Genomic DNA, 67387 nt, shown 5'->3' with positions numbered 1-67387 from the left:
TGGCTCCCCGTGGGTCTCTATTGCTCCCTGTCGTTCTTATGTGGCTCTATGACTCTCTATGATGTTCTTTTGGTTCTCTATGGTTCCTGTGGGTTACTGCCCCTGACAGACGGTGGGAGGGGCCGGGTGATAAGAAGGGCAGAAACAGCCCCATTTCTGTCCCTGGCCATGTTGTGTAGAGCCCCATGGGGAACATTGGAGGCCATAGCTTGTAGGCAAAGCAGAAGCTTATGGTGCATAGCTTACGGGGCTAAGCTGTGGGGGTTATGGTACAGAGCATCAAGGGCAGTGGTGGTTCTATCGGACACAGCCAAAAAAAGGAGGCTGAGAGGCCTTAACAGCCCTGTAGAGCCTAAAGTCCTTGAAGCTTAAGGGTAGGCCTGGAGCCGAGGTACTAAAGGGCTGGACTGGAAGCACTGAGGTTTTGAGGGCCTGATGCACAGAGGGAGGCCAAAAAAGAGACCACGAGTCCATGAACATTTATGGCACAAAGGAAGGCTTAGAGCTGTAATGGAGAACACACCTGGAGGCACAGATGCCTGCAAGCTGTCAGGGAAATGGGCTGCAGGGCTCCGAGCACTCTGGCAAACTAATGGTCTCTCCTGACTGATGTCTCCCACAGCTGGAGCCTTCCTCTGGATATTGGGAGCCTGGGGAAATGTCCTGCAGGTCAGTGCCACAGCGTGCGGCAGAAGACAAAGCTCTGCCCTTCAGCCTCCGTGGGGACAGGAGGAGTTTGGCCACGGGCCCATTGCTGCTGAGACTCCGTGGGCTCCTGAGCCAGGCTGGGGGCTGCCTTGGCAGCAGGACGGGCTTTGGTGTGGCAGCATCTTCCCAGTGCCCAGCACGGAGCTCAGGCTGAAGGCAACAGCACATGGGAAGAAGGGGCCTTTGGCCCGTCCGTGACACTGTGGAGTCTGGAGGGATGGGAAAGCAAGCGGAGAAGCAGCAGATGCTCTGCAGCACGTGGAGGGCTGAAGGGCCCAACTTTGGGCAGCGGTCCTCTGCAAAGTGCTGGGAAGCAGCAGGAAATTCTGCCAGCGGCTCCCTGGGAAGCTCCTTTGGAAGCTCTGGCCGTGCTCCTGGTGCTTCCTCCCATCAAATGCTTTTCTCTTCCAGGTGGTGTCAGCAGGACCTGTGCATGAGCTCCCGTCTCTGGGGTAAGAACACTTCCTTGCCATGCACCTGGCTCTGTAGCTTGGCCTTGGCTGGCTGTGTGCTCCATGCACGCCTTCACTTTGTGCCCAGGGCTCCAGCCTTTCCCATCTATATGGTGAATGCAGCCCTTGGCAAAGCAAAGGAACAAAAGGGGCTGGGGGATAAGGAAGGGCACAACCCCCCGGAATCCTTCACCTCGTGGCACTGAAACTCTGACCTGCGTTGCTGAACAAGACTTGCTTTGCTTTGCCTTCAGGAACACAATGGTTGGGCCAGAATTACACCTGATAAGTTATGAGCTGTCAATCAGGACGCATCTCATTGCACAAGCAGTGTATGATGTCCTGGAGGAGAATGGGATCGACGAACTGACGAGACAGGTAATGGTACTGCTCCCTTCCAGCCCTTTACAGGGACAGCTCTGTGCTCTGGCCGCCTGCCCCACACCTGGCTCTCAGGCTCAGCCTCCCCCGTGTCTTGGAGCTACTTTGCTCCCCACACTGAGAGCTGATGCTGGTGCTGGCTGCACGGTAAAGCTGGGATCAGGGTGCTCTGTGCAGAGCCATGAATTGCCCCTGGCTGGGCCCCAGCCAGAAGCCTGCTGGGCTTGGCTTGGAGGCTGGATGCGGCCCCTGCCAAGAGACTTGTGCTTCAGACTTCTTAGCTGGAAGGGCCATTCTCCAGGCCAGTGACAACTGGAGCTCTGCAGAGCCTGGCTGGCTCAGGGCACGATCTGACTGCCTGTCCAGGCTGTTCTACAGCAGACACGGGGCTGGCAACACTGGGATCAGGCAGAGCCCAAAGTCCATCTTTGCTGTGTCTCTGGAGTGCAGTTCTTGGGTAGGACTCCCTGCTCACACCCATCTCCTGTCTTTGTGCTCACTGCTGTCTCTCCATTCCCTGTTTGTTGCCAGAAAATTTTTCTGTTGACACGGATTGAAATTGACAGCATCGTGCAAAACAGCTACTGGATGCCCAACTGGGCTCTGAAATCCCTGGGTATGTAGACAGCTTCACTACCCTCAGCTTTGCGCCTGGCACTCCCCAAAACCTGCCCAGCTCTGCTTCCTGTCACACTTATCTCATAGAGCTTTAAAATGGCTGAGGTCTGAAGGGACCTTAAGACCATCCCAGTCCAACTCCCTGCCACTGACAGGACTGCCACCCTTTGCATCAAGGTGCTCAGGGCCCCATCCAACCTGGTCTCCAACGCCTCCGGGAATGGGGCATCCATGGCTCCTCTGGGCAGCACATTGCAGGGCCTCACCGCCCACTGGGGGTCAAGAATTTCCTCCTCACATCCCGTCTAAAGCCCCCATCTCTGAGAATTTAAAAACCCTTCAACTCTGCTCCCAAGGCTGACCGACTCATTTCCCCGGGTGCTCAATCAGCGCATCATGCCGGGACTCAGCAGTTCCCATACACAGCGGGAGGGATTCTGCACCCCAGAGCCCCGCCAAGAGCTTTGGGGAATGAGCATTCACTCCTTCAGCTTGTCTCTGGGCTGTCCCAGTGCACGTCTGTCCATCTTTATTTCAGGTGCCACTGTTGATGCGGAGAGGACAACCAAGAGTTACGGTGGGAAAGGCCGGCTTTCTCCCTTCTTTTCCTCCGCAAAGTCCCCTGAGACCCTCTTGTAGGTATGGCAGGAGAAGTGCTGACAGTGGGCTTCCCCCCTTGCTTTCACCCCCCTCCCCCCGCAGACACCCCACAGAGCCCCATAAGGGCTCCCCCTCCATCCCCCAGCCCTTCCTTCCCAGGATCCGTCCCCCTACATCCTTTCCCCCTCCCCATCCTTTCCCCCTCCTCAACCTTCCTTCCATCCTTCCTCCCCCCATCCTTCCCCTCCCTTTCTTCCACCATCCTTCCCCCCCATCCTCCCCATTCCTCCCTCCATCCTACCCCCCATCCTTCTCCCAGTCTTTCCTACCCCCAACCCTTCCCCCCATTCTCCCTCCCCCCATCCTCACCCCATTCTGGCTGCACATCCATTTCCTTTGGCCCAGCTGCTCTGCTCAGCCCACACTCTTCCCCACATCACTGACACCAGCGTTGGGAGGGTGCTGGGCTGACAGATGCTGGGGAGGGCTGCCCCGCCGGCTCTGGGCAAGCAGAGAAAGGCGGTTGACTCCAGAGCTGTTGTCCAAACCTTTGCATATTCCCCTCCTGTCCCTTGAGTAGCGTTCCATTACGGGGAGCACGGCAGCCCACACAGAAGACAAATTCTGTGCTCCTTGCCCAGCATCCAGCTCTGGCGACTCTTTGCCTCACCGCTGATGGACGCATCTCTCTCATTTCAGCCTGATATTTCTGTTGGAAACTGCTGGGCATTCCAAGGTTCGCAGGGCCACGCTGTCATCCAGCTGCCTCAGAACATCTGGCCCACAGCTTTCACCCTGTGGCATGTCTCCAAGGCGGTGTCTCCCTCTGGGGATGTCAACCCCAGAGACTTTGCCATCTTGGTAAGTCTCTGCCTGCTGCTGCTTCTGGAGGCCCCCAAGGAAAAAGCTTTGCCATAGAGCCCCATAAGAGCCCATTGAACCCCTATAGAGCCCCAGAGACAACCAACAGAACACCATAACCGCAACATAAGACCCTATAGACCCCCACAGACACCCCATAGAGCCCCATAATGCTCCTTAAGACCCCATAGAGCTGCACCAGAAGCTCATAGAGAACCAAAGACCCTCATGGTGCCCCACAGACACCCAACAGGGCCCCATAAGGGCCCTACAGACACCCAACAGAGCCCCATAACTGCCACATAGAGCCCTGTAAGACCCCATAGAGCCACACAAGAGCTCATAGAGCACCATAGAGCCACACGGTAGACACCCAACAGAGCCACATACGACCCCATACAGTTGGGAGCTCCCAAATTTCAGTGGTGGGCTGCTGCAGAGCACGGCATCCTGCCTGAGGGCACCGAATCCCTCGGCTGGTTCCATGTCTCCAAAGGCCTCTGCTGCTCTTTGTGGCCGAGCAGCTGGGAGCAATTGCTCCACGTGCCCTGACTCAGGTTCGCCCTCCGTTGTGCTCCAATCCTACCAGAGTACAGGGAGGGTTGGAAGCGCTCCCACCTTTGGCCTCAGTGTGTTCTTTATGGCACGGCCTGCCTAAGTGTGACCGCCATCATCTCTTGTCTTTGAGGGAGTGGATGAGGACGAAAGGGAAACTCTCCTGGGACTGTATGTTTATGACGTGGGTGGAGATATTGCGCAGACCTTCCACGTTCAGGTATGGCAAGTGCAAGGGGGAAGGCTGGGCTGCCTGCAAGTCATGGGAAGAAAGAGCTTTCCTGCCCACCCTCTGCTCTCCAACATGGCCGACTCCTGCGGGGTCCCTTTTGCAAGCCTTTGGAAGCACTTGTTGTGCCGGGGCTCTTCCCATGCCCATAACAAAGCCTCTCCTCTGCTACTGCTTCACTTGTATACTGAGACCTTGAAATAACTGCAAACTGCTTCACTTGTATACTGAGACCTTGAAATAACTACAAACTACTTCACTTATATACTGAGACCTTGAAATAACAACAAACTACTTCACTTCTATACTGAGACCTTGAAAGAAAAGATTCTTCTCTTGTTCTAAAGGCACAAACAACATTTGATTCCCACACTGATAAGATGGGTGATAACAAGAGAGGGGTCTGCATGCTAAACAACTATTGAATATGGATCAGAATTCCAGGAAATCATTAACTGTGTATTAGTTTTACCCATATCTGTGGGGCGAACAGTGGGAGCTATGGGGCACTATGAGATCTATGGGATGCTTTGGGATCTATGGGGAGAACAGTGGGAGCTATGGGGCACTATGGGGCACTGATCCCCCTCCGGCCCATAACAAAGCCTTTCCTCTTTGCATTGGCAGGAGAAGCCCCTTCAGTCCTACAAAAGGATTAAAATGGATGTACGCAGCAACTGGGGGAACGCGGAATACACCTGCGTGTACCGATTGGAAATCCACGGCAACCCCTAAAAACACCTAAAAACCCCTAATAAACCCTAAAAACCCCTAAAAAAACCTAAAAACCATAAAAAACCCTAATAAACCCTAAAAACCCCTAAACTCTGATGTCTACCAGAGGGTTTTAATTAGGGATTGATCATTCAATGAAGAGATGTTGATAACTTTCTGCCCGCCTCGAGGCTGGTTGGGGGGAGGGAGGAGCTGCGGGGATGAGTTGGGTGGGTGTTTGGTGGGGGGAACGGGGGAACCGGGGTGGGGACCGGGGCTAAGCCACAGGACAAGCAGGCCAACTTGGCCAAGTTCCCCAGGGCACAGCACATGCTGGATGAGGCAGAGGAACGTGCTGACACGGCTGAGTCCCAGGTAACAAGCTGCAGGCACAGAGCCGTGACATCAGCATCAAGGTGGGTTCCTACCCCACATCCCTGCCCTCCATCTTCTCACCTCCCTCCACCTCCTTTCCCAATAGAAAGGACTCAGTGAGGAACGAAAGCTGCAGATGCTCTGCCTTCCAGCCCCAACCTCTGATCTCACAACCCCTTTGGATCTCTCAACTCTCCTGCTTTCAGCCAATAAGAATTGTTGAGCGGCAGCAGCTGCATTTGTGGGACAGGGCTTAGTGTGGGTGGTGCTGTGGGGTTGGTGTGGGAGCCACGGGAGATGGAGGGTGGCCAAGAGTGTGAGTTGGCCACTCAGGCCATCCCACAGTGCCGTGAACCTTGATCCATGGTGACTGAACATCATCGTAACTGGCTGTGGTGCTCAGCTGGTTGCTACAGGGCAGTATGTTCCCCTATGCACTAATATGGGTCCCTGCAGGTACATGTGTGAGTGTGTTAGTATAGCTCCCATATGGGTGTGTATTTGTTCCCCTTGGCTCCCCGTGGGTCTCTATTGCTCCCTGTCGTTCTTATGTGGCTCTATGACTCTCTATGATGTTCTTTTGGTTCTCTATGGGTCCTGTGGGTTACTGCCCCTGACAGACGGTGGGAGGGGCCGGGTGATAAGAAGGGAAGAAACAGCCCCATTTCTGTCCCTGGCCATGTTGTGTAGAGCCCCATGGGGAACATTGGAGGCCATAGCTTGTAGGCAAAGCAGAAGCTTATGGTGCATAGCTTACGGGGCTAAGCTGTGGGGGTTACGGGACAGAGCATCAAGGGCAGTGGTGGTTCTATCGGACACAGCCAAAAAAAGGAGGCTGAGAGGCCTTAACAGCCTGTAGAGCCTAAAGTCCTTGAAGCTTAAGGGTAGGCTTGGGGCCGAGGTACTAAAGGGCTGGACTGGAAGCACTGAGGTTTTGAGGGCCTGATGCACAGAGGGAGGCCAAAAAAGAGACCACGAGTCCATGAACATTTATGGCACAAAGGAAGGCTTAGAGCTGTAATGGAGAACACACCTGGAGGCACAGATGCCTGCAAGATGTCAGGGAAATGGGCTGCAGGGCTCCGAGCACTCTGGCAAACTAATGGTCTCTCCTGACTGATGTCTCCCACAGCTGGAGCCTTCCTCTGGATATTGGGAGCCTGGGGAAATGTCCTGCAGGTCAGTGCCACAGCGTGCGGCAGAAGACAAAGCTCTGCCCTTCAGCCTCCGTGGGGACAGGAGGAGTTTGGCCACGGGCCCATCGCTGCTGAGACTCCGTGGGCTCCTGAGCAAGGCTGGGGGCTGCCTTGGCAGCAGGACGGGCTTTGGTGTGGCAGCATCTTCCCAGTGCCCAGCACGGAGCTCAGGCTGAAGGCAACAGCACATGGGAAGAAGGGGCCTTTGGCTCGTCCGTGACACTGTGGAGTCTGGAGGGGATGGGAGAGCAAGCGGAGAAGCAGCAGATGCTCTGCAGCACGTGGAGGGCTGAAGGGCCCAACTTTGGGCAGCGGTCCTCTGCAAAGTGCTGGGAAGCAGCAGGAAATTCTGCCAGCGGCTCCCTGGGAAGCTCCTTTGGAAGCTCTGGCCGTGCTCCTGGTGCTTCCTCCCATCAAATGCTTTTTTCTTCCAGGTGGTGTCAGCAGGACCTGTGCATGAGCTCCTGTCTCTGGGGTAAGAACACTTCCTTGCCATGCACCTGGCTCTGTAGCTTGGCCTCGGCTGGCTGTGTGCTCCATGCACGCCTTCACTTTGTGCCCAGGGCTCCAGCCTTTCCCATCTATATGGTGAAGGCAGCCCTTGGCAAAGCAAAGGAACAAAAGGGGCCGGGGGATAAAGAAGGGCACAACCCCCCGGAATCCTTCACCTCGTGGCACTGGAACTCTGACCTGCGGGGTGGACATTGCTGAACAAGACCTGCTTTGCTTTGCCTTCAGGAACTCACTGGTCTGGCCAGAACCAAACCTGAAAAGTACTCAGCTGTCAGTACGGAAGGAGCTCATTGTAGAATCATTGTTTGATGTCCTGGAGGAGAATGGGATCCACGGTCTGAAGAGAGAGGTAATGATAATGCTCCCTCCTGTTTCCTTCCAGCCCTTTACAGGGACAGCTCTGTGCTCTGGCCGCCTGCCCCACACCTGGCTCTCAGGCTCAGCCTCCCCTGTGTCTTGGAGCTGCTTTGCTCCCCACACTGAGAGCTGCTGCTGGTGCTGTCTGCACGGTAAAGCTGGGATCAGGGTGCTCTGTGCAGAGCCATGAGTTCCCCCTGGCTGGTCCTGATGAGCCCATGGAGGTGGATCCACCTCCTGATGAACCCATGGAGGTGGATCCGCCCGCAGCATAGCTGGCCTGGCACCACACCACCGTGCCAGGCCCTGCAGCAGTAACATCTCAGCTCCACCATTGCTGGTCCAGGCGCTGGGCTCCTTACCATCCGTGTGGCCCCCGCCCCCGGCATTAGTGCTCTGTGCAGAGCCATGAGTTCCCCCTGGCTGGGGCACACCCATCTCCTGTCTTTGTGCTCACTGCTGTCTCTCCATTCCCTGTTTGTTGCCAGGAAATTCTGCAGCTGACACAGCATGCAATTGAGAAAGTCGTGGAAAACAGCTACTGGATGCCCAACTGGGCTCTGAAATCCCTGGGTATGTAGACAGCTTCACTACCCTCAGCTTTGCGCCTGGCACTCAGCTCAGTAACCCCTCCCAGCTCGGGGCTGCGTGCTGGGATAGGGGACAGGGCTCTGTCCCCACGGAAGGGGCCTCTCCTGTGCTCCTGCCCCCAGGCACAGCAGTGGGGCCGCCATTTGGGGTGGTTTACACGGGTTATGGGATGGAGTCGGGGGAGGGGGCGCTCACAGGGAATGTGAGCAGTGCCCCTCCCCTTATAACTCCCATCCCCAACTTTTCCTCACAGAGCGCAGCAGACACAGCGAAGGGGCTGCAGCAACATCAACTGCCGCAGCAGGGAGAGCGCGGGAAGCAAGCCAAGGAAATGGCAGCAGAAACATCTCATGGCGAGAGCAGCCTTTCCGAGGAGTCCTCCCACAACACATCTGGATCGCTGCCACCCAGAAGGGAAAAAGCGGGGTCTGCCACTGACAAGATGGCGGCAGCAGCATCTCGTGTGGAGCCCAGCGTGCCCGAGGAGCCGCCTGTCCTCACATCCACATCGCTGCCACCCAGCAACGAAGGAACGGGGTCTCCCACTGAGGAGATGGCAGCAGCAGGGGCTAACGGATCGTTGGTCAGCTGCTCATCCCGCCCGTGCCGGCCTCTCATTGGTCAGCGGCTTCGCCGCCGACGCGTGTCGCCGTCTCATTGGTCAGCGGCAGCGCCGCCGGCTCCGATTGGCTGAGGCTCCGCGCGCGGGAGCGGCCGCCATCTTGTGTCTCGGGCCCTCCCGGCTCTCCCTTCGTTCGGCTGAAGCCGCTGCCGCAGCCCGGGCCGCCCCGCACGGCAGCGCCGCTGCAGCCGCTGCGCGCCGGAGCTGTCCGGGCAGCACCGAGACGGAACCGCGGCACGACGGGAGCGGTGCTGAGGACGGCGGCGCCGGAGGTGTGCGGGAGAACGGGGCCGGGCCGGGGCCGGGGAGAGGAAGCTGAGGTGGGCTGTGGGTGTAGGGGGCAGTGGGGGAGGAGTGGGGGGGATGGGGGAGTTGAGGGGGCTGTGGGGTAATGTGTGGCCGTGGGGGGGCTGTAGGTCCTATGGGGCTGTAGGGAGGGCCTAGGGTAATGTGGGGCTGTGGGGGGCAGTGGGATGGATGTAGGGGTGAACAGTGGGGGAGATGGGGTTGTAGTGGGCTGTGTGGGGATCCCGAGGGATAGGAGGAAATGGGTGGCTGTGAGGGGAATGTGGGGTCTGCCGGTGGCTGTAGGGGGATATGGGGATGTAGGTAGGTGAAGTGGGAGTGTAGAAAGGTGTGAGGGGGTTATCGGGAGAGCTGTGGGGCTCTAGGGAGCACTGTTTGGGCTGTAGAGGGCTATAGGGCTGTGCGGGGTTTGTAGGAGGATATGGGGCTGTAAGGTGCTAGGGGGAGTGCAGGGGTAGATGTAGGTGTATGTGGGGCTATGGAGAGCTTCCTAGTGGCCATAGGAGGGGTCTGGGGTTCTAGAGAGTTGTCTGGGACTGTTGATGTGGTCTATTGCTATATGGGACAGCAGGGGCTCTGGGGAGAATATAGATGACTGTGGAGGGGCTAGAGGGCTGATGCTGGGCTGTGGGGGCTCCAGGGGATCATGGAGCTCTAGGGGGCTGGGGTGCTCTGTAGGGCTGTGGGGGAGTTGTAAGGTTCTAAAGGGGGGGTGTAGGGTGCTCTGGGTGGATTATAGGAGGATATATGTCTCTAAGGGACTGTGGGTGGGCAGTAGGAGGATTGTAGTGGGATATAGTGTTATAGGGAATGTATGGGGCTATAGAGTGGGTTATAGGGGCATGTGGGGCTAGTAGGCTCTCCCTCGCTTCCCCTTTCATTTCCCCCTCCTGTCTTTGTGCTCACTGCTGTCTCTCCATTCCTTGTCTGTTGCCAGACGTCGATCTTTGCTGTGTCTCTGGAGTGGAGTGGCTCATCAGGGCACACCTTCTGGAAGGTCTTGCCAGATTTCTGGAAAGACAGGGTGCCTTCCCTTAGCTCTTGGGTAGGACTCCCTGCTCATACCCATCTCCTGTCTTTGTGCTCACTGCTGTCTCTCCATTCCCCGTTTGTTGCCAGGAAATTCTGCTGTTGATACGGCATGCAATTGAGAGAGTTGTGGAAAACAGCTACTGGATGCCCAACTGGACTCTGAAATCCCTGGGTATGTAGACAGCTTCACTACCCTCAGCTTTGCGCCTGGCACTCCCCAAAACCTGCCCAGCTCTGCTTCCTGTCACACTTATCTCATAGAGCTTTAGGATGGCTGAGGTCTGACGGGACCTTAAGACCATCCCAGTCCAACTCCCTGCCACTGACAGGACTGCCACCCTTTGCATCAAGGTGCTCAGGGCCCCATCCAACCTGGTCTCCAACGCGTACAGGAATGGGGCATCCATGGCTCCTCTGGGCAGCACATTGCAGGGCCTCACCGCCCACTGGGGGTCAAGAATTTCCTCCTCACATCCCGTCTAAAGCCCCGATCTCTGAGAATTTAAAAACCCTTCAACTCTGCTCCCAGGGCTGACCGGCTCATTTTCCCAGGTGCTCAATCAGCGCATCAGGCCGGGACTCAGCAGTTCCCATACACAGCGGGAGGGATTCTGCACCCCAGAGCCCCGCCAAGAGCTTTGGGGAATGAGCATTCACTCCTTCAGCTTGTCTCTGGGCTGTCCCAGTGCACGTCTGTCCATCTTTATTTCAGGTGCCACTGTTGATGTGGAGAGGACAACCAAGAGTTACGGTGGGAAAGGCCGGCTTTCTCCCCTCTTTTACTCCGCGAAGTCCCCTGAGACCCTCTTGCAGGTATGGCAGGAGAAGTGCTGACTGTGGGCTTCCCCCACTTACTTTCGCCCCCCTCCCCCCGCAGACACCCCACAGAGCCCCATAAGGGCTCCCCCTCCATCCCCCAGTCCTTCCTTCCCCTGATCCGTCCCCCTCCATCCTTTCCCCCTCCCCATCCTTCACCCCATCCTTCTGCCCCCATCCTTCCCCCCCATACTTCCCCATCCCTCCCCCCCATCCTTTCCATTCCTCCCTCCATCCTCCCCGATCCTTCCCCCAACCCTTCCCTCGCATTCTCCCTCCCCCCATCCTCACCCCATTCTGGCTGCATGTGGGAATACAAGAAAAGCTGTTCAGAGCAGCAGCTGTGGAGCAAGATAAACAGCATGAGAACCAAGGACACCTCTGCAAGGAGAAGAAGAGTCTCACAGCTCTGATTGGTTATGTGCCTGCATGGACAGTTGAAAAGTGTTTTGTAGAACGCTTTGTTGACATGTAAGGTGTTTGGGAAAGTTGTAAGGGCGGATGGGAAAGTTAGAAAATAACAACTTGTGAAGGTATATAAGGGATGTGAGAACTTGTAATAAACGATTTGGATCGTTCACATCTGAGTCCGTGCCGAGTCGCTGCAAATGGCGCCCAACGTGGGGCAAATCAACCCGCGGCTGAGCGAGCCCGGTCCGGCAGCGTCGCCCGACTGAACTTCGGAGAGACTGTTTCGCGTGCACCCGCACCGTTCTGCAGGACAGAAGGTGAGCAGTAGGAACTATGGGGAGCTCACTAACGAGGGAGCAACGAGTACATCTCGAAGTATTGCGGTCAGTGTTACTGTATCAGGATGAGACTGTGTCTACTTCAGCATTAGCTACTCTTCTTAAATGGATAAGCAAAAATGTCCCTGAATTTCCAAAAACTGAGTTCTCTCTCGATGGAGAACTTTGGGACAAAATCGGCTCAAAACTCTACGAGGCTTCTCTCGCTAAAGACAGAACGGCTGCTAAGCTGTTGCCCGTTTGGAGCCGGATAATGGAAGGGATTAAGCAATCACGACGGGAAAGAATTTATTCCGACCATTCCCTGCCGCCCTCCGTCCCAACCCCGCCGCTGCCTCTCGCTGCGGGAAGCGGCCCGTGCCCGGATCCGACTGGCGGCTCCGACCCCTCCCCGATTCGGGGAGACGAGGGGCCGCGGCCGCCCCCCTTCGCGCTCCCGCCGTTCGCTCCTCCCCCGACGTTCGCCGCGTTGCCGCCCTCTACGGCGCCCTCGCCCTTCGCTCCGCCTACGACGTTCGTCGCGCCGCTTCTGCCCTCCTCCCCCCCCACGTCATGCGCTGCTGCGTCTGTGCAGCCGGCGTGTAACGTGGTTAAAGACACGGACGGATCGAAACCAGGGGATCGTTGTGACCCCGGTCCAGAAGATCCAGAAAGAGAATCGGACGCATTTCCTCCTGATGATACTTTGAAGGAAGCAGGAATGACAAATTTCCCTACAGCGTACTGTGATGTCTTAGAGCAATGCAAAAAAGAAACAGTATTAAGAAGTGATGCTGACACGTTGCAGACCTTTCCTAATCAGGTCCCCCGTTTGGAATCTCTGCCTTATGAGGCAGTGAAGGAGCTAAGGGAGTCAGTGAGAACATTCGGAGTTCAGTCAGCCTTTACATACAATCTTTTGGTTGCAAACAGTGACAGTTACGCTATGACCCCTCACGATTGGAAAACTGTGTTAAGAATGATCCTCTCTCCTATGCAATACACCGTGTTTATGACTGAATATCAGCTACATAATTTGACTGATAGCTCTTTGCCTCAGACTCGGACAAATCCATGTGGCACAGCACCTCTTCAACTGTGTCAGACAGATGTCACTCACGTTCCTGAATTTGGCCATCTAAAATATGCACATGTAACAATAGATACTCATTCTTCTTACATATTTTCCACAGCACATACAGGTGAATGCAGTCTCAAGATTTAGAGTTTAAGGCATTAGCTAGGATGTTGTGTGCTTCTTCTATTTTAGTAATAGATCAGATGTGTATTAAACAGGATTTGATCTAATCAATGCTAGAATCTACAGGAATAGCTCTTTCAATGTTTTAGTACTGTTTGGTTATGATGTTATTAGCCTATTAATTAGCTTTTCTTAATTTGCAAAGACAAAACCTGGAAAGGAATCCCAGGCAAAGAGATGACCCTGGATCATAGAACGGATACCTCTTTTACATCCAATTAATTGGGATCTGAAAATATAACCATGCATCATTTTAGACAAAAGCGCACGCTAATAGAACTAAATTTGATAGTTTATTCTGTTTTCCAAGCAGGTGTTCCACTTGGGCTCTATATCACGCACTGGCCATGCGGATGTGGTGTACAACTGGAAGAAATCCTTCAGACCCTGAATGCAGGAGAGAATCTGTGATGGGTGAGAGAGGAAATGTGCACCTTGAAGCAGGGGACGCCCTGCTGGCATTACCTGTCACATCCACCACCAACATGGCTTGCTGTTTCTCAAGGGTCAATAAGTATTAATGCCCTTAGTGATACTCTAGTACATTTGTCCTCTAAAATTGGTTCTATTTGACATGCTATTCCATTAAATTGTGCGATCATTAATCAATTATTAGCCCAGATAACTCAGTTGGTAGAGCATGGTTATGAACATCTTAAAAGCATTTACTGCACAACTTTTAGTGGTCATTAAAAATCAATATATCCGAGTATATAAAAATTGAAGCCTTTTCCTGATCAGTTACGGATTAACACAATGGGACCCTCATGGATTTATTTTCAGGTTGCAGAAACTTAGGTTGCAGTACAAACATGTTTGTTCTTTTTAGTGGGTTTAACAGTAATGTTGTTATGTTGTATTTGACTTGTCTCTTTTTTCACTTTTAGAGTATTGTCAATCGAGGCCTTGATTGAGTTATAATGATTATGTTATTAATATAAATAGCATTATTATTTTATAGTATGGTAGTAGCTTGTCAATAAACAAAAAAGGGGGAATTGTCGGAATACAAGAAAAGCTGTTCAGAGCAGCAGCTGTGGAGCAAGATAAACAGCATGGGAACCAAGGACACCTCTGCAAGGAGAAGAAGAGTCTCACAGCTCTGATTGGTTATGTGCCTGCATGGACAGTTGAAAAGGGTTTTGTAGAATGCTTTGTTGACATGTAAGGTGTTTGGGAAAGTTGTAAGGGCGGATGGGAAAGTTAGAAAATAACAACTTGTGAAGGTATATAAGGGATGTGAGAACTTGTAATAAACGATTTGGATCGTTCACATCTGAGTCCGTGCCGAGACGCTGCACATAGGGATCCATTAGACCCCATAGACCCCCCATAGGACCCCCATAGAGCCCCATAGCTGCCAAATAGTGACCCATAGAGCCCCATAGGACCCCATAGACCCCCATAGCCACCCCATAGGACCCTATAGAGCCCCATAGGACCCCATAACCCTCCACTGGACCCCATAGAGCCCCATAGCTGCCAAATACAGACCCATTAGACCCCATAGAGCCCCATAGGACCCCATAGAGCCCCATAGACCCCATAACCCCCCATAGAACCCCATAGAGCCCCATAGCTGTCAAATAGCGATCCATTAGCCCCCATAGCTGCCAAATAGTGATTCATTGGACCCCATAGGACCCCTACGACCCTCATAGACCCCCCATAGGACCCCCATAGAGCCCCATAGAGCCCCATAGAACCCCATAGAACCCCATAGAGCTCCATAGCTGCCAAATAGTGATCCACTGACTCCCATAGAGCCCCATAGGACCCCATAGCCACCCCACAGATTCCCATAGAGCCCCATAGACCCCCATAGGACCCCATAGACCCCCATATAAACCTATATAACCCTATATGATCCTATATATAACCCATTGCAGCACCCCGATCCTCTCACCATAGCCACCCTAAGGATCTTCCCTAATGAACTTGGCCAACCCCATTATCATCTTAACGCTAACGAGCTGGCTTACATCCTCCAAGGCTGTGGCAAGGTAAGGCCCTATATTATATATAGGGGATATAGGGGGGTGGGATGCAAATGAGGCTTAATGAGATCATGAATATGCGAATGCAGGCCGGCCTGGTGTTGGAGAATGGGGAGAGCCTGAGCTTCGAGGTGGAAGTGGGGGACGTCCTATTCTTCCCTATGGGGAGCCAGCATTACTTGAAGAGCGGGTGCCCCAACGGGATCCTATTGGTGCTGGGTTATAGCACCGGGAATATGATGGGTCTATGGGGTCTATATGGGGTTCTATGGGGGTCTATGGGGTCTATAGGGGTCTATGGGGCTCTATGGGTGGCTATGGGGTCTATATGGGGTCCTATTGGATCCAATTGGGTCCTATGGGGTTCTATGGGGTCCTATTGGGTTCTATGGGGCTCTATGGAGCCTTATGGGGTCTATGGGGGTCTATGGGGCTCTATGGGGTCCTATGGGGGTCTATGGGGTCCTATGGGGGTCTGTGGGGGTTTATGGGGTGTCTATGGGGCTCTATGGCGTTCTATGGGGGTCTGTGGGGCTCTATGGGGTTCTATGGAGCTCTATGGAGCCTTATGGGGTCTATGGGGGTCTATGGGGCTCTATGGGGTCCTATGGGGCTCTATGGGGGGTCTACAGGGGTCTATGGGTCACTATTTGGCAGCTATGGGGTCTGTGGGGGTCTATGGGGGTATATGGGGGTCTATGGGGCTCTATGGGTCTCTATGGGGCTCTATGGGGTCTATATGGGGCTCTATGGGGCTCTATGGGGGTCTTTGGGGGTTTATGGGGTGTCTGTGGGGCTCTATGGCGTTCTATGGGGGTCTGTGGGGCTCTATGGGGTTCTATGGTGTTCTATGGAGCTCTATGGGGGTCTGTTGGGATCTATGGGGCTCTATGGGGGGTCTATAGGGGTCTATGGATCTCTATGGGGGTCTATGGGGGGCTATAGGGCTCTATGGGGTGCTATGGGGTCTCTATGGGGTTTATGGGGTCTCTATGGGGCTCTACGGGTTAACTATTTGGCATCCCTGGCCCTCCATTCATTCGAATAGATCCCTATTTGGCAACTATGGGCCTCCGTTCATTCCTATGGGGCTCCATTCATTTTAATGGCTCACTATTTGGCAGCTATCTGGCCCACCATTCACCCTGATAGCTCCCTGTTTGACACCTATGGGCCTCCATTCATTCCTATGGCTCACTGTTTGGCATCTCAGAGCCTCCATTCATTTTAATGGCTCACTATTTGGCACCTATAGGAACTCCAAACCCAGCGCCTCAATCGCTACTTCCGGTCTCTCCCGGCCGCCATCTTGGCTCGCCTCTTCAGTACGGATCTAGAAAAGACCCGGATGTTGCTCCGGGATTAATTAAAGCTCATTAATTAACGCTTCTAACTCATTAAACAGATGGCAACGCATTGATTGTATTGAGACGGTCCTCCAGGGCCATAGAGTTGGGCGGGGTAGAAGAGACTTCCGGGTTTAGAGAGGCATAAAGGGACTTCCGGGTTCCGAACGCTTCCGAACGGTTCCGAAGGTTTCCGAAGCCCGAAGAAACCCGGAAGTCGAGCGGAGCGGCTCCGAACTGGACCCGAGCGGCTCCGAGCGCTTCCGAGTGCACCCGAGTGGTTCCTAAGTCGACCCGAGCGCTTCCGAAAGGTTCCGAACGGTTCCGAAGACTGAAGAAACACTAAAGTCGATCGTAGCGACCCCGAATGGCTCCGAACTGGACCCGAGTGTTTCCGAGCGTCTCCGAAGTCGACCGGAGCGCTTCCGAACGGTTCCGAATGGTTCCGAAAGGGTCCGAAGCCCGAAGAGACACGGAAATTCCTCGTAGCGATCCCGAATGGCTCCGAAGTGGACCCGAAGGGCTCCGAGCGTTTCCGAGCTCCTCCGAAGTGAACCCGAGAACTTCCGAAAGGATCCGAATCGTTCCGAAGCCTGAAGAAACCCGGAAGTTGCTCGTAGCGACCCCGAATGGCTCCGAACTGGACCCGAAAGTTTCTGAATGTTTCCGAAGTTGACCCGAGCGCTTCCGAACGGAACCGAAGCCCGAAAAACCCGGAAATCGCTCGTAGCGATCCCGAAATGGACCCGAGCGTTTCCGAAAGGTTCCGAACAGCTCCGAACCCGACCGGAAGCCGCCTGTAGCAACCCGGAACTCAACCGGAAGTCGCTGGGAGTGGTTCCGAACCCGACCCGAGCGGTTCCGAATAATTCCGAAGGTGAAATCGAAGGAACCCGGAAGTAAACCGGAACTCGCTCCGAAAAGACCCGAGCGCTTCCGAACGGAGACGAAGTGGATCTCGGAGCAAACCGAAAGTAAACCGGAAGTCGCTTCAGAACGACCCGAGCGCTTCCGAATACTTCCGAAGAGAGCCGAACCGGACCGGAAGTGGCCAGACCTACACGGAAGTAAGCCGGAATACCCTTCAGAAGGCTCCTCCGGCAGCCGAACCGGCTCCGAACACCAGCCGAACTTCGGCTTTTTTCGGCTCTTTTCGGCTCTTTTCAGTTCCGGTACCGGGGATGGAGAAACAAGGGCGGGTGGATTGTCCGGCGTTACCGCCCGGGTGGAAGAAGGAAGAAGTCCACACCTCACTTTGGCCTCAAGACTACTAAGCTGCAAGGCCTCTTGGCCAGGCTCTGGGCCTCCCTCCAGGCTGTTTTACCGTAAGGCCTCTAAGCCTCCTGGGCAACCTCTAAGCCTTTAGGCCTCCCCCTATGCCTCTAGGACAGCTTGCAGGCATCTGTGCCTCCAGGTGTGTTCTCCATTACAGCTCTAAGCCTTCCTTTGTGCCATAAATGTTCATGGACTCGTGGACTCTTTTTTGGCCTCCCTCTGTGCATCAGGCCCTCAAAACCTCAGTGCTTCCAGTCCAGCCCTTTAGTACCTCGGCTCCAGGCCTACCCTTAAGCTTCAAGGACTTTAGGCTCTACAGGGCTGTTAAGGCCTCTCAGCCTCCTTTTTTTGGCTGTGTCCGATAGAACCACCACTGCCCTTGATGCTCTGTACCATAACCCCCACAGCTTAGCCCCGTAAGCTATGCACCATAAGCTTCTGCTTTGCCTACAAGCTATGGCCTCCAATGTTCCCCATGGGGCTCTACACAACACAGCCAGGGACAGAAATGGGGCTGTTTCTGCCCTTCTTATCACCCGGCCCCTCCCACCGTCTGTCAGGGGCAGTAACCCACAGGACCCATAGAGAACCAAAAGAACATCATAGAGAGTCATAGAGCCACATAAGAACGAAAGGGAGCAATAGAGACCCACAAGGAGCCAAAGGGAACAAATACAGACCCATATGGGAGCTATACTAACACACTCACACATGTACCTGCAGGGACCCATATTAGTGCATAGGGGAACATACTGCCCTGTAGCAACCAACTGTGCCCCACAGCCAGTTACGATGATGTTCAGTCACCATGGATCAAGGTTCACGGCACTGTGGGATGGCCTGAGTGGCCAACTCACACTCTTGGCCACCCTCCATCTCCCGTGGCTCCCACACCAACCCCACAGCACCACCCACACTAAGCCCTGTCCCACAAATGCAGCTGCTGCCGCTCAACAATTCTTATTGGCTGAAAGCAGGAGAGTTGAGAGATCCAAAGGGGTTGTGAGATCAGAGGTTGGGGCTGGAAGGCAGAGCATCTGCAGCTTTCGTTCCTCACTGAGTCCTTTCTATTGGGAAAGGAGATGGAGGGAGGTGAGAAGATGGAGGGCAGGGATGTGGGGTAGGAACCCACCTTGATGCTGATGTCACGGCTCCGTGCCTGCAGCTTGTTACCTGGGACTCAGCCGTGTCAGCACGTTCCTCTGCCTCATCCAGCATGTGCTGTGCCCTGGGGAACTTGGCCAAGTTGGCCTGTTTGTCCTGTGGCTTAGCCCCGGTCCCCACCCCAGTCCCCCCCCCAAACACCCACCCAACTCATCCCCGCAGCTCCTCCCTCCCCCCAACCAGCCTCGAGGCGGGCAGAAAGTTATCGACATCTCTTCATTGAATGATCAATCCCTAATTAAAACCCTCTGGTAGACATCAGAGTTTAGGGGGTTTTAGGGTTTATTAGGGTTTTTTATGGTTTTTAGGTTTTTTTAGGGGTTTTTAGGGTTTATTAGGGATTTTTAGGGGTTTCTAGGTGTTTTTAGGGGTTGCCGTGGATTTCCAATCGGTACACGCAGGTGTATTCTGCGTTCCCCCAGTTGCTGCGTACATCCATTTTAATCCTTTTGTAGGACTGAAGGGGCTTCTCCTGCCAATGCAAAGAGGAGAGGCTTCGTTATGGGCCAGAGGGGGACCAGTGCCCCATAGTGCCCCATAGCTCCCACTGTTCTCCCCAAAGATCCCAAAGCATCCCATAGATCTCATAGTGCCCCATAGCTCCCACTGTTCGCCCCATAGATATGGGTAAACCTAATACACAGTCAATGATTTTCTGGAATTCTGATCCATATTCAATAGTTGTTTAGCATGCAGACCCCTCTCTTGTTATCACCGATCTTATCAGTGTGGGAATCAAATGTTGTTTGTGCCTTTAGAACAAGAGAATAATCTTTTCTTTCAAGGTCTCAGTATAGAAGTGAAGTAGTTTGTTGTTATTTCAAGGTCTCAGTATATAAGTGAAGTAGTTTGTAGTTATTTCAAGGTCTCAGTATACAAGTGAAGCAGTTTTTAGTTATTTCAAGGCCTCAGTCTACAAGTGAAGCAGTAGCAGAGGAGAGGCTTTGTTATGGGCATGGGAAGAGCCCCGGCACAACAAGTGCTTCCAAAGGCTTGCAAAAGGGACCACACGGGAGTCGGCCATGTTGGAGAGCAGAGGGTGGGCAGGAAAGCTCTTTCTTCCCATGCCGTGCAGGCAGCCCAGCCTCCCCCCTAGCACTTGCCATACCTGAACGTGGAAGGTCTGCGCAATATCTCCACCCACGTCATAAACATACAGTCCCAGGAGAGTTTCCACTTCGTCCTCATCCACTCCCTCAAAGACAAGAGATGATGGCGGTCACACTTAGGCAGGCCGTGCCATAAAGAACACACTGAGGCCAAAGGTGGGAGCCCTTCCAACCCTCCCTGTGCTCTGGTAGGATTGGAGCACAGCGGAGGGCGAACCTGAGTCAGGGCACGTGGAGCAATTGCTCCCAGCTGCTCGGCCACAAAGAGCAGCAGAGGCCTTTGGAGACATGGAACCAGCCGAGGGATTCGGTGCCCTCAGGCAGGATGCCGTGCTCTGCAGCAGCCCACCACTGAAATTTGGGAGCTCCCAACTGTATGGGGTTGTATGGGGCTCTGTTGGGTGTCTACCGTGTGGCTCTATGGTGCTCTATGAGCTCTTGTGTGGCTCTATGGGGTCTTACAGGGCTCTATGTGGCAGTTATAGGGCTCTGTTGGGTGTCTGTAGGGCCCTTATGGGGCCCTGTTGGGTGTCTGTGGGGCACCATGAGGCTCTTTGGTTCTCTATGAGCTTCTTGTGCAGCTCTATGGGGTCTTATGGAGCATTATGGGGCTCTATGGGGTGTCTGTGGGGGCTCTATAGGGCTCTTCGGGGTGTCTGTGGGGGTCTATAGGGTCTTATGTTGCGGTTATGGTGTTCTGTTGGTTGTCTCTGGGGCTCTATAGGGGTTCAATGGGCTCTTATGGGGCTCTATGGCAAAGCTTTTTCCTCGGGGGCCTCCAGAAGCAGCAGCAGGCAGAGACTTACCAAGATGGCAAAGTCTCTGGGGGCACTGCTGACCTCCCCAGAGGGAGACACCACCTTGGAGACGTGCCACAGGGTGAAAGCTGTGGGCCAGATGTTCTGAGGCAGCTGGATGACAACGTGGCCCTGCGAACCTTGGAATGCCCAGCAGTTTCCAACAGAAATATCAGGCTGAAATGAGAGAGATGCGTCCATCAGCAGTGAGGCAAAGAGTCGCCAGAGCTGGATGCTGGGCAAGGAGCACAGAATTTGTCTTCTGTGTGGGCTGCCGTGCTCCCCGTAATGGAACGCTACTCAAGGGACAGGAGGGGAATATGCAAAGGTTTGGACAACAGCTCTGGAGTCAACCGCCTTTCTTTGCTTGCCCAGAGCCGGCGGGGCAGCCCTCCCCAGCATCTGTCAGCCCAGCACCCTCCCAACGCTGGTGTCAGTGATGTGGGGAAGAGTGTGGGCTGAGCAGAGCAGCTGGGCCAAAGGAAATGGATGTGCAGCCAGAATGGGGTGAGGATGGGGGGAGGGAGAATGGGAAGGAAGGGTTGGGGGTAGGAAAGACTGGGGGAAGGATCGGGGAGGATGGAGGGAGGAAATGGGAGGATGGGGGGGAAGGGTGGTGGAAGAAAGGGGGGAGAAGGATGGGGGCAGAAGGATGGAAGGAAGGTTGGGGAGGGGGAAAGGATGGTGAGGGGGAAAGGATGGAGGGGGACAGATCGGGGGAAGGAAGGGCTGGGGGATGGAGGGGGAGCCCTTATGGGGCTCTGTGGGGTGTCTGCGGGGGGAGGGGGGTGAAAGCAAGGGGGGAAACCCACAGTCAGCACTTCTCCTGCCATACCTGCAAGAGGGTCTCAGGGGACTTTGCGTTGGAAAAGAAGGGAGAAAGCCGGCCTTTCCCACCGTAACTCTTGGTTGTCCTCTCCGCATCAACAGTGGCACCTGAAATAAAGATGGACAGACGTGCACTGGGACAGCCCAGAGACAAGCTGAAGGAGTGAATGCTCATTCCCCAAAGCTCTTGGCGGGGCTCTGGGGTGCAGAATCCCTCCCGCTGTGTATGGGAACTGCTGAGTCTGAAGCTGTCTACATACCCAGGGATTTCAGAGCCCAGTTGGGCATCAAGTAGCTGTCTTGCACGATGCTGTCAATTTCAGTCCGTGTCAACAGAAAAATTTCCTGGCAACAAACAGGGAATGGAGAGACAGCAGTGAGCACAAAGACAGGAGATGGGTGTGAGCAGGGAGTCCTACCCAAGAACTGCACTCCAGAGACACAGCAAAGATGGACTTTGGGCTCTGCCTGATCCCAGTGTTGCCAGCCCCGTGTCTGCTGTAGAACAGCCTGGACAGGCAGTCAGATCGTGCCCTGAGCCAGCCAGGCTCTGCAGAGCTCCAGTTGCAGCTGGCCTGGAGAATGGCCCTTCCAGCTAAGAAGTCTGAAGCACAAGTCTCTTGGCAGGGGCCGCATCCAGCCTCCAAGCCAAGCCCAGTAGGCTTCTGGCTGGGGCCCAGCCAGGGGGAATTCATGGCTCTGCACAGAGCACCCTGATCCCAGCTTTACCGTGCAGCCAGCACCAGCAGCAGCTCTCAGTGTGGGGAGCAAAGTAGCTCCAAGACACAGGGGAGGCTGAGCCTGAGAGCCAGGTGTGGGGCAGGCGGCCAGAGCACAGAGCTGTCCCTGTAAAGGGCTGGAAGGGAGCAGTACCATTACCTGTCTCGTCAGTTCGTCGATCCCATTCTCCCCAAGGACATCATACACTGCTTGTGCAATGAAATGCGTCCTGATTGACCGCTCATAACTTATCAGGTGGAAGTCTCGCCCAGCCATTGAGTTCCTGAAGGCAAAGCAAAGCAAGTCTTGTTCAGCAACGTCCACCCCGCAGGTCAGAGTTCCAGTGCCACGAGGTGAAGGATTCCGGGGGGTTGTGCCCTTCCTTATCCCCCAACCCCTTTGGTTCCTTTGCTTTGCCAAGGGCTGCCTTCACCATATAGATGGGAAAGGCTGGAGCCCTGGGCACAAGGTGAAGGCGTGCATGGAGCACACAGCCAGCCGAGGCCAAGCTACAGAGCCAGGTGCATGGCAAGGAAGTGTTCTTACCCCTGAGACGGGAGCTCATGCACAGGTCCTGCTGACACCACCTGGAAGAGAAAAGCATTTGATGGGAGGAAGCACCAGGAGCACGGCCAGAGCTTCCAAAGGAGCTTCCCAGGGAGCCGCTGGCAGAATTTCCTGCTGCTTCCCAGCACTTTGCAGAGGACTGCTGCCCAAAGTTGGGCCCTTCAGCCCTCCACGTGCTGCAGAGCATCTGCTGCTTCTCTGCTTGCTTTCCCATCCCTCCAGACTCCACAGTGTCACGGACGGGCCAAAGGCCCCTTCTTCCCATGTGCTGTTGCCTTCAGCCTGAGCTCCGTGCTGGGCACTGGGAAGATGCTGCCACACCAAAGCCCGTCCTGCTGCCAAGGCAGCCCCCAGCCTGGCTCAGGAGCCCACAGAGTCTCAGCAGCGATGGGCCCGTGGCCAAACTCCTCCTGTCCCCACGGAGGCTGAAGGGCAGAGCTTTGTCTTCTGCCGCACGCTGTGGCACTGACCTGCAGGACATTTCCCCAGGCTCCCAATATCCAGAGGAAGGCTCCAGCTGTGGGAGATATCAGTCAGGAGAGACCATTAGTTTGCCAGAGTGCTCGGAGCCCTGCAGCCCATTTCCCTCCTCCCAACCCAGCCGTGTGGGACAGTCCCGCTCCTTGGCTGTGCTGGGATGGCTTTGGGTAGGGAACACTCACCAGAAAGGACCGCTAGAAGCAGGACGGGAGTCCTCCTTCCCCTCTCTTGAGCGACACGTTGCCTAAGGGAGAGATCAGATGGTGGTTATCACAGCCCAGCGTGGGGACACGGTCTCCTGGGATCCTTTTAGCAGACAGCTGCCACCGGGTTCCTCTGCCCAGCAGAGTTGTGAGTCCCAGGGGGCCCTTTAGCAAGAGCTGGCCAGTGCCACAGCACCCATGGGACGCATGAGAGTGAGGGGCTCTGCTGTGCTAAGGTGGGCAGCGGCCTGGCCCCGTTCTGGCCCTCCCGAGAGCAGGAACAGGGCTGTGCCCACGGAAAGGGAGTTTGGGCTGCTTGGCTGGAGAAAGCCCGGCAGCACGCAGTGATTCTGGCTTCCCCTCCCCACATTCTGGGCCTGCTGCACCCACCTGCCCAGCTGGGCTGGCATTTTGGCTCCTTCACTCCTCGCACAGACACAGAGAACGGCTTGCTCTCCTCCCAGGAACACAAGCACCTCTCCACTCGCCTGCTCTGCACTCCTCGCGGGACTGCAGTGCTGCACAGCTCTGCAGTGTGGCTCAGTAGGACGGCAGGTTCTGATGTCATAATGGCTGACAGCTGTGAGGGCCAAGTGTCGCCTTCTATGAGCTCACAGGGTGTGCCCAGGAGGGACAGACCCCGTGGGTTTGCCCCCAGCCCAAGGCTGGAATTCCCAGAAACAGCTCTGAGCTCCTTTGGATGCCCTAGTAAAGATGGCTGTGCCATTGCACAGCTGCTCTCATCCTGGGCACGGACAGGCCGTGTGCTGCTGGCAGGGGCTGTGAAAGTCACAGACTCATAGAATGGCCTGGGTTGAAAAGGAACATAATGCTCATCCACTTCCAACCCCCTGCTATGTGCAAGGGGGTTGAATGCCTGCAGGGATGGGGCATCCACAGCCTCCTTGGGCAACCTGTTCCAGTGCGTCACCACCTTCAGAGTGAAAGACTTCCTCCTAGTATTTAATTTAAGCCTTCCCATCTCAGTTTAAAACCATTCCCTCTTGTTCTAACACTAGATCTAGATCAATCCATGTCTGTGACAGGGGTGCCGTAGGCCTGTGCCCCCCATGGTCTCCAAAATGTGGGAAGGGAAAAAGGAAAATGGTAGGTGGATGGGAGCTGGGCTCAAGGAAACAAACAGAGCAGCAGCAGCAACGATCTAAGGAGGAAGACTTACTTTACTAACTACAATGTTGGAATGCAAGATAACACAATATAATACAATGTAATTGAAATTGAGGTCCTCTGGGCTGTGTAGTTCTTCTCTGCGCTCCACAGGATGTCGTGAGGTGGGAAACCAATAGCAAACATTACACAACCATGACAGTTATGCAGCTGCAGACATCTGGCCAGAAGGTGTGGTACAGGCGGCTGGGTCATGCCCCAGTACAAGCTGAAGCGTTGACCCAGGATAGAAATACAACCTGTATCTTGCCCTGGAGGGCAGACACTGCTTTCCTGCTACCCCTGAAACATCCGTATTACTCCCGGTGAGTCTTTGGGCCTCTAGGATCACCGGAAGGAATGAAATGCCATCAAAGCATTCCAGTGCTGCTGTCAGATCATGTGCAGCATCTGGTGATGGTCTGCATGGGACTGATGGAGCGTAGGATGGACCTGCACCTCACAACCACATGCCTCCAGTAGCACCATCTGGCACTGGCCCATAAAAGAACATGAACTTTAATTGAGCATCACTCATTTTAAATTGTGTCAGCATGTATTGTGACAGGAAATTATACAAGCATTGAGATGTGTCAGATCTCTGTATTAGGGAAGACTCACCCTTTAGTTAACGCAATCACTGGTTCAGGCCATAAAGGGGTGGAGTATATGGGAGGTGTTGAATCATGGCCTGTACCTCTGATCGATCACCTGAGGTGAGCAATGAGTCAGCCGAAGGAGCACAGGTGAAGGCTTCATCTCTCCTAGACCCACTGAAGGGCTGACTGCCACAGGGGCAGGATCTCTTTTTAGAGATCGCTCCTCTTGGAGTTTTCTTGTGAGCCTACAACACTGGTGACCATTTTCCATTTATTTCTGATTATCCTTTTCCACTGCAATCATCTTTCCTGCTATATGCTCTCTAAAGACCAGCCTTACTTCTCCGTATACTTGTCATTTATGTACTTGCTGATTATACAGTGGGTCCCCCTCAAACTGCCAGGCATCCAACCTTCCTCCTCCTCTGCCAGCTCACCCCCTGGCCCCGTCACCTTTGCCACCTCCCATGTTGTGTTTGTCATGGAGATGCACGGTGCTGGGGCAGGCCAAAACTCAGCACCCTGACAGCAAGCACATTTCCAAAATCTCTGCTCCATTCCTCATCCTGCTGGCTCATTAGAAGATCCAATTGATAGCTTAGCCATCCAACCAGAGCAGAGGAAATGTGATTGCTATGGTGAGCCTGGAGAACAGAGCAGGGGAGTAAACATTTCCGCCTCTGGCTGTTTGTTCCTTGAGAGATGCCATCCATCTCCTTCCCACCCTTCCTAGACTGCCCACGTGCCAGCTCCAGATTCTGCCCAGCCTTTGGGGGAATCGCTGTGACCACACAGTCGCGCCACTGCCTTGTGCACTGGATTTCACAGCATCCTGATGGTGAGTAGTGGTCTTGTGAGGATGCTGAGCAACGCTCTTGAGCTCTGCCCTTTTCCTGGACCAGTGCCCCAAGCCATCCTGAGCCCAGAGCCTGTCTCTCTTTTTCCCTGATGTTCCATGGCAAAGTGAGCAAAATTGGACTTTGCCAGCCACTAGCTTCACTACCCAAAGGACAGCAGCAGAGCAGTCCTGCAGCTCATGGCAGCCCTGTGGCTCTGCCCTTTGCCAAGCTGGAGAGCTGAGTCAGCTCTGAGATGTGGGACCAGTTGTCCTCCTGACAGTTGATCCTGATCCTCCCCTGAGTCCTGTTGCTAACCACTGATAAGAGGAGCAGGTAACAGACAGAAGGATCTGGCCTTCTTCTGGGTAATAGACATCTGCATGAGGGAGACAGATTGTGTTTTTGCAGTGAAGCAAGTGCTTCTGGTATGTAGAGCAGGCCTTTGTTGTGGGACCAACATTTTCTGTATGCAGTGCAGGCCTTTACTGAACCCTCTCATGAAACAGTGAAGCTGTGAGGTGAGTCATTTTTCTTCCACTAGAGCAGTGAGCACTAACAGGGGTTGACTGTTTTTCTTCCACTAGCGGGGCAATTTGACATGGGTAGGACTGAGCACTGACGTATGGCAGGTGTGCAGGGAAAAGGGAGAACCCAGTACAGAACAAAGTGAACATGCCTTAAGAAAATTGCCCACCTGCTTCACAATGACAGCACATCAAAAACAACAGGTTGGTAACCACTGCATATTAAAAAAACCAATGAGTGAACGCCAGGAGAGCATCACCCGCATTAGGCTTAGAGTATATAACGGCATGGATTGCACCCATCAGCATGCAATTTCTCCCTTACCGGCAGGGGTTGCGTGCCCGTTATTGCAATAATGAATAAACATTGCTGCTATCACTAAGATCCTTGCCTTGCCTGAAAATTTGGATGTTGAGCTTTTCTCACACAGAGGTCTCACACACATGGCAGGGAGCGTCCCAGGCCATGGTGTCAGAGGTGGCTGTCAGCTGGGGAGTAGGAATCGTGTTGGAAGCACTGGATGGCAATGCTTGGTGTCTTGAACAGAAGCACTCTGTTAGATTTGATGCAGGAAAAAGTGCTGTGCCACAGCCTTTGAGAGCATTTTGTCTGTTGTGCAGGCCTCACTGAGAAACTATGGCAGAGGATTTGGTGTGTTCTGTGCTGAGCCTGAACACTGCCAAACAGGCTTCTCCTCAGCCGTGGCATCCCGTTCCCTTGTGCCTATTAGCACAGGCCACCAGCAGTTGTCCTGAGTATGGAACACTGCCATGAGCAGCCAGCAGCCCTGCTGTATGCCTGGAGAGCACTGGTTGTGTTCCCCAAACCCCCCCACCCCAGGCCCCAGGCTAAAGTTGTGTCTGTTTATGTCCACTGGTTATAGTATACAGAGCTGCGGAGCACGTTGGAATGGCTCCTCTGGGATCAGGTGGCCTTCTGCAGAAGCATCTCCAGCTCCCATCCTTGGGTCCATCTATGCTGACATGCTGGATGTAGGGATGTTCCCAGTGGCTGGCTTTGGTCACAGCGGGCGCTTCCTGACGGTGACCCCTCAGATCCAGGGGTAGATCACACAGCAGAGCTTAGCTGGGTCCTGCTGGCTGTTCAGATTGCTTGTTTTTCACTTGTTTTGTTTTCAATTGATGGAGTAGCTGGTGTGAATGGGGCGTGCTGCGCAGTCAGGACCAGTCGGTTATGGAAATGACACATGCCCAGAAGTGTTATGAAAACAATTGTCCAGGCAGTGAGATGAGAATTTCCTTTAAATGAGATTGGAAAGGAGGAAAAGAGGAAAGAATACAGCAAGAACAGGGGATAGATTGATCTTCTAGAAAAATCAGTGATCTGTGCATAATCTGTCTTGTGTGATGTCTGCATATTCCCCTAGAACATGCAACAGTTTGTTTCTTTATGTTATTTGAAGCTCTGCAGTGGTTTAATTAAGTTGCTCCTGATGCCAGCCACAGGTGCAACTTAAACCATTCTCAGCAGAATGGTAATAGAGGTTGCTCAAAAGGAACTAAAGGGATTAAAGAGTTAAACTGAAGCCAGCACTTAGCGTCCTCTCACCAGCCATCACCTCTGGTCAGCCATCAAAGAGGAGTGTATCATTAGCGGCCTTGAGGCCTAATTCCTACAGACCTGTGTGGTGGCCCTGAGGGCCTACACCTAGTAACCAAGGGGTTAATGGAGACCTATGGAACAAGAAGCTTTTCAAGAGGATGAGAGACCACGGATGCCAATGAGAGAGAGCACTAGACCTGGCCTGCAGGCCAGGAGAGAGGCCTCTAGTCCTCTAGCCATCTCAGCCTTCCTCTGGACCTCCATGTCTCTAAGCCCTCCCATAGGTGTCTAAGTCCATACACCTCTGCACCTTCTTTGGTGCCTGAGTGCCCCTGGGCCACCCTGTGGCTCTCTTGGCCTCTCTGTCTCAAGACCTCTAGTCCAGCTTCAAGGCCTTCAGGCTTCTTGGGCTGTGGGTGTCCAGACCTCGAGGTACAAGTACAACCCCCAGCTCCTCTTGGCCTCTGCTCTTCTAGGCTTTCTCTTGCTTGGCCTCCACGCCTCCCTTTGGCCTCAAGACTACTAAGCTGCAAGGCCTCTTGGCCAGGCTCTGGGCCTCCCTCCAGGCTGTTTTACCTTAAGGCCTCTAAGCCTCCTGGGCAACCTCTAAGCCTTTAGGCCTCCCCCTATGCCTCTAGGACAGCTTGCAGGCATCTGTGCCTCCAGGAGTGTTCTCCATTACAGCTCTAAACCTTCCTTTGTGCCATAAATGCTCATGGACACGTGGTCTCTTTTTTGGCCTCCCTCTGTGCATCAGGCCCTCAAAACCTCAGTGCTTCCAGTCCAGCCCTTTAGTACCTCGGCTCCAGGCCTACCCTTAAGCTTCAAGGACTTTAGGCTCTACAGGGCTGTTAAGGCCTCTAAGCCCCCTTTTTTTGGCTGTGTCCAATAGAACCACCACTGCCCTTGATGCTCTGTCCCATAACCCCCACAGCTTAGCCCCGTAAGCTATGCACCATAAACTTCTGTTTTGCCTACAAGCTATGGTCTCTAAGGTTCCCCATGGGGCTCTACACAACACGGCCAGGGACAGAAATGGGGCTGTTTCTGCCCTTCTTATCACCCGGCCCCTCCCACCGTCTGTCAGGGGCAGTAACCCACAGGACCCATAGAGAACCAAAAGAACATCATAGAGAGTCATAGAGCCACATAAGAACGACAGGGAGCAATAGAGACCCACGGGGAGCCAAAGGGAACAAACACAGACCCATATGGGAGCTATACTAACACACTCACACATGTACCTGCAGGGACCCATATTAGTGCATAGGGGAACATACTGTCCTGTAGCAACCAACTGTGCCCCACAGCCAGTTACGATGATGTTCAGTCACCATGGATCAACGTTCACGGCACTGTGGGATGGCCTGAGTGGCCAACTCACACTCTTGGCCACCCTCCATCTCCCGTGGCTCCCACACCAACCCCACAGCACCACCCACACTAAGCCCTGTCCCACAAATGCAGCTGCTGCCGCTCAACAATTCTTATTGGCTGAAAGCAGGAGAGTTGAGAGATCCAAAGGGGTTGTGAGATCAGAGGTTGGGGCTGGAAGGCAGAGCATCTGCAGCTTTTGTTCCTCACTGAGTCCTTTCAATTGGGAAAGGAGATGGAGGGAGGTGAGAAGATGGAGGGCAGGGATGTGGGGTAGGAAACCAACTTGATGCTGATGTCACGGCTCCGTGCCTGCAGCTTGTTACCTGGGACTCAGCCGTGTCAGCACGTTCCTCTGCCTCATCCAGCATGTGCTGTGCCCTGGGGAACTTGGCCAAGTTGGCCTGCTTGTCCTGTGGCTTAGCCCCGGTCCCCACCCCGGTCCCCCCCCCAAACACCCACCCAACTCAGCCCCGCAGCTCCTCCCTCCCCCCAACCAGCCTCGAGGCGGGCAGAAAGTTATCGACATCTCTTCATTGAATGATCAATCCCTAATTAAAACCCTCTGGTAGACATCAGAGTTTAGGGGTTTTTAGGGTTTATTAGGGTTTTTTATGGTTTTTAGGTTTTTTTAGGGGTTTTTAGGGTTTATTAGGGATTTTTAGGGGTTTTTAGATGTTTTTAGGGGTTGCCGTGGATTTCCAATTGGTACACGCAGGTGTATTCCGTGTTCCCCCAGTTGCTGCGTACATCCATTTTAATCCTTTTGTAGGACTGAAGGGGCTTCTCCTGCCAATGCAAAGAGGAAAGGCTTCGTTATGGGACGGAGGGGGACCAGTGCCCCATAGTGCCCCATAGCTCCCACTGTTCTCCCCATAGATCCCAAAGCATCCCATAGATCTCATAGTACCCCACAGCTCCCACTGTTCGCCCCATAGATATGGGTAATCCTAGTACACAGTCAATGATTTCCTGGAATTCTGATCCATATTCAATAGTTGTTTAGCATGCAGACCCCTCTCTTGTTATCACCCATCTTATAAGTGTGGGAATCAAATGTTGTTTGTGCCTTTAGAACAAGAGAAGAATCTTTTCTTTCAAGGTCTCAGTATAGAAGTGAAGTAGTTTGTAGTTATTTCAAGGTCTCAGTATACAAGTGAAGCAGTTTGTAGTTATTTCAAGGTCTCATTATATAAGTGAAGTAGTTTGTAGTTATTTCAAGGCCTCAGTCTACAAGTGAAGCAGTAGCAGAGGAGAGGCTTTGTTATGGGCATGGGAAGAGCCCCGGCACAACAAGTGCTTCCAAAGGCTTGCAAAAGGGACCACGCGGGAGTCGGCCATGTTGGAGAGCAGAGGGTGGGCAGGAAAGCTCTTTCTTCCCATGCCGTGCAGGCAGCCCAGCCTCCCCCCTTGCACTTGCCATACCTGAACGTGGAAGGTCTGCGCAATATCTTCACCCACGTCATAAACATACAGTCCCAGGAGAGTTTCCCTTTCGTCCTCATCCACTCCCTCAAAGACAAGAGATGATGGCGGTCACACTTAGGCAGGCCGTGCCATAAAGAACACACTGAGGCCAAAGGTGGGAGCCCTTCCAACCCTCCCTGTGCTCTGGTAGGATTGGAGCACAACGGAGGGCGAACCTGAGTCAGGGCACGTGGAGCAATTGCTCCCAGCTGCTCGGCCACAAAGAGCAGCAGAGGCCTTTGGAGACATGGAACCAGCCGAGGGATTCGGTGCCCTCAGGCAGAATGCCGTGCTCTGCAGCAGCCCACCACTGAAATTTGGGAGCTCCCAACAGTATGGGGTCGTATGGGGCTCTGTTGGGTGTCTACCGTGTGGCTCTATGGTGCTCTATGAGCTCTTGTGTGGCTCTATGGGGTCTTACAGGGCTCTATGTGGCAGTTATGGGGCTCTGTTGGGTGTCTGTAGGGCCCTTATGGGGCCCTGTTGGGTGTCTGTGGGGCACCATGAGGCTCTTTGGTTCTCTATGAGCTTCTTGTGCAGCTCTAGGGGGTCTTATGGAGCATTATGGGGCTCTATGGGGTGTCTGTGGGGGTCTATAGGGTCTTATGTTGCGGTTATGGTGTTCTGTTGGTTGTCTCTGGGGCTCTATAGGGGTTTAATGTGCTCTTATGGGGCTCTATGGCAAAGCTTTTTCTTCGGGGGCCTCCAGAAGCAGCAGCAGGCAGAGACTTACCAAGATGGCAAAGTCTCTGGGGGCACTGTTGACATCCCCAGAGGGAGACACTGCCTTGGAGACATGCCACAGGGTGAAAGCTGTGGGCCAGATGTTCTGAGGCAGCTGGATGACAACGTGGCCCTGCGAACCTTGGAATGCCCAGCAGTTTCCAACAGAAATATCAGGCTGAAATGAGAGAGATGCGTCCATCAGCGGTGAGGCAAAGAGTCGCCAGAGCTGGATGCTGGGCAAGGAGCACAGAATTTGTCTTCTGTGTGGGCTGCCGTGCTCCCCGTAATGGAACGCTACTCAAGGGAAAGGAGGGGAATATGCAAAGGTTTGGACAACAGCTCTGGAGTCAACCTCCTTTCTCTGCTTGCCCAGAGCTGGCGGGGCAGCCCTCCCCAGCATCTGTCAGCCCAGCACCCTCCCAACGCTGGTGTCAGTGATGTGGGGAAGAGTGTGGGCTGAGCAGAGCAGCTGGGCCAAAGGAAATGGATGTGCAGCCAGAATGGGGTGAGGAATGGGGGGGAGGGAGAATGGGAGGTAAGGATTAGGGGTAGGAAAGACTGGGAGAAGGATCGGGGAGGATGGAGGGAGGAAATGGGAGGATGGGGGGGAAGGATGGTGGAAGAAAGGGGGGGGAAAGATGGGGGGGAGAAGGATGGAAGGAAGGTTGGGGAGGGGGAAAGGATGGGGAGGGGGAAAGGATGAAGGGGGACGGATCCTGGGAAGGAAGGGCTGGGGGATGGAGGGGGAGCCCTTATGGGGCTCTGTGGGGTGTCTGCGGGGGGAGGGGGGCGAAAGCAAGGGGGGAAGCCCACAGTCAGCACTTCTCCTGCCATACCTGCAAGAGGGTCTCAGGGGACTTTGCGTTGGAAAAGAAGGGAGAAAGCCGGCCTTTCCCACCGTAACTCTTGGTTGTCCTCTCCGCATCAACAGTGGCACCTGAAATAAAGATGGACAGATGTGCACTGGGACAGCCCAGAGACAAGCTGAAGGAGTGAATGCTCATTCCCCAAAGCTCTTGGCGGGGCTCTGGGGTGCAGAATCCCTCCCGCTGTGTATGGGAACTGCTGAGTCTGAAGCTGTCTACATACCCAGGGATTTCAGAGCCCAGTTGGGCATCAAGTAGCTGTCTTGCACGATGCTGTCAATTTCAGTCCGTGTCAACAGAAAAATTTCCTGGCAACAAACAGGGAATGGAGAGACAGCAGTGAGCACAAAGACAGGAGATGGGTGTGAGCAGGGAGTCCTACCCAAGAACTGCACTCCAGAGACACAGCAAAGATGGACTTTGGGCTCTGCCTGATCCGAGTGTTGCCAGCCCCGTGTCTGCTGTAGAACAGCCTGGACAGGCAGTCAGATCGTGCCCTGAGCCAGCCAGGCTCTGCAGAGCTCCAGTTGAAGCTGGTCTGGAGAATGGCCCTTCCAGCTAAGAAGTCTGAAGCACAAGTCTCTTGGCAGGGGCCGCATCCAGCCTCCAAGCCAAGCCCAGCAGGCTTCTGGCTGGGGCCCAGCCAGGGGGAATTCATGGCTCTGTACAGAGCACCCTGATCCCAGCTTTACCGTGCAGCCAGCACCAGCAGCAGCTCTCAGTGTGGGGAGCAAAGTAGCTCCAAGACACAGGGGAGGCTGAGCCTGAGAGCCAGGTGTGGGGCAGGCGGCCAGAGCACAGAGGTGTCCCTGTAAAGGGCTGGAAGGGAGCAGTACCATTACCTGTCTCGTCAGTTCGTCGATCCCATTCTCCCCAAGGACATCATACACTGCTTGTGCAATGAGATGCGTCCTGATTGACCGCTCATAACTTATCAGGTGGAAGTCTCGCCCAGCCATTGAGTTCCTGAAGGCAAAGCAAAGCAAGTCTTGTTCAGCAACGTCCATCCCGCAGGTCAGAGTTCCAGTGCCACGAGGTGAAGGATTCCGGGGGGTTGTGCCCTTCCTTATCCCCCAGCCCTTTGGTTCCTTTGCTTTGCCAAGGGCTGCCTTCACCATATAGATGGGAAAGGCTGGAGCCCTGGGCACAAGGTGAAGGCGTGCATGGAGCACACAGCCAGCCGAGGCCATGCTACAGAGCCAGGTGCATGGCAAGGAAGTGTTCTTACCCCTGAGACGGGAGCTCATGCACAGGTCCTGCTGACACCACCTGGAAGAGAAAAGCATTTGATGGGAGGAAGCACCAGGAGCACGGCCAGAGCTTCCAAAGGAGCTTCCCAGGGAGCCGCTGGCAGAATTTCCTGCTGCTTCCCAGCACTTTGCAGAGGACTGCTGCCCAAAGTTGGGCCCTTCAGCCCTCCACGTGCTGCAGAGCATCTGCTGCTTCTCCGCTTGCTTTCCCATCCCTCCAGACTCCACAGTGTCACGGACGGGCCAAAGGCCCCTTCTTCCCATGTGCTGTTGCCTTCAGCCTGAGCTCCGTGCTGGGCACTGGGAAGATGCTGCCACACCAAAGCCCGTCCTGCTGCCAAGGCAGCCCCCAGCCTGGCTCAGGAGCCCACAGAGTCTCAGCAGCGATGGGCCCGTGGCCAAACTCCTCCTGTCCCCATGGAGGCTCAAGGGCAGAGCTTTGTCTTCTGCCGCACGCTGTGGCACTGACCTGCAGGACATTTCCCCAGGCTCCCAATATCCAGAGGAAGGCTCCAGCTGTGGGAGACATCAGTCAGGAGAGACCATTAGTTTGCCAGAGTGCTCGGAGCCCTGCAGCCCATTTCCCTCCTCCCAACCCAGCCGTGTGTGACAGTCCCACTCCTTGGCTGTGCTGGGATGGCTTTGGGTAGGGAACACTCACCAGAAAGGACCGCTAGAAGCAGGACGGGAGTCCTCCTTCCCCTCTCTTGAGCGACACGTTGCCTAAGGGAGAGATCAGATGGTGGTTATCACAGCCCAGCGTGGGGACACGGTCTCCTGGGATCCTTTTAGCAGACAGCTGCCACCGGGTTCCTCTGCCCAGCAGAGTTGTGAGTCCCAGGGGGCCCTTTAGCAAGAGCTGGCCAGTGCCACAGCACCCATGGGACGCATGAGAGTGAGGGGCTCTGCTGTGCTAAGGTGGGCAGCGGCCTGGCCCCGTTCTGGCCCTCCCGAGAGCAGGAACAGGGCTGTGCCCACGGAAAGGGAGTTTGGGCTGCTTGGCTGGAGAAAGCCCGGCAGCACACAGTGATTCTGGCTTCCCCTCCCCACATTCTGGGCCTGCTGCACCCACCTGCCCAGCTGGGCTGGCATTTTGGCTCCTTCACTCCTCGCACAGACACAGAGAACGGCTTGCTCTCCTCCCAGGAACACAAGCACCTCTCCACTTGCCTGCTCTGCACTCCTCGCGGGACTGCAGTGCTGCACAGCTCTGCAGTGTGGCTCAGTAGGACGGCAGGTTCTGATGTCATAATGGCTGACAGCTGTGAGGGCCAAGTGACGCCTTCTATGAGCTCACAGGGTGTGCCCAGGAGGGACAGACCCCGTGGGTTTGCCCCCAGCCCAAGGCTGGAATTCCCAGAAACAGCTCCGAGCTCCTTTGGATGCCCTAGTAAAGATGGCTGTGCCATTGCACAGCTGCTCTCATCCTGGGCACGGACAGGCCGTGTGCTGCTGGCAGGGGCTGTGAAAGTCACAGACTCATAGAATGGCCTGGGTTGAAAAGGAACGTAATGCTCATCCACTTCCAACCCCCTGCTATGTGCAGAGTCGCCAACCAGCAGCCCAGGCTGCCCAGAGCCACGTCCAGCCTGGCCTTGAATGCCTGCAGGGATGGGGCATCCACAGCCTCCTTGGGCAACCTGTTCCAGTGCGTCACCACCTTCAGAGTGAAAGACTTCCTCCTAGTATTTAATTTAAGCCTTCCCATCTCAGTTTAAAACCATTCCCTCTTGTCCTAACACTAGATCTAGATCAATCCATGTCTGTGACAGGGGTGCCGTAGGCCTGTGCCCCCCATGGTCTCCAAAATGTGGGAAGGGAAAAAGGAAAATGGTAGGTGGATGGGAGCTGGGCTCAAGGAAACAAACAGAGCAGCAGCAACGATCTAAGGAGGAAGACTTACTTTACTAACTACAATGTGGGAATGCAAGATAACACAATATAATACAATGTAATTGAAATTGAGGTCCTCTGGGCTGTGTAGTTCTTCTCTGCGCTCCACAGGATGTCGTGAGGTGGGAAACCAATAGCAAACATTACACAACCATGACAGTTATGCAGCTGCAGACATCTGGCCAGAAGGTGTGGTACAGGCGGCTGGGTCATGCCCCAGTACAAGCTGAAGCGTTGACCCAGGATAGAAATACAACCTGTATCTTGCCCTGGAGGGCAGACACTCCCCTCCTGCTACCCCTGAAACATCCGTATTACTCCCGGTGAGTCTTTGGGCCTCTAGGATCAGCGGAAGGAATGAAATGCCATCAAAGCATTCCAGTGCTGCTGTCAGATCATGTGCAGCATCTGGTGATGGTCTGCATGGGACTGATGGAGCGTAGGATGGACCTGCACCTCACAACCACATGCCTCCAGTAGCACCATCTGGCACTGGCCCATAAAAGAACATGAACTTTAATTGAGCATCACTCATTTTAAATTGTGTCAGCATGTATTGTGACAGGAAATTATACAAGCATTGCGAGAGGATTTGGTGTGTTCTGTGCTGAGCCTGAACACTGCCAAACAGGCTTCTCCTCAGCCGTGGCATCCCGTTCCCTTGTGCCTATTAGCACAGGCCACCAGCAGTTGTCCTGAGTATGGAACACTGCCATGAGCAGCCAGCAGCCCTGCTGTATGCCTGGAGGGCACTGGTTGTGTTCCCCAAACCCCCCCACCCCAGGCCCCATGCTAAAGTTGTGTCTGTTTATGTCCACTGGTTATAGTATACAGAGCTGCGGAGCACGTTGGAATGGCTCCTCTGGGATCAGGTGGCCTTCTGCAGAAGCATCTCCAGCTCCCATCCTTGGGTCCATCTATGCTGACATGCTGGATGTAAGGATGTTCCCAGTGTCTGGCTTTGGTCACAGCGGGCGCTTCCTGATGGTGACCCCTCAGATCCAGGGGTAGATCACACAGCAGAGCTTAGCTGGGTCCTGCTGGCTGTTCAGATTGCTTGTTTTTCACTTGTTTTGTTTTCAATTGACGGAGTAGCTGGTGTGAATGGGGAGTGCTGCGCAGTCAGGACCAGTCGGTTATGGAAATGACACATGCCCAGAAATGTTATGAAAACAATTGTCCAGGCAGTGAGAGGTCCTGGTGGGACAGAAGGTGAAGCAGAGATGAGAATTTCATTTAACAAGGAAAGGAGGAAAAGACAGAAGAATACAGCAAGAATGGGGGATAGATTTACCTCCTAGAAAATTCAGTAATCTGTGCATAATCTGTCTTGTGACAGTCACCAGCGTCCTGCAGGGAACTGCAGCAGGAGGCTGTTGCTGGGCACTGGGCCCAGATAGGCCGCCCTGCCCCCTTCTCCTGGGCAAAACCTCTCACCAGCCGTCACCTCTGGTCAGCCATCAAAGAGGAGTGGATCATTAGCGGCCTTGAGGCCTAATTCCTACAGGCCTGGTGTTGTCGAACGGCGGGAGAAAAGCAGACCACACCTGTCATTGACATATGATCAGCTAATCTCATTTATTCCTTGGCTGTGTGTACATTTATAATACGGATAATTAGCTCATACATATTGCAAAAGCGGAGCTCATCATTGGTTCCCAATTACATACCATCCCCAAGTATCTTTGCAACTTGTAGTTATCATCCTGAAAGTTACTCCCTTGCTGAGTTCACAAAACCATGGCTCGTTTCTCACCATCCCAGGGCATCCTGTTGTTCTCGCTGTCCTTGCAGGTGGTACAGCTGCTGGTTTGGCTGCACCGTGTTTAGGACCCTTCTCAGCTCACCAGCTGTTAATAACACTCTTTACACCACAGCAGACTATATTTCCCACCACGCACTACAACTCCCATCATGCTCCATGACAGTCTACAGCTCCCAGCATTCCCCGCAGCAGACTACAACTGCCATCATGCTCCATGACAAACCACAACTCCCATCATGCCCCATGACAGACTACAACTCCCATCATGCTCCATGAGAGACTACAACTCCCATCACACCCATGCTCGTATGGACTACAACTCCCATCATGCCCCGTGACAGACTATATTTCCCCACCATGCACTACAACTCCCATCATGCCCCACAGCAGACTACAACTCCCATAACACCATGTGGACTACAACTCCCATCATGCCCCACATTAGACTACAACTCCCAACATGCCCCATGGCAGACTATATTTCCCACCATGCAATACAACTCCCATCATGCCCCATGGCAGACTATATTTCCCACCATGCAATACAACTCCCATCATGCCCCGTGACAGACTACAACTCCCAGCATGCCCTGCAACAGACCACAACTCCCATAACACCATGCGGACTACAACTCCCATCCTGCTCCATGACAGACTACAATTCCCATCATGCCCCACGACAGACTAAAACTCCCATCATGCCCCACGACAGACTACAACTCTCATAACACAATGTTTGCTACAACTCCCAGTACGCCCCAAGATAGACTACAACTCCCATCATGCCCTTTATGGACTACAGCTCCCATCATACCCCATGGCAGACTATATTACCCACTATGCACTACAACTCCCATCAAACCCCATCTCCCCATGTGGACTACAACTCCCATCCTGCACCATGACAGACTACAGCTCCCATCATGCCCTATATGAAGTACTACAACTCCCATCGTGCCCCATGACGGACTACAACTCCCATCACACCTCCCCCATGTGGACTAAAGCTCCCAACATGCCCCATGACAGACTACAACTCCCAGCATGCCCCATGGCAGATTATATTTCCCCACTATGCACTACAGCTCCCAGCATGCATTGCAGCAGACTACAACTCCCATAACACCATGTGGACTACAACTCCCATCATGCCCCATGATTAAGAGGCATTACTTTCGGAGCAAAACCGATTCCGATTAATTAGAAGGCATTACTTTCAGAGCAATACAATTCCATTTAAATCAGAGGCATTACCTTTGGAGCAGTATAACTCCCATTAATTAGGAGGCATTACTTTTGGAGCCACATAATTCCCTTTAATTAGGAGGCATTACTTTCAGAGCAATATATTTGCCTTTCATTTGGAGGCATTACTTTCAGAGCAATATATTTGCCTTTCATTTGGAGGCATTACTTTCAGAGCAATATATTTGCCTTTCATTTGGAGGCATCACTTTCAGAGCAATATATTTGCCTTTCATTTGGAGGCATTACTTTCGGATCAATATAATTCCTTTTATCTAGGAGGCATTACTTTCAGAGCAATATAATTCCCTTTAATCATGAGGCATTACTTTCGGAGCAACGTAATTCCCTTTAATTTGGAGGCATTACTTTCGGATCAATATAATTCCTTTTATCTAGGAGGCATTACTTTCGGAGCAGTATATCTCCCTTTAATTGGAAGGCATTACTTTTGGAGCAATATAATTCCCTTTCATTGGGAGGCATTACTTTCGGAGCAATATATTTCACATTAATTAGGAGGCATTACTTTCAGAGCAATATATTTCCCTTTCATTGGGAGGCATTTCTTTCGGAGCAATACAATTCCATTTAAATCAGAGGCATTACCTTTGGAGCAGTATAACTCCCATTAATTAGGAGGCATTACTTTTGGAGCCATATAATTCCCTTTAATTAGGAGGCATTACTTTCGGAGCAATATATTTGCCATTAATTGGGAGGCATTACTTTCGGAGCAATATAATTCCCTTTAATTAGGAGGCATTACTTTCAGAGCAATATATTTCACATTAATTAGGAAGCATTACTTTCGGAGCAATATATTTCTCTTTAACTGGGAGGCATTACTTTCGGAGCAGTATATTTCCCATTTAATTGGGAGGCATTACTTTCGGAGCAATATATTTCTCTTTAACTGGGAGGCATTACTTTCGGAGCATTATATTTCCCTTTAATTAGGAGGCATTACTTTCGGAGCAACATGAAATATTGCTACTAAAGGGGCGTGGTTTGTCCTGACCACGCCCCCTAACGCTCTGATTGGCTAAGCGACCGATAGATCCCTCCCCCCCCTCGAAATCCCGCCCTCTGATTGGCTGCGGGGCGCCGCCATGGGGGACGGAGAGGAGCCTCCGCTGCTGAGCCGAAGCGAGGCCTTGTCCTTATCGAGCGGAACCGGAAACCGGAACCGGGCCGGGAAACGGAACAAGGCCGCGGGGCCAAGATGGCGGCACGCCTGTCACGTCCTCCTATACGCCCCTCTGCCCACCGGAAGTCCACAGCCTCCATTCGCCATCTTGGTACGTAGGAGAGAACGGGGCCTAACCGGGAGACGGCGTTGGGTGGGGGTGGGGGTTTAAAATGGATTCCCTTCCGGGTTAAGGTGGCACTTCCGGGTTAAGATGGCACTTCCGGGTTAAGATGGCCGCCCGCAGATGCAGCTCCGTTTCGACGGGCTGTTCGGTTTCCCCGGTGGGTTCGTGGATCTCCGGAAGGAATCGCTTGAAGCCGGATTGAGCCGGGAGCTACGGGAGGAGCTGGGCCCGGCGGCGGCGGGGATCGAACTGCGGCCATGTCACCACCGGGGAGCTAAGGCCTGGACCGGAAGCGGAAGGAAGAAGAGCGGAAGTGACGTAGTGCGGCTGAGCTCGGAGGACCAAGTAGGCGCCGAGGCTCAACCCGGAAGCGGAAGGAAGGAGCAAAGCGGAAGTGACGTCGGCGTGGTGACGCATTTCTACATCCGGCGTGTGAGCTTGGAGGAGCTGGGGGAGATCGAGAGGGGGGAGAAGGAGGCGCCGGAACACGGACTGGAGGTGGGTCACAATATGGGGGGGGGCCTAGTATGGGGGGGGGCGGCGTTATGGGGTCTGAGGGGGCTTAATGAGGGGGGCGGCTTTATGGGGTCGGGGGGGGTCTTAATGGTGGGGAGGGGGCCTTAATGGGGTCTGGGGGGGCTTAATGGGGGGGGAGGCAGCGTTATGGGGGCGGGGGGGGGGCGCTTCATGTTGGGGGGCGGCCTTATGGGGGCGTGGAGGGCTTAATATGGGGGGGGGCATCCTTATGGGGTCGGGTGGGGGTTTAATGGGGGGGGCCTCCTTATGGGGTCGGGGGGGGGGCTTAATATGGGGGGGGCATCCTTATGGGGTCGTCGGGGGCTTAATGGGCGGGGGGGCATCGGTATGGGGTCGTGGGGGGGTTTAATGAGGGGGGTGTTAATGGGGGGGGGTCGGTATGGGGAGGTTAGGGGCATCCTTATAGGGGCATGGGGGGCTTAATGGGGGGGGGGGCATCCGTATGGGGTCGTGGGGGGGCTTAATATGGGGAAGGGCATCCTTATGGGGTCGGTGTTAATGGGGAGGGGTCAGTATGGGGTGGTTAGGGGCATCCTTATGGGGTCGGGGGGGGTAATATGGGGGGGGGCATCCTTATGGGGTTGTGGGGGGGAATAATATGGGGGGGGCATCATTATGGGGGCGGGGGGGGGTAACATGGGGGGATATCCTTTTGGGGGCGTGGGGGGCTTAATACGGGGAGGGGTAATATGGGGTGAGGGCATCCTTATGGGGGCGTGGGGGGCTTAATATGGGGGGAGGCCTCCTTATGGGGTCGGGTGGGGGTTTAATGGGGGGGGCCTCCTTATGGGGTCGGGGGGGGGGCTTAATATGGGGGGGGGACATCCTTATGGGGACGTGAGGGGCTTAATATGGGGGAGGGAGCTAATATGGGGGTGGCATCCTTATGGGGGCATGGGGGGCTTAATATGGGGGGGCATCCTTATGGGGGCGTGGGGGGGGCAACCTTATGGGGTCGGGGGGGGGCTTAATATGGGGGGGTGGGCATCCTTGTGGGATCGTGGGGGGATTTAATGGGGTGGGGGGTTAATGTGGGGGGGAATTGGTGTGGGTTCGGGGGCGGCTTAATGAGGGGGGTGGGGGTGTTAATGAGAAGGGGGGGCATCCTTATGGGGGCGTGGGGGGCTTAATATGGGGGGGGCATCCTTGTGGGGTCGTCGGGGGCTTAATGGGGGGGGGGGGGCATCGGTATGGGGTCGTGGGGGGGTTTAATGAGGGGGGTGTTAATGGGGGGGGGTCGGTATGGGGAGGTTAGGGGCATCCTTATAGGGTCGAGGGGGCTTAATGGGGGGGGGCATCCGTATGGGGTCGTGGGGGGGCTTAATATGGGGAAGGGCATCCTTATGGGGTCGGTGTTAATGGGGGGGGTCAGTATGGGGTGGTTAGGGGCATCCTTATGGGGTCGGGGGGGGTAATATGGGGGGGGGCATCCTTATGGGGTTGTGGGGGGCTTAGTATGGGGGGAGGGCATCCTTATGGGGTCGTGGGGGCTAATATGGGGGGGGCATCCTTATGGGGTTGTGGGGGGCTGATATGGGGGGGGCATCCTTATGGGGTCGGGGGGGGGGCTTAATATGGGGGGGGCATCCTTATGGGGTCAGGTGGGGCTTAATGGGGGGGAGGCAGCGTTATGGGATCGGGTGGGGGTTTAATGGGGGGGACCTCCTTATGGGGTCGGGGGGGGGGTTTAATATGGGGGGGGCATCCTTATGGGGGCGTGAGGGGCTTAATATGGGGGAGGGAGCTAATATGGGGGTGGCATCCTTATGGGGGCATCGGGGGCTTAATATGGGGGGGCATCCTTATGGGGGCGTGGGGGGGGGCAACCTTACGGGGTCGGGGGGGGGCTTAATATGGGGGGATGGGCATCCTAGTGGGATCGTGGGGGGGTTTAATGGGGTGGGGGGTTAATGTGGGGGGAATTGGTGTGGGTTCGGGGGCGGCTTAATGAGGGGGGTGGGGGTGTTAATGAGAAGGGGGGGCATCCTTATGGGGGCGTGGGGGGCTTAATATGGGGGGGGCATCCTTATGGGGTCGTCGGGGGCTTAATGGGGGGGGGGGGCATCGGTATGGGGTCGTGGGGGGGTTTAATGAGGGGGGTGTTAATGGGGGGGGGTCGGTATGGGGAGGTTAGGGGTATCCTTATAGGGGCATGGGGGGCTTAATATGGGGGGGTGGCATTATGGGGTCTGGGGGGGCTTGATGGGGGGGGGGCATCGGTATGGGGTGGGGGGGGCCTTATTGGGGGGTAGGCAGCATTATGGGGGTTAGCTTAATGGGGGGGGTGTTGTTATGGGGCTGTGAGGGGACTTCATGGGGGAGGGGGCTTAATTGGGGGGGGCAGCATCATTATGGGGCGGTTAGGGGCATCCTTATGGGGTCGGGGGGGGCTTAATATGGGGGGGGCATTCTTATGGGGGCGTGGGGGGCTTAATGGGGGGGGCTTAATGCGGGTGGGGGGGTCATTGGTATGAGGTGGGGGGGTGTTAATGAGGAGGGGGGTTAATGGGGGGGGGCATTGGTGTGGGTTCGGGGGGGGCTTAATGGGGGGGGTTATAGGGGGGTTTTATGAGGGGGAGGGGGGCGTTAATGGGGGGGTGCATTGATGTGGGGTAGTAGGGGGTTTAATATGGGGGGGGTTTATATGGGGGGGGCATCCTTATGGGGTCGTCGGGGGTTTAATGGGGGGGGGGGCTTAATGGGGGGGTAGGCAGCGTTATGGGGTCGGGGGTGGGGCTTAATGAATGGGCGGGCATTGTTATGGGGCTGAGAGGGGGCTTCATGGGGGAGGCAGCTTAATTGGGGGGGGCATCGGTATGGGGTGGTTAGGGGCATCCTTATGGGGGCGTGGGGGGCTTAATATGGGGGGGGGGGGCATCAGCGTAGGGTCATGGGGGGGCTTAAGGGGGAGGGGGGGCTAAATGAGGGGGGGGACATCAGTGTGGGTTCATTAGGGAGCATTGGTATGGGGTCACTGGGGGGCTTAATTGGGGGGGGGGTTATGAGGATGTTTGGGGGCGTTGATTTGGGGGGGGGGCTGTGTGCTATTGGGGGGGGGTAAGGGGCATTAATGAGGGGTTATGGGGGGAGTTATGGGGTTTGGGGTTGGGGGGGGATCTGTTACTGGGGGGGTCACATAAGGGGGATCTGATGTGGTTAGTGGGGGTCGTATAAGGAGAGATGGGCAATAGGGTTTGGGGGGGTTATTATGGACAATAGGGTTTGGGGTGGGGGGAGGGATGGGCAATAGGGTTTGGGGGGGCAATAGGGTTTGGGAGGGGTGGGGGATAGGGTTTGGGGGGGGGATCAATGGGCAATAGGGTTTGGGGGGGGGATCAATGGGCAATAGGGTTTGGGGGGGGATCAATGGGCAATAGGGTTTGGGGGGGGATCAATGGGCAATAGGGTTTGGGGGGGGATCAGTGGGCAATAGGGTTTGGGGGGGATATGGGCAATAGGGTTTGGGGGGGGGAGGAATGGGCAATAGAGTTTGGGGGGGGGAATAGGGTTTGGGGGGAGGGTGTTATTAAGGGCAATAGGGTTTGTGGGGGGGTAATAGGGTTTGTGGGGGGGATCAATGGGCAATAGGGTTTGGGGGTTATTATGGGCAGTAGGGTTTGGGGGTTATTATGGGCAATAGGGTTTGGGGGGGGAAATGGGCAATAGGGTTTGTGGGGGGGCAATAGGGTTTGGGGGGAAATGGGCAATAGGGTTTTGGGGGGGGGAGGGATGGGCAATAGGGTTTGAGGGGGACATTATTTTGGGCAGTAGGGTTTAGGGGGGAGAAATGGGCAATAGGGTTTGGGGGGGCAATAGGGTTTGGGAGGGGATGGGGGATGGGGGGGGATCAATGGGCAATAGGGTTTGGGGGGTTATTATGGGCAATAGGGTTTGGGGGGGATAATGGGCAATAGGGTTTGTGGGGGGTTATTATGGGCAATAGGGTTTGGGGGGGATAATGGGCAATGGGGTTTTTTTTTGGGGTGGGGGGTCTCCATGTCTGTTCTCCCACCCCCCCCCCCCCCACAGGTGCAGGGATTGATTCGGGTTCCTTTGGGGGGGGGGCTGCCCACCTTCCTCCAGCAAGGCTTCATCGGTGACGCCCGCGCTCAGCTACTGGGGGCCCTACATGATATGGGGTGGGACCCCCCCCAGGATATGGGATCGAGGGGAGCCCCCCCATGATATGGGATCGAGGGGAGCCCCCCATGATATGGGATTGAGTGACCCCCCCCCATGATATGGGATGGGACCCCCCCATGATATGGGATGGGGGACCCCCCCATGATATGGGATTGAGTGACCCCCCCAATGATAATGGGATGGGACCCCCCCCCACCAATAACCGGACCCCCCCTGGATCTGAAGGGGGGGGAAGAAACATGAATGGCTGTGAATGGATTGAAGTGAACCCCCCCCCCAAATAAACCCAATAGCATTAAAGAACTGGGTCTGTGTGAACTCAAGGTGTTCAAATAACCTAAAGGAACCAAAAAGAGCTGAACTAGACCCCAAAAGAGCCCAGAATGTCCTAAAAGAACCCAAAACAGCCCCACAAAGTGCCCCAAAATGTCCTATAAAGGATCAGATTGCTCTAAAAGGACCCAAAATAGCCTCCAAAAAGCCCTAAAAAGGATCAGATTGCCCCCAAAATGCCCTAAAAGACCCCAAAACAGCCACCCTAAAATACCCTAAGAAGGATCAGATTGTCCCAAAATGCCCTGAAAGACCCCAAAACAGGCCCTCAAAATGCCCTAAAAAGGGTCAAATTGCCCCCAAAATGCCATAAAAGACCCCAAAACAGCCGCCATAAAAGCCCTATAAAGGGTCAGATTGTCCCAACATGCCCTGAAAGACCTCAAAACAGCCACCCTAAAAGCCCCAAAATACCCTAAAAGACCCCAAAACAGCCGCCCAAAATGCCCTATAAAGGGTCAGATTACCCCAAAATGCCCTAAAAGCATCAAAAACAGTCCCCCAAAATATCCTAAAAAGGGTCAAATTGTCCCAAAATACCCCTTAAAGTCTCAGATTGCCCCAAAATACCCTAAAAAACCCTAAAACAGCCACCCAAAATGCCCTAAAAAGGATCAGATTGCCCCAAAATACCCCCAAAAAGCTTCAGATTGTCCCAGAATGCCCTAAAAACATCAATCAGCCCCCCAAAATACCCTAAAAAGGGTCAAATTGACCCCAAAATGCCCTAAGAGGACCCAAAACACCCCCCAAATTGCCCTAAAAATGGTCAAATTGCCCCCAAATGCCCCAAAAGACCCCAAAATAGCCGCCCTAAAAGCCCTAAAAAGGATCATATTGCCCCAAAATGCCCTAAAAGAACCCAAAACAGCGCCACAAAATACCCTAAAAAGGATCAAATTGTCCCAAAATGCCCTAAAAGACCCCAAAACAGGCTCTCAAAATGCCCTAAAAAGGGTCAGATTGCCCCCAAAATGCCCTAAAAGGACCCAAAACAGCCCCCCAAAATGCCCTAAAAAGGGTCAGATTGCCCCAAAATGCCCTAAAAGGACCCAAATGACCCCCCCAAAAGCTCCAAAATGCCCTAAAAAGGATCAAATTGCCCCAAAATGCCCTAAAATAACCCAAAGCAGCGCCACAGAATACCCTAAAAAGGGTCAAATTGCCCCCAAAATGCCCTAAAAGGATCAGATTGCCCCAAAATGCGTTAAGAGAACCCAAAACAGCCCCTCAAAATATGCTAAAAAGGATCAGATTGACCCAAAATGCCCTATAAGAACCCAAAACAGCCCCCCCAAAATACCCTAAAAAGGGTCAAATTGACCCCAAATACCCCAGAAAGCTTCAGATTGTCCCAGAATGCCCTAAAAACATCAAAAACAGCCCCCCAAAATACCCTAAAAAGGGTCAAAATGCCCCAAAAGAACCCAAAAGACCCCAAAATAGCCGCCCTAAAAGCCCTAAAAAGGATCATATTGCCCCAAAATGCCCTAAAAGAACCCAAAACAGCCCCCCAAAATGCCCTAAAAAGGGTCAAATTGCCCCCAAAATGCCATAAAAGACCCCAAAACAGCCCCCCAAAATGCCCTATAAAGGGTCAAATTGCCCCAAAATGCCCTAAAAGGACCCAAATGCCCCCCCAAAAGCTCCAAAATGCCCTAGAAAGGATCAGATTGCCCCAAAATGCCTTAAGAGAACCCAAAACAGCCCCTCAAAATACCCTAAAAAGGGTCAAATTGACCCCAAATACCCCAAAAAGCTTCAGATTGTCCCAGAATGCCCTAAAAACATCAAAACAGCCCCCCAAAATACCCTAAAAAGGGTCAAAATGCCCCAAAAGACCCCAAAACAGCCGCCCTAAAAGCCCTAAAAAGGGTCAGAATGCCCCAAAATGCCCTAAAAGGATGAAAAACACCCCAGCAAAATACCTTATAAAGGATCATATTGCCCCAAAAGGCCCTAAAAGCATCAAAAACTGTCCCCCAAAATACCCTAAAAAGGGTCAAATTGACCCCAAATACCCCAGAAAGCTTCAGATTGTCCCAGAATGCCCTAAAACATCAAAACAGCCCCCCAAAATATCCTAAAAAGGGTCAGATTGCCCCAAAATGCCCCAAAAGACCCCAAAACAGCCACCCTAAAAGCCCTAAAAAGGGTCATATTGCCCCAAAATGCCCTGAAAGACCCCAAAACAGGCCCTCAAAATGCCCTAAAAAGGGTCAAATTGCCCCCAAAATGCCATAAAAGACCCCAAAACAGCCCCCCAAAATGCCCTAAAAAGGGTCAGATTGCCCCCAAAATGCCATAAAAGACCCCAAAACAGCCCCCCAAAATGCCCTAAAAAGGGTCAGATTGTCCCAAAATGCCCTGAAAGACCCCAAAACAGTCGCCCTAAAAGCCCCAAAATACCCTAAAAGACCCCAAAACAGCCGCCCTAAAGGCCCTAAAAAGGATCAGATTGCCCCCAAATACTCCAAAAAGCATCAGATTGCCCCAAAATACCCCCAAAAGCCTCCGATTGCCACAAAATGCCCTAAAAAAATCCAAAAACAGCCCCCCAGAATGCCCTATAAAGGGTCAGATTGCCCCCAAAATGCCCTAAAAAGGATCAGATTACCCCAAAACGCCCTAAAAGCATCAAAAACAGTCCCCCAAAATATCCTAAAAAGGGTCAAATTGTCCCAAAATACCCCTTAAAGTCTCAGATTGCCCCAAAATTCCCTAAAAAACCCCAAAACAGCCACCCAAAATGCCCTAAAAAGGATCAGATTGCCCCAAAATACCCCCAAAAAGCTTCAGATTGTCCCAAAATGCCCTAAAAACATCAAAACAGCCCCCCAAAATACCCTAAAAAGGGTCAAATTGCCCCAAAATGCCCTAAAAGGTCCCAATACACCCCCCCAAATTGCCCTAAAAATGGTCAAATTGCCCCCAAATGCCCCAAAAGACCCCAAAATAGCCGCCCTAAAAGCCCTAAAAAGGATCATATTGCCCCAAAATGCCCTAAAAGAACCCAAAACAGCGCCACAAAATACCCTAAAAAGGATCAAATTGTCCCAAAATGCCTGAAAGACCCAAAACAGGCTCTCAAAATGCCCTAAAAAGGGTCAAATTGCCCCCAAAATGCCATAAAAGACCCCAAAACAGCCCACCAAAATGCCCTATAAAGGGTCAGATTGCCCCAAAATGCCCTAAAAGGACCCAAATGACCCCCCCAAAAGCTCCAAAATGCCCTAAAAAGGATCAGATTGCCCCAAAATGCCTTAAGAGAACCCAAAACAGCCCCTCAAAATACCCTAAAAAGGGTCAAATTGACCCCAAATACCCCAAAAAGCTTCAGATTGTCCCAAAATGCCCTAAAAACATCAAAACAGCCCCCCAAAATACCCTAAAAAGGGTCAAATTGCCCCAAAATGCCCTAAAAGGTCCCAAAACACCCCCACAAAATGCCCTAAAAAGGGTCAGAATGCCCCAAAATGCCCTAAAAGGATGAAAAACACCCCAGCAAAATACCTTATAAAGGATCAGATTGTCCGAAAATGCCCTAAAAACATCAAAAACTGGCCCTCAAAATACCCCAAAAAGCCTCAGATTGCCATAAAATAACCCAAAACAGGCCCTCAAAATGCCCTAAAAAGGATCCTATTGCCCCAAAAGGCCCTAAAAGCATCAAAAACAGCCCCCCAAAATACCCTAAAAAGGGTCAAATTGCCCCAAATACCCCAAAAAGCTTCAGATTGTCCCAAAATGCCCTAAAAACATCAAAAACAGCCCCCCAAAATACCCTAAAAAGGGTCAAATTGCCCCAAAATGCCCTAAAATAACCCAAAGCAGCGCCACAGAATACCCTAAAAAGGGTCAAATTGCCCCCAAAATGCCCTAAAAAGGATCAGATTGACCCAAAATGCCTTAAGAGAACCCAAAACAGCCCCTCAAAATATGCTAAAAAGGATCAGATTGACCCAAAATGCCCTATAAGAACCCAAAACAGCCCCCCCAAAATACCCTAAAAAGGGTTAAATTGATCCCAAATACCCCAGAAAGCTTCAGATTGTCCCAGAATGCCCTAAAAACATCAAAACAGCGCCACAAAATACCCTAAAAAGGATCAGATTGTCCCAAAATGCCCTGAAAGACCCCAAAACAGCCGCCCTAAAAGCCCCAAAATACCCTAAAAGACCCCAAAACAGCCGCACTAAAAGCCATATAAAGGGTCAGATTGCCCCCAAATACTCCAAAAAGCATCAGATTGCCCCAAAATACCCCCAAAAGCCTCAGATTGCCCCAAAATGCCCTAAAAAACCCCAAAACAGCCACCCAAAATGCCCTAAAAAGGGTCAAATTGACCCCAAAATACCCCAAAAACTCTCAGATTGTCCCAAAATGCCCTAAAAGGATGAAAAGCAGCCCCCCAAAATACCCTAAAAAGGGTCAGATTGTCCCCAAATGCCCCAAAAAGTCTCAGATTGCCCCAAAATACCCTAAAAAACCCCAAAACAGCCACCCAAAATGCCCTAAAAAGGGTCAAATTGACCCCAAAATACCCCAAAAACTCTCAGATTGTCCCAAAATACCCTAAAAGGATGAAAAGCAGCCCCCCAAAATAGCCTAAAAAGGGTCAGATTGTCCCCAAATGCCCCAAAAAGTCTCAGATTGCCCCCAAATGCCCTAAAAGGCCCCAAAACAGACCCCTAAAGTGCCCTAAAAAGGGTCAAATCATCCCAAAATACCCCCAGAAAGTCTCAGATTGTCCCCAAAATGCCCTAAAAACATCAAATATTGGCCCCCAAAATACCCCAAAAAGGGTCAGATTGCCCCAAAGTGCCCTAAAAACATCAAATATTGGCCCCTGAAAAACCCCAAAAGGCCTCAGATTGCCCCCAAAATACCCCAAAAAGCCTCAGATTGCCCCCAAAATGCCCCAAAAAAGGATCAGTTTGCCCCCAACATGCTCCGAAAGTAATGCCTCCTAATTAACTGGGTTGAGGTCGCTCCGAAAGTAATACCTCCCATTTTATGGCATCAACCCCTGATGGCCAATGGGGGGGGGGGGGGGTTAAAATGAGGTAGAACCACCACAGCCCCTTTATCATCCCCCCCCCCCCAATAACTAATTATCTCACCTCCCCCAATTCCACCTCCCCCCCCTTTAATTACCCCCCCCTTTAATTAACCGCCATCATCTCCCCCTTTCCACATCCCCTCCTTTATTTAACCCCCCTTTAATTAACTAACCATCACCCCCCCATCCAAGTCCCCCCCCTTTAATTATCCCCCCTTTAATTACCCCCCCTTTAACTAACTACCCCTCACCCCCCCTTTAATTACCCCCCTTTAACTACCTCTCACCCCCCCCTTAACTAACTACCCCTCACCCCCCTCTTTAATTACCCCCCATTAACTAACTACCCCTCACCCCCCCCTTTAATTACTCCCCATTAACTAACTACCCCTCACTCCCCCCTCCTTTACCCCCCTTTAACTCCCCCTCACCCCCCCTTTAATTACCCCCCTTTAACTACCCCTCACCCCCCCCTTTAATTACTCCCCATTAACTAACTACCCCTCACCCCCCCCATTAACTACCCCTCACCCCCCTCTTTAATTACCCCCCATTAACTAATTACCCCTCACCCCCCCTTTATTACCCCCCTTTAACTACCCCTCACCCACCCTTTAATTACCCCCCATTAACTAATTACCCTTCACCCTCCTCTTTAATTACCCCCCATTAACTACCACCCACACCCCTCTTTAATTATCCCCCATTAACTAACTACCCTTCTCCCTCCTCTTTATTACCCCCCCCATTAACTAACTACCCCTCACCCCCCCTCTTTAATTACCCCCATTAACTAACTACCCCTCACCCCCTCCTTTAATTACCCCCCATTAACTAACTACCTCTCACCCCCCCCTTTAATTACCCCCCATTAACTAACTACCCCTCACCCCCCTCTTTAATTACCCCCCCATTAACTAACTACCCCTCACCCCCCCTTTAATTACCCCAATTTAACTACCCCTCACCTCCCCTTTTAATTACCCCCCCATTAACTAACTACCCCTCACCCCTCCTCTTTAATTACCCCCCATTAACTAACTACCTCTCCCCCCCCTTTAATTACCCCCTGTAACTCCCCCCCTTTCCGTGTCCCCCCCCAGATGTCCTCAGACAAATCCTCCCCGGACATCGAGGTTCGAACCAAACAACGCTGCGTCATCGAGTTCCTCCACGCGGAACGAGTCGCCCCCATCGACATCCACCGGCGCCTCCTTAAAGTCTATGGGGAGCAGACGGTGGACGTGAGCACCGTGAGGCGCTGGGTGGGTCGGTTCAGCAGCGGGGACAGTGACGTGAAGGATAAACCGCGCTCAGGGCGACCCTGTACGGCCGTGACACCGCGCAACGAGAGGAGGTTGGAGCAGCTGATCGCCAGAACCCGTGGATCACCACCAGGGAGTTACGGGCTGAGCTCAAGATTGGGTTTAATGCATTGGAAACTATGGTGGCCACGTCGGATTATAGGAATGTTTGTGGGATGTGGGTGCCCAGGGTGTTCGGCAGCCCCCTGCGTGTGTGTAGGGATGTGTGGACCAGGTGTGAGGGGGAAGGAGAGGGGTTTATAGGGAGGATCATCACTGTGGATGCGCCGTCTAATAGCGAGGGGCAGGAGGATCGTGAGGGGGAGACCCCAAAGTGGAGCAGGAAAGGGGAGGAGGAGTAAAAATGGGGCCAAAATGGAGCTGGAATGCAGGAATATGGACAGGAATGCATCCAAATTAACCCAAAACTGCCCCAAAACGGAGCTGGAATGCAGGAATATGGACAGGAATGCATCCAAATTAACTCAAAACTGCCCCAAAATGGAGATGAATGCAGGAATATGGACAGGAATGCATCTGAATTAACCCAAAACTGCCCCAAAACGGAGCTGGAATGCAGGAATATGGACAGGAATGCATTCGAATTAACCCAAAACTGCCCCAAAATGGAGCTCGAATGGAGGAATATGGACAGGAATGCATCCGAATTCACCCAAAATGCCCCCAAATGGAGATGGAATGCAGGAATATGGTCAGGAATGCATCCAAATTAACCCAAAACTGCCCCAAAATGGAGCTTGAATGGAGGAATATGGACAGGAATGCATCCGAATTAACTCAAAACTGCCCCAAAATGGAGCTGGAATGCAGGAATATGGACAGGAATGCATCCAAATTAACTCAAAACTGCCCCAAAATGGAGATGAATGCAAGAAAATGGACAGGAATACATCCAAATTGACTCAAAACTGCCCCAAAATGGAGCTTCAATGGAGGAATATGGACAGGAATGCATCCAAATTAACTCAAAACTGCCCCAGAACAAAGCTGGAATGCAGGAATATGGACAGGAATGCATCCGAATTCACCCTAAATGCCCCCAAATGGAGATGGAATGCAGGAATATGGACAGGAATGCATCCGAATTCACCCAAAACTGCCCCAAAATGGAGATGAATGCAAGAAAATGGACAGGAATGCATCCAAATTCACCCAAAACTGCCCCAAAACGGAGCTTCAATGGAGGAATATGGACAGGAATGCATCCGAATTCACCCAAAACTGCCCCAAAATGGAGCTTCAATGGAGGAATATGGACAGGAATGCATCCAAATTGACCCAAAACTGCCCCAAAACGGAGCTGGAATGCAGGAATATGGACAGGAATGCATCCAAATTAACTCAAAACTGCCCCAAAACGGAGCTGGAATGCAGGAATATGGACAGGAATGCATCTGAATTAACTCAAAACTGCCCCAAAATGGAGATGAATGCAAGAAAATGGACAGGAATGCATCCGAATTAACTCAAAACTGCCCCAAAACGGAGCTGGAATGCAGGAATATGGACAGGAATGCATCCAAATTAACCCAAAACTGCCCCAAAATGGAGCTGGAATGCAGGAATATGGACAGGAATGCATCCGAATTAACTCAAAACTGCCCCAAAATGGAGCTGGAATGCAGGAATATGGACAGGAATGCATCTGAATTAACTCAAAACTGCCCCAAAATGGAGATGAATGCAAGAAAAATGGACAGGAATGCATCCAAATTGACCCAAAACTGCCCCAAAATGGTGCTTGAAAGCAAGAAGATGGACAGGAATGCATCCGAATTAACCAAAATGCCCCCAAATGGAGATGAATGCCGGAATATGGACAGGAATGCATCCGAATTCACCCAAAACTGCAAGAATGGAGCGGAGAACTGGGCACTGCTCATAGATGATGTGAAGCAGGATGGTTTTAAGGGTAGGAAATGGGACAATATGGATAGAAAATGGGACAAAAGTGACCCTAAAAGCATCAGACTGCTCCAAAAATCCATTGGATTGGACTAAAGCATCCCTGGCTGCTTCTAAGAGCATCAGTGTGCACCTAAACTGTATCGGAATGGATCAAATTGAGCCCAAAACTGTGTCAGAATGGATCAAATTGAGCCCAAAACTGCATCAGAATGGATCAAATTGAGCCCAAATGGCTCAAAAATGACTCCGAGGGGAAGAAAATGGGACAAAAGTGACTCTAAGAGCATCAAAATGACCCTAAACTGCATTAGATTGGATAAAACCAGCCCTAAATGGTCCCTAAAAGCCTCGATGTGCCCCCAAAGTGCATCAGGTTGGACAAAATTGACCCCAAACAGCTCAAAAATGACACTCAGGAGCAGAAAATGGGACCAAACTGCCCCCAAATGACCCCAAAAGGGCCCCAAAGCTGGACAAGGTTGGCCCCAAATGACCCCAAAAGCTTCAAGCTATGGAAAATAGGGCAAAACTACCCTAAAACTGGACTCAAATAGCAGAAAAAAAGACAAAACCACCCCAACCCCCCCCACCCCCCCCCCCGAAAGCCAAAGGGATAAACGACCCCCCCCCCCAAAAAAAAAGCATCAAAATGACCCCAAACCCAGCCCCAAAAAGCTTCAAATTGACCCCCAAACCAGTCCTAAAACAGCATCAAAACCACCCCAAAAGGCATCAAAACAACCCCAAAATCAACCTCCAAATGACCCCCAAAACAGCCCCCAAATGACCCCAAAACAGCATCTAAACCACCCCAAAACCAGCCCCCAAAAGCATCAAAACGACCCCAAAAACAGCCCCAAAAACAACATCAAAATGAACTCGGAACCATCCCCAAAATCAGCATCAAAACAACCCCCAAAACAGTCCAAAAAGCATCAAAATCAGCCCCAAAAAGCATCAAAACCACCCCAAAACAGCCCCAAAAACAGCATCAAAATAAACCCAGAACCATCCCCAAAATCAGCATCAAAACAACCCCCAAACCTGTCCAAAAACATCAAAATCAGCCCCAAAAAGCATCAAAACGACACCAAAATCAGCCCCAAAAAGCATCAAATTGACCCCAAAAAGCAACAAAACAACCCCCAAAACAGCATCAAAACCCCCAAACCACCCCCAAAAGCATCAAAACCACCCCCAAAACAGCCTCAAAATGTCCCCAAAACAAGCCCTAAAATGCATCAAAATGACCCCAAAGAGCATCAAATCGACCCCAAAAATCTGCCCCAAAAGCATCAAAACGACCCCCAAAACAGCCTCAAAATGACCCCAAAATAAGTCCTAAAATGCATCAAAATTACCCCAAAATCAGCCCCCAAAAGACCCCAAAAACAGCCTCAAAATGACCCCAAAAACAGCATCAAATCGCCCCCAAAAGCATCGAAACGACCCCTAAAACAGCCTCAAAATGACCCCAAAATAAGCCCTAAGATGCATAAAAATTACCCCAAAATCAGCCCTCAAAAGACCCCAAAACCAGCATCGAAACCACCCCAAAACCAGCCCTAAAAAGCATCAAAACGACCCCAAAAACCACCCGAAAATCAGCATCAAAACGACCCGAAAACCAGCCCGAAATGCATCAAAACCACCCCAAAAACAACCTCAAAATGACCCCAAAAAGCATCAAAATGACCCCAAAATCAACCCAAAAACCATCAAATTGAGTCCAAAACCAGCCCCCAAAAGACCCCCAAACCAGCCCCCAACCATCAAAACGACCCCAAAACCAGCCTCAAAATGACCCCAAAATCAGCCCCCCAAAAAAGCCCAAACCAGACCAAAAAAGCATCAAATTGACCCCAAAACAGCCTCAAAATGACCCCAAAACCAGCCCGAAAAGCATCAAAACCACCCACAAAATCAGCCTCAAAAAGCATCAAATTGACCCCAAAACCAGCCCCCAGAACAGCCCCCCAAAAGACCCCCAAACCAGCCCAAAAACAGCACCAAAATGACCCCAAAATCAGCCCCCCAAAGACCCCAAAACCAGCATCAAAACGACCGCAAATCCAGCCCAAAAATGACCCCAAAAATCAGCCCCCAAAAGAACCCAAACCAGCCCAAAAACAGCATCAAAACAACCCCAAAACCAGCCCCCAGAAGCATCAAATTGTCCCCAAAATCAGCCCCCAAAACAGCCCCCCAAAGACCCCCAAACCAGCCCCAAAAAGCATCAAAACGACCCCAAAATCAGCCCCAAAAAGACCCCAAAAAAGCATGAAACGACCCCAATATCAGCCCTAAAACAGCATCAAAACGACTCCAAAACTGGCCCCCAAAAGACCAAAATCAGCCCCAAAACAGCACCAAAGACGACCCCCAAACCAGCCCAAAATGCATCAAAATGACCCAAAATCAGCCCCAAGAACAGCCCCCAAAAGACCCCAAAACAGCATCAAAAGGATCCCAAAATCAGCTCCCCAAAGACCTCAAAACCAGCCCTAAAAAGCATCAAACTGACCCCAAAAAGACCCCAAAAACAGCATCAAAACCGGCCCAACAACAGCATCAAAATGGCCCCAAAAAGACCCCAAAAAGCATCAAATCGACCCCAAAACCAGCCCTAAAAAGCATCAAATCGACCCCAAAACAGCATCAAAACCAGCCCCAAAAAGCATCAAATTGACCCCAAAATCAGCCCCCAAAGACCCCCAAACCAACCCAAAACCAGCATCAAAATGACCCCAAAATCGGCCCCAAAAGCATCAAATTGACCCCAAAATCAGCCTCCAAAAGACCCCAAACCAACCCTCAAAACCAGCATCAAAATGACCCAAAAATCAGCCCCAAAAAACATCAAATCGACCCCAAAACCAGCCCCAAAAAGCATCAAAACGACCCCAAAACTAGCCCCAAAAAGCATCAAAATGACCCCAAAACCAGCCCCAAAACAGCATCAAATTGACCCCAAAATCAGCCCCAAAAAGCATCAAATCTACACCAAAATCAGCCCCAAAAAGCACCAAATTGACCCCCAAACCAGCATCAAAACGACCCCAAATCCACCCAAAAACACCCCAAAACCAGCCCTAAAAAGCATCAAACTGACCCCAAAATCGGCCTCAAAATGGCCCCAAAACCAGCTCAAAATGCATCAAAACGACCCCAAAATCAACCCCCAAAACAGCATTAAAGTGACCCCAAAACAGCCTAAAATGACCCCAAAACAGCCTAAAATGACCCCAAAACCAGCCCTAAAAAGCATCAAAATGGCCCCCAAAAGACCCGAAAAAGCATCAAACTGACCCCAAAACCAGCCCCAAAAAGCATCAAATCGACCCCAAAACCAGCCCCAAAACAGCATCAAAACCAGCCCCAAAAAGCATCAAATTGACCCCAAAATCAGCCCCCAAAAGACCCCCAAACCAACCCAAAACCAGCATCAAAAGGACCCCAAAATCGGCCCCAAAAGCATCAAATTGACCCCAAAATCAGCCTCCAAAAGACCCCCAAACCAACCCTCAAAACCAGCATCAAATGACACCAAAATCGGCCCCGAAAGCATCAAAATGACCCCAAAATCAGCCCCAAAAAACATCAAATCGACCCCAAAACCAGCCCCAAAAAGCATCAAATTGACCCCAAAATCAGCCCCCAAAAGACCCCCAAACCAACCCAAAGCCAGCATCAAAATGACCCCAAAACCAGCCCCAAAAAGCACCAAATTGACCCCAAAACCAGCATCAAAACGACCCCAAATCCACCCAAAAACACCCCAAAACCAGCCCTAAAAAGCATCAAACTGACCCAAAATCGGCCTCAAAATGGCCCCAAAACCAGCCCAAAATGCATCAAAACGACCCCAAAATCAACCCCCAAAACAGCCTAAAATGACCCCAAAACCAGCCCTAAAAAGCATCAAAATGACCCCAAAAAGACCCCCAAAAAACAGCATCAAAACCAGCCCAAGAACAGCATCAAAATGGCCCCAAAAAGACCCCAAAAAGCATCAAATCGACCCCAAAACAGCATCAAAACCAGCCCCAAAAAAGCATCAAATTGACCCCAAAACCAGCCCTAAAAAGCATCAAATCGACCCTAAAACCAGCCCCAAAACAGCATCAAAACCAGCCCCAAAAAGCATCAAATTGACCCCAAAATCAGCCCCCAAAAGACCCCCAAACCAACCCAAAACCAGCATCAAAACGACCCCAAAATCGGCCCCAAAAGCATCAAATTGACCCCAAAACCAGCCTCCAAAAGACCCCCAAACCAACCCTCAAAACCAGCATCAAAATGACACCAAAATCGGCCCCGAAAGCATCAAAATGACCCCAAAATCAGCCCCCAAAAACATCAAAACGACCCCAAAACCAGCCCAAAACAGCATCAAATTGACCCCAAAATCAGCCCCAAAAAGCATCAATTGACCCCAAAACCAGCCCCAAAAAAGCACCAAATTGACCCCAAAACCAGCATCAAAACGACCCCAAATCCTCCCAAAAACACCCCAAAACCAGCCCTAAAAAGCATCAAACTGACCCCAAAATCGGCCTCAAAATGGCCCCAAAACCAGCCCTAAAAAGCATCAAAACAACCCCAAAACCAACCCCCAAAACAGCATTAGTGACCCCAAAACCAACCCCCAAAACAGCCTAAAATGACCCCAAAACCAGCCCTAAAAAGCATCAAAATGGCCCCAAAAAGCATCAAACTGACCCCAAAGCCAGCCCCAAAAAGCATCAAATTGGCCCCAAAATCAGCCCCCAAAAGAGCCCCAAACCAACCCAAAACCAGCATCAAAAGGACCCCAAAATCGGCCCCGAAAGCATCAAAATGACCCCAAAATCAGCCCCAAAAAACATCAAATCGACCCCAAAACCAGCCCCAAAACAGCATCAAAACGACCCCAAAACCAGCCCCAAAATGCATCAAATTGACTCCAAAACCAGCCCCAAAAAGCATCAAACTGACCCCAAAATCGGCCTCAAAATGGCCCCAAAACCAGCTCAAAATGCATCAAAACGACCCCAAAATCAACCCCCAAAACAGCGTTAAAGTGACCCCAAAACAGCCTAAAATGACCTCAAAACCAGCCCTAAAAGCATCAAAACGACCCCAAAAAGACCCCCAAAAAACAGCATCAAAACCAGCCCAAGAACAGCATCAAAATGGCCCCAAAAAGACCCCAAAAAGCATCAAATCGACCCCAAAACCAGCCCTAAAAAGCATCAAATCGACCCCAAAACAGCATCAAAACCAGCCCCAAAAAGCATCAAACTGACCCCAAAACCAGCCCTAAAAAGCATCAAATCGACCCTAAAATCAGCCCCAAAACAGCATCAAATTGACCCAAAAAAGCATCAAATTGACCCCAAAATCAGCCCCCAAAAGACCCCCAAACCAACCCAAAACCAGCATCAAAAGGACCCCAAAATCGGCCCCAAAAGCATCAAATTGACCCCAAAATCAGCCCCCAAAAGACCCCTAAACCAACCCTCAAAACCAGCATCAAAATGACCCCAAAATCGGCCCCAAAAAACATCATATCGACCCCAAAATCAGCCCCAAAAAGCATCAAAACGACCCCAAAACCAGCCCCAAAACAGCATCAAATTGACCCCAAAATCAGCCCCAAAAAGCATCAAATTGACCCCAAAACCAGCATCAAAACGACCCCAAATCCACCCAAAAACACCCCAAAAACAGCCCTAAAAAGCATCAAACTGACCCCAAAATCGGCCTCAAAATGGCCCCAAAACCAGCTCAAAAATGCATCAAAACGACCCCAAAATCAACCCCCAAAACAGCATCAAATTGACCCCAAAATCAGCCCCAAAAAGCATCAATTTGACCCCAAAATCAGCCCCCAAAAGACCCCCAAACCAACCCCAAAACCAGCATCAAAACGACCCCAAAAAGCCTCAAATTGACCCCAAAAAGGCCAGAGCTGCCTTCCAACACCCCCCACCCCATCCCCGTTACCACCAATGGCTTTTATATATATGGGGGGGGGGGGCAAGAAAACAAGACCCCCCCATTGTAAAGCGTTTCCTTTATTATAATCTTTAAGATATAAAACAAAAGGGATTTTTTTTTTGGGGGGGGGGGGGCAAAAAAACCCTTTAATTTTACAGGTTATTTTTTGTCTTTTTCAGCTGCAAAATGTACAAAAAATCGCTTGATTTCACCCAAAATCTCTTCTTTAAGGGGGGGGGGGGGATATTAAGACCCCCCCCCAACATACACACATATATATGGGGTGTATTATGGGGGGGGGGGGTATTCAAGGCTGGAAACCCTGAGCTGTGGTTTTATATTGGGGGGGGGGGCCTTAAATCCAGTTCAATCTCTGCCCCTTTATAAGGGGGGGGGGGGGGGCTGTTTGTTGGGGGGGGGCACCCCATTAATTCCAACCCCCCCCCCCCCCCATTAAAGGGGCAGCCCCTCAATTCCAACTCCCCTTTTAATTCCATCTGGGGGGGGGCAGCCCTAAATCACCCCCCCATCCCCCCTTAGTTCCATCCATTCCCCCATTTAGGGTCTTTTTTAAGGGGGGGGGGGGCTGTACCCCTTATATATATATAGAGAGAGAGAGAGAGACCCCCCCCATTTAATCCCCCCCCCCCATCTTCAATCTCTGCTCCTTTTGGACTCCTCAGCAATGACTTCTTCCACACCACTGCCTGCAAACAAGGGGGGGGGGGGGCAGATTAAATAGGGACCCCCCCCATATACATCCATCCATACACACCCCCTGGGGGGGGGGGGGGCAGATTAAATAGGGACCCCCCCCCATATACATCCATCCATACACACCCCCTGGGGGGGGGCAGATTAAATAGGGACCCCCCCCCCCCCATATACATCCATCCATACACACCTCCTGGGGGGGGGGGGCAGATTAAATAGGGACCCCCCCCCATATACATCCATCCATCCACACCCCCTGGGGGGGGTCTTTAAATGGGGGGGGGGTCTCTCACCATCTCCATCATCCAGGATCTCCTGCACGTCCTCATCGTCCTCCACGATGACCACGCTGTCCTCGCCGCTCTCACTTTAAATATGGGGGGGGGGCACACGGTGTGGGTACCCCCCACCCTTATTTCCAAGCCCCCCCCCCCTATATAAAGCCCCCCCCCCCCATTGCTGACCTCTCGGGGGGGGCCCTCGGCGCCCTCACCCAGCAGGTAGAAGGGCAGCGGGTTCGGCCACAGCTCCTCCTTGATGATCTGTGATAGGGGGGGGGTAAGGGATAATGGGGGGGACTGGAGGATACTGGGAGGCACTGGGTGATACTGGGAGGATACTGGGGGATACTGGGAGGATACTGGGGGGGACTGGGGTGACATTTGGAGGTACTAAGGGGATACTGGGAGGGATATTGGGGGATACTAGGAGATATGGGAGGATACTGGGGGGATACTGGGAGGGAATGGGATGGATACTGGGAGGGACTGGGGGGATACTGGGAGGGACTGGGAGTGATTGGGAGGGATACTGGGGGGATACTGGGAGGGACTGGGGGGATACTGGGATGGATACTGGGGGATACTGGGATGACATTGGGGGGCACTGGGGGGATACTAGGAGATATGGGAGGATACTGGGGGGATACTGGGAGGGAATGGGAGGGATACTGGGGGGATACTGGGGGATACTGGGAGGGGACGGGGGGGGATTCTGGTGCTGGGGGGCACTGGGATGCACAGTGTGGACTGGGAGGGATACTGGGATGATACTGGGAGATACTGGGGAGATACTGGGAGGATACTGGGGGGATTCTGGTGCTGTGGGTCGCTGAGATGCACAGTGTGGACTGGAATGATACTGGGAGATACTGGGGGGGGCACTGGGAGGGGACTGGGAGGCAGTGGGAGGGAATGGGAGGGAACTGGGAGATACTGGGTGGCACTGGGAGGCACTGGGAAGGGAATGGGAGGGACTGGGAGGGGACGGGGGAGGATTCTGGTGCTGGGGGCACTGGGATGCACAGTGTGGACTGGGATGGATACTGGGAGGGACTGGGAGGGACTGAGAGATACTGGGAGAGACACTTGGAGGATACTGGGAGGGAGTGGGAGGATACTGGGGATACTGGGATATACTGGGAGGATATTGGGAGGATACTGGGGGGATACTGGGAGGGACTGGGTGGCACTGGGAGATACTGGGAGGATACTGGGATGGATACTGGGAGGGGACTCTGGTGCTGGGGGGGCACTGGGATGCACAGTGTGGACTGGGATATACTGGGATATACTGGGAGGGACTGGGAGGATACTGGGATATACTGGGATATACTGGGATATACTGGAAGCTCGTGGTGCTGACCTCAGCCACCCGGTCCCCCGCAGGGAAGCTGTGGTCTCCAAACCATGTGAAGAAGCTTCGTGGGGGGGGGGGTCCCTTTTGGGGCTGACATCGGGGGTCCTGCCCCTGCCACCAGCGGATGGGGGTGGAGTGGGACACCAGGTGACCTGGAGTGGGGGGGGGGGGTCCTCCATATAACCCCCCAACCCGGCCCATAACCGTCCCATGCAAGACCACCCAGCCCCCCATAATTCCCTGCCAGGATCCCCCAGCCCCATATCAATACCCCAGGACCCCCTTTCCCCCCTCCCCCCACCATAGAGTCCATATGGACCCAGAAACCCCATAGGAACCCCATAGAGACCCAGAAACCCCATAGGAAACCCCACAGAGCCCCATAGGGATCCACAAACCCCATAGAGCAACATAGAGAACCCCAAACCCTATAGGGAGCCCATGGACCCCCATAGAGCCCTATAGGGACACCGCCAAACCCCATAGGAATCCCACAGAGCTCCATAGGGACACCCCCAACCCCCATCGGGACCCCAAACCCAATAGAGATCCCATAGATCCCCCTATTATCCCCTGCCAGGACCTCCCCCAGCCCCATATCAACACCCCAGGACCCCTTCCCCCCCCCACCCCACTCCCCGCTTATCCCCTGCCAGGACCCCCCCCTCAGCCCTATATTAACAGCCCAGGACCTCCCCCACATCAGGACCCCCCTCCATCCCCATACACCCCCTAGGACCACCCCCCCATCCCCATAGATCCCCTAGGATCCCTTCCCCCAGCCCCATACACCCCCACAGACCCCCCCCCCCCCAGGACCCCCTTCCATTCCCTAGGACCCCCCTCCATCTCCATACACCCCATAGGACCCCCCTCCATCCCCATACACCCCATAGGACCCCCCCAAGGACCCCCTCCATCCCCTAGAACCCCCCCCCCCCATCCCCATACACCCCCTAGGACCCCCCCAAGGACCCCCTCCATCCCCATACACCCCCTAGGACCCCCCCAAGGACCCCTCCATCCCCATACACCCCCTAGGACCTCCCCCCCAAGGACCCCTCCATCCCCTAGGACACCCCCTCCATCCCCATACACCCCCTAGGGACCCCCCCCATCCCCATACACCCCCTAGGACCCCCCCCAAGGACCCCCTCCATCCCAATACACGCCCTAGGACCCTCCCCCCTTCCCCATAGATCCCCTAGGACCCCCCCCAGGACCCCCTCCACCCCATAGGACCCCACTCCCATCCCAGAACACCCCCTAGGACCCCCCCCAAAGGACCCCCTCCATCCCCTAGGACCACCCCCCCCATCCCCATACACCCCCTAGGAACCCCCTCCATCCCCATACACCCCCTAAGACCCCCCCAGGACCCCCCCCCGTGAGGACCCCCACCGGAGGGGCCGCGTACGAACTCCTTGGCCACAACGCGGTTCTGGAAATAGGGATTAATAGCAAAGAAGAAACGGATCCTACAACCAGGTTGTGCCACCCCAAACTCCTCCACCTATAAAGAGAAAGCAGAGCATTAACCCAGCCATAATGGGGGGGGGTCACAAACCCACCCCCCCCCCCATAATAAATACCTGCAGGCTGGTCATGTAACTCAGAGCATCCTCATCTCTATCACTGATCATGGCTGATAACTGGGGGTGATTCAAGAACTAAGAAGGGGGTTAAGGAAAACCAATAGGCTCCCATAATTAAAAGGTAATTAATGAGCCCCCCCCCCTTAAAATAGGACCCCCTCATCCTTAATAGAGGCCCCCCCCCTTAAGGATCCCCCCCTTCAGAAAGGCACAACCCCCTTAAGGAAAGACCCCCCTTTAAGAGAGGACCCCCCCCCTTAATAAAGGATACAGCTGTATCCCCCCTAATTAAGAAAGGACCCCCCCCCCCCCTCTTCTTAATAAAAGAAAATAAGAAAGGACCCCCCCCACTTAAGAAAGGACCCCCCCATCCCCATACATCCTTAAGGACCCCCTCCCATTAAGAAAGGATATAAGAAAGGACCCCCACCATTAAGAAAGGATGTAAGAAAGGACCCCCCCATCTCCATACATCCTTAAGGACCCCCTCCCCTTAATAAAGGATATAAGAAAGAACCCCCCTCCCTTAATTAAGGACCCCCCTTTAAGAAAGTATATAAGGACCCCCCCATCCCCATTCATCCTTAATAAAGGACCCCCCCCATTAAGAAAGGATATAAGAAAGGACCCCCCCCCCTTAAGAAAGGATATAAGGACCCCCCCATCCCCATACATCCTTAAGAAAGGATCCCCCCATTAAGAAAGGACCCCCTTTCCTTAAGATAGGACCCCCTCCCCTTATGAAAGGATATAAGACAGGATCCCCCCTTTAATAAAGGATATAAGAAAGGACCCCCCTCCCTTAATTAAGGACCTCCTCCCCTTAATAAAGGACCCCCCCCAAGAAAGGATATAAGTAAGGACCCCCCCCCCCTTAAGAAAGGATATAAGGACCCCCCTCCCTTAATTAAGGACCCCCTCCCCTTAATAAAGGACCCCCCTCCCCCAAGAAGGGATATAAGAAAGGACCCCCCCATCTCCATACATCCCTAAGAAAGGACCCCCCCCCTTAAGAAAGGATATAAGGACCCCCCTCCCTTAATTAAGGACCTCCTCCCCTTAATAAAGGATCCCCCCCTAAGAAAGAATATAAGAAAGGAACCCCCCCCTTAAGAAAGGATATAAGGACCCCCCCATCCCCATACATCCTTAAGAAAGGAACCCCCATTAAGAAAGGATATAAGAAAGGACCCCCTCATCCCCATACATCCTTAAGGACCCCCCCATTAAGAAAGGACCCCCCCCCTTAAGAAAGGCTCTAAGGACCCCCCCATCCCCATACATCCTTAAGGACCCCCCCCATTAAGAAAGGACCCCCCCCCTTAAGAAAGGCTCTAGGGACCCCCCCATCTCCATACATCCTTAAGGACCCCCCTCCCATTAAGAAAGGACCCCCCCTTAAGAAAGGCTCTAGGGACCCCCCCATCCCATACATCCTTAAGAACCCCCACCCCCCCAATTAAGAAAGGATATAAGAAAGGACCCCCCTCCCTTAAGATAGGACCCCCCCTTAAGAAAGGATATAAGGACCCCCCCATCCCCATACATCCTTAAGAAAGGACCCCCCCTTAAGAAAGGCCCCCCCCCATATGCCCCCCCCCCCTTAAGTCAGGATACGGCGGTGACCCAGAAGCCGGGGATGCGCTGGATGAGCCTGTTCCGCCGCTGAAGATGCGGCCGCCGCCTCACCCGAACTGGCCCTGAGACGGCGGAAAGCTCGGGCTGCTTCTTCCTCCACCGCCTCCAGCTCCAGCTGAACGGCTTCTAACGCAGCCAGATGGCGGCCGGGGCCTTCATCCACATCATCATCATCATCATCATCATCATCATCCTCACCCAGTGAGATCACTGCACAGTCCTCCGGGCTGCTCCTTTTAGCTGCCGCCCTGTGCTGCTCCATTGGGCTCACAGCTCCTGTCTCTAAGCTCCCATTGGGTTCAATGGAGACCCCCACCTCCCCATTGGGTTCAATGGAGACCCCCACCCCTCCATTGGGCTTAATGGAGCCCCCCAACCCCCTGTTGGATTCAATGGAGCCCCCCAACCCCCTATTGGATTCAATGGAGCCCCCCAACCCCCTATTGGATTCAATGGATACCCCCCCATTGGATTCAATTGAGCCCTCCACCTCCCCATTGGGCTCAATGGATCCCCCTACCCCCCTATTGGGTTCAATGGAGCCCCCCACCCCCACACTGGGTTTAATGGAGCCCCCCAAGCCCCTATTGGATTCAATGGAGCCCCCCACCTCCCCATTGGATTCAATGGAGACCCCCCCATTGGATTCAATGGAGCCCCCTACCCCCCCATTGGGTTTAATGGAACCCCCCATCCCCTCTTTATGCCCAGCAATGGTCTGCAGCCCCTCCCCAATTTGATATTGGTCTCAAGGCCCTGTTTCTATCCCTTTTAGCTGCCGTCCTGTTCTGCCCTATTAGGCTGCCAGCTCCCATCTCCAAGCTCCCATTGGATCCAATGGAGCCCCCCGCCCCCTCATTGTGCTGCAGCCCCCCCCACATTCAATATTGGTCTCCAAGCCCCCATTTCTATCCCTTTGCTTTGAGCATCCAATGCCGACCATCTCTAAGCTCTCCTTCCCCTCTCGACCCCTTTTGCCCCCCTCCCTTTCCCTATAGACCCCAGACTTACACTTTCTGACCCCCCCATATCCTCTCGACCCCTTCCCCCCCACCTCTCTTTCCCCATAGGGCTCCCTATGATTTCTACCCCCCCCTCAGCCCCATTGGTACCATCCAGACCCCCATTCCTACCCCTCTCTTGCCCCACAGCAACACATTTCCCCTCCCATCTCCTTCTTCTCCCCTTTTCCCCCCCCTTCCTTTCCCCATAGGGCTCCCTATGATCATTTCCAACCCCCCCCATCCTTTTCTCCCCCCTTCTCTATCCCAAAGTCGCTCCCATTGATGCTTTCCAGCCCCCCCCAGCCCCAGTGGTGCTCTCTGGACCCCCATTCCTCCCCTATGAGGGGTCTCCAGCCCCCCTTTCTCCTCCAGCCCCTCTTCCTCCCCTTCCCTCTCCCCAAGGACACAGGTGAGATGGTTTCCTTCCCCCCCTCGGTCTCTCTGGGGCTCTCTGTGCTCCCTGCAGCTTCTGGGCTCCCTGTAACAAGGGGAAAGCATTGGTTCCAAAGCCCCCAACCCCCCCCTTCAACCCCTCCCCCCCAATATCCCACCCCCCTCGACCCTTTCCCCCGACCAACATCCCCCCCCCAACCCTACCACCCCCAATCCCTCCCCCTCTTCAACCCCCCCATCCCATCCCAATCCCCCCCAACCCCCATCAAACCCTCCCCCCCATCTCATCCCATCCCAACCCCCCCACCCCCCCCTTTAGCCCCCTCACCCCTCCCTTAGCCACCCCCTTGACCCCCTTAGTCCCCCCCTTCAACCCCTCCCCCCTCTCAGTCCCCCCCTTAACACCTCCCCCCTTAGTCCCCCCTACTTCAACCCCACCCCCCCTTAACCCCACACCCCCTCCCCACCCTCAGCCCCCCCTTATTCCCACCCTTACCCCTCACTCCCTCCCCCCTCTTAGCCCCCCCCTTCAACCCCTTCCCCTCCTTTCACCCCCCCCTTGAGCCCCCTTAGCCCCCCCCACTTCAATCCCTCCCCCCTCTTAACACCCCAAACCCCCCCATTAAACCACCCAACCCCCCCATACACCCCTCCCCCCTCTTAGTCCCCCCTCATTCAACCCCTTGCCCCCTTTCACTCCCCCCCTTGAGCCCCTCTTAGCCCCCCCCATTTCAACCCCTGTCTTCCCTTAACCCCCCCCACCCTCAACCCCCCCCCAACCTCCCCTTCAACCCCTGCCCCACATTAGCGCCCTCTTGACCCCCCCCTTTAACACCTCCCCCCCCTTCAGCCCTTCCCCCCCCTTAGCCCCCCTCACTCCAACTCCTCCCCCCCTTAACTCCCAAAACCCCCCTGCTAACCCCCCAACCCCCCTTACACCCCCCCTTAGTCCCCCCCCTTCAACCCCTTCCCCCCTTTCACCCCCCCATTGAGCCCCCCTTAGCCCTCCCCACTTCAACCCCTCCCCCTCCTTAACCCCCCAAACCCCAACATTAAACCCCCAACCCCCCCTTACACCCCTCCCACCTTTAACACCTCCCCCCTCTTAATCCCCCCCTT

At 53.2% G+C, this 67387-nt stretch overlaps 7 protein-coding genes, 1 long non-coding RNA gene and 1 pseudogene across 13 annotated transcripts; 4 read left to right on the top strand and 5 right to left on the bottom strand.

Moving 5' to 3' along the window:
• Positions 1–1389: 1389 nt before the first annotated feature.
• Positions 1390–4013, top strand: LOC146751772 (uncharacterized). Of its 2 annotated transcripts, none has more exons than XM_085533494.1 (4): positions 1390–1538; positions 2073–2157; positions 2698–2798; positions 3459–4013. In XM_085533494.1, the coding sequence occupies exons 1-3, from the start codon at positions 1422–1424 to the stop codon at positions 2796–2798; spliced, it is 303 nt and encodes a 100-aa protein (XP_085389620.1). In that variant the 5' UTR covers positions 1390–1421; the 3' UTR covers positions 3459–4013. The 2 variants fall into 2 exon arrangements, 1 of the variants encoding a protein (XP_085389620.1); XR_014941108.1 differs by having other exon boundaries at positions 1401–1538; positions 2315–2798.
• Positions 4014–6563: 2550 nt separating this feature from the next.
• LOC146751771 (uncharacterized) lies at positions 6564–8040 on the top strand (annotated as a pseudogene).
• Position 8041: 1 nt separating this feature from the next.
• LOC146751770 (uncharacterized) lies at positions 8042–14188 on the top strand. 3 transcript variants are annotated; one of them, XM_085533482.1, is made up of 4 exons: positions 8042–8132; positions 8404–9092; positions 10198–10282; positions 10823–11506. In XM_085533482.1, the coding sequence occupies exon 2, from the start codon at positions 8501–8503 to the stop codon at positions 9089–9091; it is 591 nt and encodes a 196-aa protein (XP_085389608.1). In that variant the 5' UTR covers positions 8042–8132; positions 8404–8500; the 3' UTR covers position 9092; positions 10198–10282; positions 10823–11506. The 3 variants fall into 3 exon arrangements, with proteins under 3 accessions (XP_085389608.1, XP_085389609.1, XP_085389610.1); XM_085533483.1 differs by lacking the exon at positions 8042–8132 and adding an exon at positions 13229–14188 and having other exon boundaries at positions 8139–9092; positions 10823–10923; XM_085533484.1 differs by lacking the exon at positions 8042–8132 and having other exon boundaries at positions 8139–9044.
• Positions 14189–18961: 4773 nt separating this feature from the next.
• LOC146751769 (SUN domain-containing protein 2-like) lies at positions 18962–23126 on the bottom strand. Its single transcript, XM_085533472.1, has 7 exons — positions 22698–23126; positions 22311–22434; positions 21692–21776; positions 21439–21539; positions 20613–20780; positions 19806–19892; positions 18962–19169 (listed from the first exon to the last, which is right to left on the bottom strand). Exons 2-7 carry the CDS (start codon positions 22425–22427, stop codon positions 19062–19064), a joined length of 666 nt encoding a protein of 221 aa, XP_085389598.1. The 5' UTR covers positions 22428–22434; positions 22698–23126; the 3' UTR covers positions 18962–19061.
• Positions 23127–23165: 39 nt separating this feature from the next.
• Positions 23166–23950, bottom strand: LOC146751768 (uncharacterized). Its single transcript, XR_014941114.1, has 3 exons — positions 23792–23950; positions 23381–23442; positions 23166–23235 (listed from the first exon to the last, which is right to left on the bottom strand). It is a non-coding gene; the product is annotated as an uncharacterized LOC146751768 (long non-coding RNA).
• Positions 23951–30049: 6099 nt separating this feature from the next.
• On the bottom strand, positions 30050–33835 carry LOC146751767 (SUN domain-containing protein 2-like). Of its 3 annotated transcripts, none has more exons than XM_085533592.1 (6): positions 33370–33586; positions 32751–32835; positions 32498–32598; positions 31669–31836; positions 30894–30980; positions 30050–30257 (listed from the first exon to the last, which is right to left on the bottom strand). In XM_085533592.1, the coding sequence occupies exons 1-6, from the start codon at positions 33532–33534 to the stop codon at positions 30150–30152; spliced, it is 714 nt and encodes a 237-aa protein (XP_085389718.1). In that variant the 5' UTR covers positions 33535–33586; the 3' UTR covers positions 30050–30149. The 3 variants fall into 3 exon arrangements, with proteins under 3 accessions (XP_085389718.1, XP_085389717.1, XP_085389716.1); XM_085533591.1 differs by lacking the exon at positions 30050–30257 and adding an exon at positions 33756–33835 and having other exon boundaries at positions 30651–30980; positions 33370–33493; XM_085533590.1 differs by lacking the exon at positions 30050–30257 and having other exon boundaries at positions 30651–30980.
• A 174-nt stretch (positions 33836–34009) lies between these two features.
• LOC146751766 (uncharacterized) lies at positions 34010–36233 on the bottom strand. The gene is made up of 3 exons (XM_085533593.1): positions 34850–36233; positions 34439–34500; positions 34010–34293 (listed from the first exon to the last, which is right to left on the bottom strand). Exons 1-3 carry the CDS (start codon positions 34867–34869, stop codon positions 34010–34012), a joined length of 366 nt encoding a protein of 121 aa, XP_085389719.1. The 5' UTR covers positions 34870–36233.
• A 3511-nt stretch (positions 36234–39744) lies between these two features.
• Positions 39745–59497, top strand: LOC107307442 (uncharacterized). The gene is made up of 3 exons (XM_085533589.1): positions 39745–39981; positions 40117–40494; positions 51175–59497. Exons 1-3 carry the CDS (start codon positions 39793–39795, stop codon positions 51637–51639), a joined length of 1032 nt encoding a protein of 343 aa, XP_085389715.1. The 5' UTR covers positions 39745–39792; the 3' UTR covers positions 51640–59497.
• Positions 59348–65240, bottom strand: LOC107307441 (testis-specific Y-encoded-like protein 5). Its single transcript, XM_085533588.1, is given in 8 exon segments — positions 59348–59993; positions 60294–60367; positions 60465–60542; positions 61645–61790; positions 63040–63151; positions 63231–63308; positions 64851–64917; positions 64919–65240. Coding segments are annotated over 7 exon segments (699 nt in total). The 5' UTR covers positions 65134–65240; the 3' UTR covers positions 59348–59993; positions 60294–60364.
• Between the last annotated feature and the right edge of the window lie 2147 nt (positions 65241–67387).

This window comes from Coturnix japonica, unplaced genomic scaffold, assembly GCF_054131305.1.
Source record: "Coturnix japonica strain WE unplaced genomic scaffold, WE-NBRP24 Scf061, whole genome shotgun sequence".
Taxonomy (NCBI): domain Eukaryota; kingdom Metazoa; phylum Chordata; class Aves; order Galliformes; family Phasianidae; genus Coturnix; species Coturnix japonica.
This window is presented reverse-complemented; position numbering and strand designations above follow the sequence as displayed.

Excerpts from the sequence above, each read along its gene's own strand:
- LOC146751772 (XM_085533494.1), top strand. The coding sequence starts at position 1,422 with ATGGTTGGGCCAGAATTACACCTGATAAGTTATGAGCTGTCAATCAGG. Across the intron at positions 1,539-2,072 it reads TCGACGAACTGACGAGACAG|AAAATTTTTCTGTTGACACG; the intron begins GTAATGGTACTG and ends GTTTGTTGCCAG. Across the intron at positions 2,158-2,697 it reads CTGGGCTCTGAAATCCCTGG|GTGCCACTGTTGATGCGGAG; the intron begins GTATGTAGACAG and ends TCTTTATTTCAG.
- LOC146751770 (XM_085533483.1), top strand. The coding sequence starts at position 8,501 with ATGGCGAGAGCAGCCTTTCCGAGGAGTCCTCCCACAACACATCTGGAT.
- LOC146751769 (XM_085533472.1), bottom strand. The coding sequence starts at position 22,427 with ATGGCTGGGCGAGACTTCCACCTGATAAGTTATGAGCGGTCAATCAGG. Across the intron at positions 21,540-21,691 it reads CTGGGCTCTGAAATCCCTGG|GTGCCACTGTTGATGCGGAG; the intron begins GTATGTAGACAG and ends TCTTTATTTCAG. Across the intron at positions 20,781-21,438 it reads CCCCTGAGACCCTCTTGCAG|CCTGATATTTCTGTTGGAAA; the intron begins GTATGGCAGGAG and ends CTCTCATTTCAG.
- LOC146751767 (XM_085533590.1), bottom strand. The coding sequence starts at position 33,534 with ATGGACGTTGCTGAACAAGACTTGCTTTGCTTTGCCTTCAGGAACTCA. Across the intron at positions 32,836-33,369 it reads TCGACGAACTGACGAGACAG|GAAATTTTTCTGTTGACACG; the intron begins GTAATGGTACTG and ends GTTTGTTGCCAG. Across the intron at positions 31,837-32,497 it reads CCCCTGAGACCCTCTTGCAG|CCTGATATTTCTGTTGGAAA; the intron begins GTATGGCAGGAG and ends CTCTCATTTCAG.
- LOC146751766 (XM_085533593.1), bottom strand. The coding sequence starts at position 34,869 with ATGCCAGCCCAGCTGGGCAG. Across the intron at positions 34,501-34,849 it reads ATGCCAGCCCAGCTGGGCAG|GCAACGTGTCGCTCAAGAGA; the intron begins GTGGGTGCAGCA and ends TCTCTCCCTTAG. Across the intron at positions 34,294-34,438 it reads GCTTCTAGCGGTCCTTTCTG|CTGGAGCCTTCCTCTGGATA; the intron begins GTGAGTGTTCCC and ends TGTCTCCCACAG.
- LOC107307442 (XM_085533589.1), top strand. The coding sequence starts at position 39,793 with ATGGGGGACGGAGAGGAGCCTCCGCTGCTGAGCCGAAGCGAGGCCTTG. Across the intron at positions 39,982-40,116 it reads AGCCTCCATTCGCCATCTTG|ATGCAGCTCCGTTTCGACGG; the intron begins GTACGTAGGAGA and ends GGCCGCCCGCAG. Across the intron at positions 40,495-51,174 it reads CGCCGGAACACGGACTGGAG|ATGTCCTCAGACAAATCCTC; the intron begins GTGGGTCACAAT and ends GTCCCCCCCCAG.